This window comes from Arachis stenosperma, chromosome 5, assembly GCF_014773155.1.
Source record: "Arachis stenosperma cultivar V10309 chromosome 5, arast.V10309.gnm1.PFL2, whole genome shotgun sequence".
NCBI classification, from domain to species: Eukaryota; Viridiplantae; Streptophyta; class Magnoliopsida; order Fabales; family Fabaceae; genus Arachis; species Arachis stenosperma.
The window spans coordinates 38,083,200-38,155,288 of NC_080381.1; the positions used below are offsets into that span (position 1 = coordinate 38,083,200).

Below are 72,089 nucleotides of genomic sequence, written 5' to 3' on the forward strand. Positions count from 1 at the left end.
TAATTTGCAGCAATTTAAAAGAATGTTGAAGATCTCAGGATTGGAGGAGACTAGATAACAAGTCTAGATCTCAAATCCTTCCTTGATCCAACAAGAACAATTGCAGAAGAAGTAAAAGAAAGCAAATTGCAGAAATTGCAGAAGAAGAAATGAACAGAAAGTAAAATTCAATTATGCAGAAAATTAAAGAAGAGATCTCAAGGTGAGATTGAAACAGAAGTTCTTCAATTCTTCACCCAAGATCCAAAGCAAGAAAAGTAAAGAGTGCTCAAGAAGGAACCAGGAGGAAGAGAGATCAATTCTCCTTCCTAATTCTCTAAGAAATTCCAAAGTTCAAAATTAAAATGCAAGTAGAAAGGAAAATTCAAAAATAAAGTCTCGAGCCCTCCAATTACATAAAACTAGCTCCTATTTATACACTTTCTATTCTTGCGTTTTGGGGTTTGGATGGGCTTTTGATTTGGTGAAGAAATGAATTAAATTGGGTTTTTAATTCAATTTCAGCCCATGAAGGAAAGTTGCTTCCAGGAGGCTGCCCTGCCCTTGTGGAGGGCAGGGCAGGATTTGATGAGTGCGGCCTTGGTGCGAGCGTGGTGCACGAGTTGATGCTGCAGGATGCTGCCCTGCCCTCGCGGAGGGCAGGGCGGAAATTTTTGGTGCGCCAGAATGGTGCCCCGTGCGTGCTGCTGGTGCTGGCCGAAGCTCCTTGGTGCGCGTGTGCGTGCCACAAAAGATGCTGCCCTGCCCTTGCGGAGGGCAGGGCAATGTTTCCAATGTTGAAGTTCCAAGTTCGAAACTTGGTGGATGCACACGCTACTTCTTTTCCTTGGTTTCCTTGTGTCTCCCTCTTCGAGCCTTGGTGGAAGCATTTTGGTTTATTTTCGCTTGTTTTTGGCCCTTAAAGATGCTTTCCGTTCCTACCTCAATTGTATGCCAAATATGGATTGCTATATATCGTTGGAAAGCTCTGAATGTCAGCTTTCCAACGCAACTGGAAGCACATCAATTGGATGTCTGTAGCTCAAGTTATAGCCCTTTGAAGGAGGCATGGTCATGCTGTGAGCGCCCAGATTTTACCTTAGCGAAATTCTTGCTTCCAATCCTCAATGTGCATCACGATTCTGCCCTGCCCTTGGCAAGGGCAGGGCAGTGTGCGTGCTGGCTGCTTCCTTCCTTGATTTGGTCATGGGCCACGCTTTTAAAAGCGTGGCCTAAGGTTCCAAAGTGTACCCCAACTTCAAAGTGTGTCCCAAAGCTCTTTTTTTCTCCTTTTTTTGTGCTTCTTTGCTTCTTTTTCTTCTTATTTCCTACAAGATTTATAAAATTAAAATATCAAGAAAATATATCATTTAAGTATAAAAAGCATTCAATATTTAAGCACAAATCATCAATTTCTTGTTTGAAAAAGCATAGAAAATGGGTATATGGTGACTTGTCATCACTTGAAATGTTGAATCAAATCATTAATTGATAGCAAGTATTTTTGAAAATGGAAAGAAATTGATTTTGAAAAACATTTGATTGAAAAGATATGATTTGAAAAAGATTTGATTTTGAAAAATTTTGAAAACTTGAAAAAAAATTTGAATTGAAAACAGAATCTTCCCTCTTGTGCCATCCTGGCGTTAAACGCCCAGAATGGTGCACATTCTGGCGTTTAACGCCCAAAGCACTACCCTTTTGGGCGTTAAACGCCCAGCCAGGCACCCTGACTGGCGTTTAAACGCCAGTCTGCCTTCCTCACTGGGCGTTTTGAACGCCCAGCTTTTTCTGTATAATTCCTCTGCTGTATGTTCTGAATCTTCAATCCTCTGTATTATTGACTTGAAAAGACACAAATTAAAAATATTTTTGGATTTTTAATAATGAGGAATAATCAAAATGTAACTAAAATCAAATAACAATGCATGCAAGACACCAAACTTAGCAGTTTGTACACTACTGACACTAACAAAATGAGAATGCATATGAAAAACAACAAAACACTCAAGACAAGAGAATTTAAAGATCAGAGCAAGGAAATCATCAAGAACATCTTGAAGATCACTTAAGACACATGAATGAATGCAAGAAGAACAAAAACATGCAATTGACACCAAACTTAACATGAGACACTAGACTCAACAAGAAACTTACAATATTTTTGGTTTTTATGATTTTGTAAATTTTTTTTTTATTTTTCGAAAATTAAGTGGGAAAGAAAATAAAGATATCAAAATTCTTAATGAGAATTCCAGGAATCATGCAATGTTAGTCTAAAGCTTCAGTCTAAAGAAATTAGACATGGCTAGCCAAGCTTCAGCAGGACATTGCATTCAAGAGCTAAATTGATGGGAATCAATCAGCTTTGGTGATGATAAGAACATCACCTTGAAACACTAGAATTCATTCTTAAGAACTCTGAAGATAAATAACTAATCTAAGCAACAAGATGAACCGTCAGTTGTCCATACTCGAAACAATCCCCAGCAACGGCGCCAAAAATTTGGTGCACGAAATTGTGATCACTACTTTTCACAACTCAAATAATCCCCGGTAATGAATCCAAAAACTTGGTGCTCAATACCATGGTATAAACACAACTTCGCACAACTAACCAGCAAGTGCACTGGATCGTCCAAGTAATAAACCTTACGCGAGTAAGGGTCGATCCCACGGAGATTGCTGGTATGAAGCAAGCTATGGTCACCTTGTAAATCTTAGTCAGGCAGATTCAAATGGTCATGGATGATATATGAATAAAACATAAAGATAAAGATAGAGATACTTATGTAATTCATTGGTGAGAACTTCAGATAAGCGAATGGAGATGCTTTGTCCCTTCCGTCTCTCTGCTTTCCTACTGTCTTCATCCAATCCTTCTTACTCCTTTCCATGGCAAGCTGTATGTTGGGCATCACCATTGTCAGTGGCTACAGTCCCGTCCTCTCAGTGAAAATGTTCAATGCACCCTGTCACGGCACGGCTAATCATCTGTTAGTTCTCAATCAGGTTGGAATAGAATCCATTGATTCTTTTGCGTCTGTCACTAACGCCCAGCCTTCAGGAGTTTGAAGCTCGCCACAGTCATTCAATCATTGAATCCTACTCAGAATACCACAGACAAGGTTTAGACCTTCCGGATTCTCTTGAATGCCGCCATCAATTCTAGCTTATACCACGAAGATTCCGATTAAAGAATCCAAGAGATAAACATTCAAGCCTTGTTTGCTTGTAGAACGGGAGTGGTTGTCAGGCACGCGTTCATAAGTGAGAATGATGATGAGCGTCACATAATCATCACATTCATCAAGTTCTTGAGTGCGAATGAATATCTTGGAATAAGAACAAGCTGAATTGAATAGAAGAACAATAGTAATTGCATTAATACTCGAGGTACAGCAGAGCTCCACACCTTAATCTATGGTGTGTAGAAACTCCACCGTTGAAAATACATAAGAACAAGGTTCAGGCATGGCCGAATGGCCAGCCTCCCAATACATGATCAAAAGACTCAAAATGATCAAGGATCAAAAGATTCAAAGATCTAAAGATGATCTAAGATCCCAAGATGAAAATACAATAGCAAAAGGTCCTACTTATAGAGAACTAGTAGCTTAAGGTTTACAAAGATGAGTAAATGACATAAAAATCCACTTCCGGGCCCACTTGGTGTGTGCTTGGGCTGAGCATTGAAGCATTTTCGTGTAGAGACTCTTCTTGGAGTTAAACGCCAGCTTTTGTGCCAGTTTGGGCGTTTAACTCCCATTCTTGTGCCAGTTCCGGCGTTTAACGCAGGGCATTCTTAAGCTGATTTGGAACGCCGGTTTAGGCCATCAAATATCGGGCAAAGTATAGACTATTATACATTGCTGGAAAGCCCAGGATTTCTACTTTCCAACGCCGTTAAGAGCGCGCCAATTGGGCTTCTATAGCTCCAGAAAATCCACTTCGAGTGCAGGGAGGTCAGAATCCAACAGCATCTGCAGTCCTTTTCAGTCTCTGAATCAGATTTTTGCTCAGGTCCCTCAATTTCAGCCAGAAAATACCTGAAATCACAGAAAAACATACAAACTCATAGTAAAGTCCAGAAAAGTGAATTTTAACTAAAAACTAATAAAAATATACTAAAAACTAACTAAATCCTACTAGAAACATACTAAAAACAATGCCAAAAAGCGTATAAATTATCCGCTCATCAATGCTCCTCAGATCAAAAAATTCAATGGAGTTCTTCAATTTGAATTCAAAAACCCAAAACAGAAAGTAGAAGTTTCAGAAAAAAGAAAATGAAAGCAGAAAGCAAACTAGATCTAATCCCAATTCCCAAATTCAAAAGTAAATGGAAATTAAAAGTGAAAAACTAAAATGAGCTAAAAGTTCCTACAAATTAAATCTGATCCTATTTATACACTTTCTATTTTTGTCTTCAAAACTTGGAGTGGGCCTTGTGATTTGTGAAGAAATGGATCCAAGATGGCAATTGATTGAAATTGCGTTGGAGGCATGCTCTAGTGGAGCGCTTCGTTGGCTTTTGTGAACGCTAAGTTCACTTAGCATTGTGTGCCTTGTCACGTGCCAATCCTCCTTGCCCATTGCATTCACTCTTTGAATGCTACGTTCACTATTTGAACGTTGGCTTTGCTCCCTTGGTGCTCCCTCTTTGAGTGCTACGTTGCAATTTTTGAGCGCTCCTAGTTGCTTTGATGTTGTGCCTTGCTTCCCTTGATTGAGAGGCACGAAAATGGTAAGGCTAGTGAACGTAGCGTTCACTTCTTTGAACGCTACCTCCTTGGTTTGCTTTGAGCCCAGCTTCCCTTGGTTGAGAAGCACAAAAACGTTGCCAAGAGTGAGCGTGGCGTTGGAACTTTTGAACGCCACCTTGGTTCGCTTGCTGCGAGCCTTCCTTTCTTGGCTTGACAATCCACGAAAAAGGTAGATATAGTGAACGTAGCGTTCACTTATTTGAACATTGCTCTTCGCTAAGCCTTCCTCTTGGTGCGCTACGTTCAAAACATTGAACGCTACCTAGTTGAGCCTTCTCCCCAAGACTTGAGAGGCACGAGAACGTTGCCAAAAGGAAATGCTACGCTCTCATTCTCGAACGCTAGCCTTCTTGGTGTGTTGGTTCCTTCTTCGAATGCAACGCTTTTATTGTCATGGGCCATGCTTTTAAAAGCGTGGCCTAAGGTCCAAAGCGTGCTCAAACTTCAAAGTGTGCCTAAAATTTTTCTTTCCTTTGTTTGAGCTTAATTTGTGCTTTCTTTTTCTTTTCCTTTATCTTTTCACCTGTTATCAACCAAACAAATACATCAAAGCCTCACCAAAATCACAAGATCTTTGCATCATTTATAAAATCAATTAATTCTAGCATAAAACCTATGATTTTGTGTAAAATACATGATGTTTGATTGATTCAAGATAATCATGAAAATCCACTCCACTTACTTACTTATTGTGCAAGAAAGTGCATAAAACCTAATGAAACTAATGAAAAATGCTTGTAAAACTAGCATAAGATGACTTGTCATTAGTTATTAAAAGTGGCTTTAGTTTCTGGCATGAAATTGAAGGTTTGCTATATGAAAATGTTGCTTCTTTGGATAAATGCAGATATATGTTGGGTGAGTGTTTCTAAGGCATTTTCCAGAAAATTTATTCTTGGTGGGTTTTGTGGTGGTTGTGTGGGTGGTGTCTGGAATGGGTGTGGATTGTTGAAGGTATTGAAGTTGTTAGTTCTTTGATTTTGATTGTGGTTCCTTCAGCCAAAGTTAGGGTAGTTCCTCCATCCAGGGTTGTAGGTTTTGGAAAAAGGGTCATTGTGTGATGGCTTTTGAAAATTTCTCATGTAATGTACTTTCTCCTTTTTGGACAACCCATATTCTTCATCCTTGTGAGCTCCTCCACATAAGTTGCAACTCACTTGTGTAGCCACTATTGAGACTTGCATTTCTCTCAATTGCTTTGTGAGTGAGGCAATTTGTTGAGACATCACTTTATTCGGTGCTAAAAGAGTATTTAGTGTGTCTAAATCCATCACACATCTCTTATTTTTCTTTGATTGTCTAAATCAATCAGCAAACATATTTGGATGGCACTTTCTCAACATTTCTTTGTACCTCTCTCAAGCTTCGTAGAGAGATTTTTCATCTTTCTCAGTGAAAGTTTGGATATCATGTCTCATCTTTGCCATCTTTTGTGGTAGAAAGAATTTAGTTAAGAACTCCTGAACTAAATAATCCCATGTTGTAATGCTCTCCTTTGGTTGAGTTTCAAGCCACTGCTTAGCTTGGTCCCTTACAGAGAATAGGAACAACATCAAGTAATATGCTTCAGCAGAGACACCATTGAATTTGACTGTGTCACATATTTGTAGGAAGCTAGATATAAATTAACAGTTTTGTTGCACCAAGGATATGAGTTGAGGTTTCAACTCAAAGTTATTTGCATCTACAATGGGCATCACTATGCTACTCCCACAACTATTATTTATGGGGGTGATAATGTAACAACCTACCACACAGAATTTTACACTTAAGCCGTAAAATAGAGGTGGTGTGGTATTACGACTCTAAAGATGAAAAAATTTATATGTAATATTAAAAAGGATATAGTATACGAAGAGTCTTGAAAAACGGGTAAAGCAAAAATGCGCAATTAAAAGCGCAACGCTCCAAAACAAGATTATTTGCGTGCGAAGACAACTGAAGTTCATAACTATAATTAAATTGAAGGTAGGAATAGAGGGTCAAGAGTACAAAATAACAAGCTCCTAACTCACCCTGCGAAGCTATGGCTGGCCGGAGAATATTTACATACATATATACATAACCCAAAACCCAAAATACGTATATTAAACCCTAGGTCTCCATACACCTTTAAGAGGCACAAAAGTAAAACAAGTTATGCGGAGAATTCCATACATATGAACATATATAAGCTACACAAAATAAAGTCCCAAGATGCCCACTTTGCTGCAGAGCTCCAGACGCCTAGCGAGATGCCTCCCCACCTGCATCTGAAAACACAAAAATGTCTGTATGGAATGGAAACCGGGGGTTCTCGACATGGTAAAGGTGCCACGCACATAAGATATAAGGTCTTGGAAATGCCAGAGGCAATCTTAGAATGCCAACACTCTGATTTTAAAACTTAAAGAACTAAAACAGAAACCAAGAATCAGGGTGGTTCTCCAAGACTTTCTAAACTTAACCAATTTCTTAAATCTAACTAAAACTTACCTAGAACCCTAAATCTCTCTGCCTCCCCTCCGTTTCTCCATCTCCGGTAAAATTACATAGACAAACAAACAAACAATGGCACACACAGGTAGAATATAGGTAACACAGATAACAAATATAACAAATAGCATATTATAATCACTTAGGAAATCTCAATTAATGCACAAGCAAGCAAAGCAAACAATATGCACATGATGTATGCCTGTCCGCCTGTCCTATGACTGATGAGTCTCATCTGTTGGTTATAAAGCCAAACCCGACATGTCCGATAGCTAACCCTGGACAGGACACCAAACACGGAGCAAGTGGGAAAATGCCTCAACCCTTGCATCTTACCCGCGTACCCAGAGTAGGGGACAACCTCACCACTGCCTCTTACCCAGACGGTGTTATAGTTCTCAACTCGGAGCAAGCGGCGACAGAATTCCACCATTGTATCTTACCCGGAGCTTCGAACTCTTAACCAGAGCAAGTGGATACACCACTGCATCTTACCCGACAATCTCTCCTCTTACCCGGAACAAGTGGATAATGCCACTGTATCTTACCGGAAGCATAATGCAATCACATTCAATCTCATCATCATTAAAATTCATTCAAATATACCACCATCACACCTTAAGGTCATCATCATTTTCAACCCATCTTTCACTCAATTGAAATTCATTATTATCATCTTCATAATTATATAAGTTCAGTTAACACTTATCAAGCTTAAAATCACCCCATTACAATCATTAGTTCATTACTCCACAACTTGCTTCACTCTCAAGTTACCTTCGCTTCCTAGCTTCCTCTTATTACTAGGCTTACTACTATGAACAAGTTTTAAAGGAATGAAAATAGAGGTTTAGAAGTTTGAAATTTAGCTTTAAAATAAAAAACCTTGATTTGCTGAAACAGGGGCCACGCGTACGTGTGGGCGTGCGAATTTTCATGCTCACGTACGCGAGATGCCCAACTCAGAAAGGTTGGTCACGTCGCGTTCAGGTGGTCGCGTATGCAACCCCGTAAAAACCATTGTTCGCGTATGCAAACACACTGCTCGCATACGCAAGATGCCAAACCCAAAGAGTTTGGTTGCGTCGCGTGCAGTAGTCGCGTATGCAAGCTGTGCAGAACAGCAAAAATGCTGAATGCTGCAGAATTTTCAGTTTTGCACTCCGAACTTCCGACGCATATAACTTTTTTGTTTTAAAACATTGTTCATCTATTCTTCGAACAGCATGAACCATACAGACCCAATTTTCATATGAAATAGATTTGAAACAATTTCGGAGTCTAGAAGCCGAGTTATGGCTCACCAAAATTTGGCCAAAAATTCGTTTTACACAAAAACCTCAAACCTCAATTTTCACCAAAACAAGATTTTCAACCAACAATTCCAAGGTTCTACACAACATTAAAATAATCCAAATTACCTTCTCCATATCCTCATTCTTTCCATAGCATACAACACATCATTTCAACTACTCCAATTCAACCATCCATATCTAAAATAACATTATACATTAATGAAACAACAATAATAATTCATATTCATAAATTCTCACTACAACACCATCACCAACAAGTAATAACCATCAATCCATTCTCATACTCATTCAACATCCTTCAAAAATTTTACTACGCATTAAGCACAATCATGCATTCCAACCTATCATATGGTCATCTAGCCTAAGTTTTCACAAGACATTATATATTAAATACGAGAAACCTAAACCATACCTTGGCCGATTTCCACGTATAATCCAAGGCAACCCACTTAGGCGAAAAGCAAGCCTTCAACACCAAAAACTCAGCTCTAGCACCCACCCAAGCTTCCACTTAAGCTTCCAACACATCCAATAGCTTCATATCACATATACATACACACCTAACACATTTTATAACATTGATATACCCAAAATTTAAAATCCAACATACTCAATTAAGGAAAAAGCTAGGGTTCTCAAGTTCTTACCTTACCCAAGCGTCAAATAAGAAAGAGTGAATATTTTTCTCAAGCTAATCGGGTCCTAAGACATTAAAAAAGCAAAATCTCAACACCACTCTAAAGTTGGTTAGAAATTTTTCTCAAAATAGAATTGGCATTGCAAGTATAGTCCTAACCCAACAATCGACCAACATCAAAGTTTAATTTTTCAAATAAAAATATAACCGAGAGTAATTAAACCTCCGGTCGTTCTCCCTAGGAATGCAATTGAGATGTCACACTTTCAGTTGTGAGGAAAAGGGGTTTTGCAATTAAGAAATGAAAGATTAAAAGAACTAAGAAATAAAAGAACTAAGAGACGGTCAAAATTGAAAGTAATGCAAGAGAAAAGGAAGTAAGGTCAAGACTAGTGAAAATGCAAAGATATGTATAATAGAGCCTTGACTTGGGAATGAGAATTAAGGAATCCTATCATTGTGATAACCACAACTATGGCAACTATAATGAGTCAGTTTCACTTCGTCAACCCCTAACACCGAGGTGTAAGTCAAGCAAGCATAATTGACCTTAATCCATAAGTCCTAGCTAACTTACTAAATTTCTTAGTAAAAAGCTAGCATCAATGGAAACAAAAGCTAACTAACTACCCAAGAATTACCACTAAATGTCAAATATTATGACTCTAGTATCCTAGGAACTCATTTCCCAAGCCAAGGTATGAAAAGCTACTCAAAATTACCTAGTGGTATTTTCCCAAACACTTGGTGGGCATAAAACCAAAACATAGGAAATTGCAAAGAAAAATAAAACCTATAACCAAACTATTCATAATATCAACAATAAACATGCAATCAAGCAAATATAAAGCTTAAAATATTAAATTCATCAACCAAAATTTCAAGAAATCAAAATTGGAAATATTAACAAGTAAATTGAACAAGAGAAAAATGTAGTAAAAGTAGTGAAATTAAAGAGGGAATTAAGGAATACTTACAATGAGATAGCAAAATCCAAGATAAAAACTTAACTATAAAATGCTACAATGGAGATTTAAGTAAACTCTAAAAGAGAATTTTTATCTACGCAACTTCTACTCCTAAATTATCTATGGAAGCTTCCTAAAACTAATGAAAACCTAAGAAAAACTAATAAAACCTAATGCCTCCATATGTCTTCATTCCCCTTTGATATATCACTTCCAAAAGGCTTCAGCACTTCAAAAATTGAGCCAAGAGAGCCCCAAAATTGCAAGCCACGTGCTTCATTAATGAAGTCACGCGCGACGGCCTGTGCGTACGCATAGCTGTGTGCGTATGCACACTTGATGTTTCGCCACTTGTGCATACGCACAGATGTATGCGTACGCACATTTGTTGGTTTGGTTACTTGTGCATACGCACAGGTGGTTGTGTGCATGCACACGTTAGTGTATACTTCTCCTTTGTTTTCTTCATGTGTTCTCCCTTCTTGCATGCTTCTTTCTACTTTTGCCTAGCCAATCTTGCCTCTAGGACCTAAAATCACTCACAAACATATCACGGCATCGAATGGAATAAAAGTATAATTAAATTACTCAATTTAAGCACAAAAATATATGTTTTCACATTTAGGTTCAATTTAGGGATAAAACACAAAAGTATGCTATTTTGGTGATTAAGTGTGAGTTTATATGATGAAATCCATCCAATTCAAGCAAAAAATTATCATTAAATATGGACTCATCAACCCTCTTTCTTCTCTTTTGTTTTCTCTGTCTTCAGAAGGTTAGCTCAATCTCAGGGGTCATATAGAAAAGGCTCCTGTTCTTGGTTATCCTGCATGAATACAAAACACCAAAAGAAAGTAGAATTTCCTACGTCAAAGTGAAAAAAAATTTCAAGTAAGATGAAAACTAAAAGAAAAACAGAAAAAATAAAGGTCTAATGTAAGCAATCAATTAACCAATTTGATGTCAATCTTGGTTAATTCCTGGCAACAGCGCCAAAAACTTGATGCAGAATTTTTCAAACCCACAACTTGGCAAGTACATCAAATGGTATCAAGTAATACCACGGCGAATGGGTTATCATTCCCACGAGAATTAAAGGACTAAACAACAATGATTAATTGATTATTATAATTAGACAAATCACATAAACAGAGAAATGAGTGATTAAAAAAAAACAAACGTGTAAAAATAGAGGCAATAAAAGTAGCAAACAGTGAGTTGTGAAGACAATGATGGTGAGAATATTAAGGTTTCAGAGATATTCACTCCTTAGGAAAACAATCCTTGTATTCATTTAATTAAGGCATGAAATGATCAATCACGACAAATATTAAATAATCAAATTCCAATTCCTTGGAAATTCAATTTCTCTTTAACCTAATTAATCGCTAATAAAGATTCAAGAAGCACAAAACAGATTTAGTTTCAAATAAGATTCAAGAATAGTCCTTAAGTTGAATTATATGTCACTTATCCAAGCTAGTTCTAAACAATTGAAACTAACAAGAAAGAATGATTTTCAAATGTTTTCTAATCCACATTTTATGTCACTTATTCAGACTAGGACAATTGAAAATCCTACGTGTCACACACTCTTTGAAAATACTATTCCTTGTTAAATTAAAAAGTAGTGAGAAAGAGTTTTCAAGCTAATTCCAATATTACTTTTTCCAAAACAATATTTAGAATTCAAAATAGAGTTAGAATATTTTTCAACAATTCCAAATCTTTAGGGATGAAGAAACAAAAATTCAATTATGAAATAAATCAAATCATGAACCTCAAATAAAGTAAAACACCTAGATTAATAATCCATAAAAAGATGAACATAGTTCCTAACTTTAATAGAGGAGATTAGTTGCCCATGATCAAAAGAAAACCTAGAATTATGAATTGTAAAAACTGCCAAAGAATGAGCGGAGAAGAGGACTCACGTATGTGTCTTATTTCCTTATATATGTTACCTTAAAACCTAAAATTCAAAGTTCAAAAACAAAATCAAACTAAAATAGAATCAAATCTAACTAATTAATGTTTTTCTTCTCAAGTCAAGCTTTAGATCCTTTTCCAATTGATCTTCAATCAATGCTAAATGACATGAGCCTTGTGCCTAATATTCAATCTCTCATTTAAACTTAAAGGCTTAGAGATTAGTGAAAAAAATCAAAAAACCTTGGAGGGTGAAAGGTTCATGCATTGGACACAAGTGGACACATCCAACGTGGCTTGAAATTGATCACTAGAGGTGCCATGATTAAGGCATGATAGACGCAGCTCACACACATTAGACATGCTTTGAGGAGGCTTGATGGTGAGTTGGACGTGCCACTAGGCACGTTAAACACAAAGGTTAAAGGTGAGCCCTTGGGAGGGAGCTCTAAATGCATGTTGGACGTGCTCTCTCTCACGATGGACGTGAAGCTTGAGTGAGTCACTAGAGGGTGCCACCAAATGGCACATTGGACGTGCCCTCCTTTGGGTTCAATGTGAGCTTCTTTTGGCTTCTTAGAGGAGAGGTACAAATGACACGTTGGACGTTCTATAAGGTTTCATGTCAGGGTCTTTCTGTTCAGGTCCATAAACCTTGCTGTTTGATCCAGTACCCATTCTGTTTTCTCCAACACCTATTTTTTTGCTCATTTCTATTGACTTTCTTCCAATTTCTCCTGTAACAAAAGAATTCAAAGTAAATCAAAGTAATACTCATGAAATCATGAAATCATTGCTTAATTAACAAGAATACTTAGTGGTGGATGAAATTGTGATTCATTCTCTTTGTATTTGCATGAGATTTATTTAATGGCTCTTTGCTATGTGTGGACACAACTCCGTTCAACTTAACCAGCAAGTGTACTGGGTCATCCAAGTAATACCTTACGTAAGTAAGGGTCGATCCCACAGAGATTGTTGGTATGAAGCAAGCTATGGTCATCTTGTAAATCTCAATCAGGCGGATAGTAATTGATTATGGATTTCAAAAATTAATAATAAACAGAAAATAAAATAGGATAGAAATACTTATGTAAATCAATAGTGGGAATTTCAGATAGGTGCATGGAGGTGCTGTGCTCCTTCCATATCTCTATTTTCTTATTACATTCATCCAATCCTTCTTACTCCTTTCCATGGCAAGCTGTATGTAGGGCATCACCGTTGTCAATGGCTACATCCCATTCTCTCAGTGAAAATGGTCCAAATGCTCTGTCACAGCACGACTAATCATCTGTCGGTTCTCAATCAGGTTGGAATAGAATCCCTTGATTCTTTTGCGTCTGTCACTAACGCCCAGCCTTCAGGAGTTTGAAGTTCGTCACAGTCATTCAATTCCGAAATCGTACTCGGAATACCACAGACAAGGTTAGACTTTCCGGATTCCCATGAATGCCGCCATCAATTCTAGCTTATACCACGAAGATTCTGATTAAGGAATCCAAGAGATATGCGCCCGGCCTAAGGTAGAACGGAAGTGGTTGTCAGTCACGTGCGTTCATGGGTGAGAATGATGATGAGTGTCACGGATCATCACATTCATCAAGTTGAAGTGTAACGAATATCTTAGAATAGGAATAAAGAGAATTGAATAGAAAATAATAGTAATTGTATTGAAACTTGAGGTACAGCAGAGCTCCACACCCTTAATCTATGGTGTGTAGAAACTCCACCGTTGAAAATACATAAGTGAAAGGTTCAGGCATGGCCGAATGGCCAGCCCCCATGGTCTAAGGACTAGGCATCCAGAGATGTCTAATACACTAGTAAAAAGTTCTATTTATAATAAATTAGCTACTAGAGTTTACAGAAGTAAGTAATTGATGCATAAATCTACTTCCGGGGCCCACTTGGTGTATGTTTGGGCTGAGCTTGATCTATCCACGAGCTGAGGCTTCTATTGGAGTTGAATCCCAAGTTGTAACATGTTTTGGGCGTTCAACTCCGGGTCGTGACGTGTTTCTAGCGTTTTACTCCAGACAGCAACATGGAACTGGCGTTGAGCGCCAGTTTACGTCATCAATTCCCAAATAAGGTATGAACTATTATATATTGCTGGAAAGCTCTGGATGTCTACTTTCCAACGCCGTTGAGAGCGCGCCATTTGGAGTTTTTTAGCTCCAGAAAATCCATTTCGAGTGCAGGGAGGTCAGATTCCAACAGCATCAGCGGTCCTTTGTCAGCCTCCTTCTCAGAGTTTTGCTCAGGTCCCTCAATTTCAGCCAAAAATTACCTGAAATCACAGAAAAACACACAAACTCATAGTGAAGTCCATAAATGTGAATTTAACATAAAAACTAATGAAAACATCCCTAAAAGTAGCTTGAACTTACTAAAAACTACCTAAAAACAATGCCAAAAAGCGTATAAATTATCCGCTCATCACAACACCAAACTTAAATTGTTGCTTGTCCCCAAGAAACTGAAAATCAAATAGGATAAAAAGAAGAGAATATACTATAAATTCCAAAATATCAATGAATATTAATTCTAATTAGATGAGCGGGACTTGTAGCTTTTTGCTTCTGAACAGTTTTGGCATCTCACTTTTTTCTTTGAAGTTTAGAATGATTGGCTTCTCTAGGAACTTAGAATTTCGGATAGTGTTATTGACTTTCCTAGTTAAGTATGTTGATTCTTGAACACAACTACATATGAGTCTTGGCCGTGGCCCTAAGCATTTTGTTTTTCAGTATTACCACCGGATACATAAATGCCACAGACACATGACTGGGTGAACCTTTTCAGATTGTGACTTAGCTTTGCTAGAGTCCCCAGTTAGAGGTGTCCAGAGCTCTTAAGCACACTCTTTTTGCTTTGGATCACGACTTTAACCACTCGGTCTCAAGTTTTTCACTTGGACCTGCATAACACAAGCACATGGTTAGGGACAGCTTGAATTAGCCGCTTAGGCCTGGATTTTATTTCCTTGGGCCCTCCTATCCATTGATGCTCAAAGCCTTGGATCCTTTTTACCCTTGCCTTTTGGTTTTAAGGGCTATTGGCTTTCTCTGCTTGCTTTTTCTTTTTCTTTCTATTTTTTTTCACCATTTTTTTTCGCAAGCTTTTGCTATTCACTGCTTTTTCTTGCTTCAAGAATCAATTTCATGATTTTTCAGATTGTCAATAACATTTCTCTTTATTCATCATTCTTTCAAGAGCCAACAACTTTAACATTCATAAACAACAAGATCAAAAATATGTACTGTTCAAGCATTCATTCAGAAAACAAAAAGTATTGTCACCACATCAATATAATTGAACTAAATTCAAGGATAAATTCAAAATTCATGTACTTCTTGTTCTTTTGAATTAGGAACATTTTTCATTTAAGAGAGGTGAAGGATTCATGGAATTATTCATAACTTTAAGACATAGTTACTACATACTAATGATCATGAAGTAGAGACACAAAACATAGATAAACACAACATAAAAACCGAAAAGCAGAAAGAAATAAGAACAAGGAATGAATCCACCTTAGTGGCGTCTTCTTCTTGAAGGACCAACAATGTCCTTAAGCTCTTCTATGTCCCTTCCTTGCCTTTGTTGCTCCTCCCTCATTGCTCTTTGATCTTCTCTTATTTCATGGAGAATGATGGAGTGCTCATGATGTTCCACCCTTAATTGTTCCACATTGTAGCTCAAATCTTCTAAGGAAGTGTTGAGTTGTTCCCAATAGTTGTTGGGAGGAAAGTGCATCCCTTGAGGCATCTCAGGGATTTCTTGATGATGAGCTTCATGAACTTCTACTTCCTCTCTAATCATGATGCTATGAATCATGATGGCCCGATCCACAGTAACTTCAGATCGGTTGCTAGTGGGAATGATGGAGCGTTGAATGAACTCCAACCATCCTCTAGCCACAGGCTTGAGGTCCAGTCTTCTCAGTTGAACTGGCTTGCCTTTGGAGTCTCTTTTCCATTGAGCTCCTTCCACACATATGTCCATAAGGACTTGGTCCAACCTTTGATTAAAGTTGACCCTTCTAGTGTAGGGGCGTTCATCTCCTTGCATCATGGGCAAGTGGAATGCCAACCTCACATTTTCCGGACTAAAATCTAAGTATTTCCCCCGAACCATTGTGAGATAATTCTTTGGGCTCGGGATCATACTTTGATCATGGTTCTTAGTGATCCATGCATTGGCATAGAATTCTTGAACCATTAAGATTCTGACTTGTTGCATGGGGTTGGTTAGGACTTCCCAACCTCTTCTTCGGATTTCATGTCGGATCTCTGGATACTCATTTTTATTGAGCTTGAAAGGGACCTCAGGGATCACCTTCTTCTTTGCCACAACATCATAGAAATGGTCTTGATGGCTTTTGGAGATGAATCTTTCCATCTCCCATGACTCGGAGGTGGAAGCTTTTGTCTTCCCTTTTCCTTTTCTAGAGGATTATCCGGCCTTAGGTGCCATTGATGGTAATGGAAAAACAAAAAGCTTATGCTTTTACCACACCAAACTTAAAATATTGCTCGCCCTCGAGCAATAGAAGAAAGAAGAGAAGAAGAAGAAGAAGAAAATATGGAGGAGAGTGAGGGGAGAAGGATTCGGTCAAGGTGTAGAAGAGGGGGTTTGTGTTGTGTGGAAATGAAGTAGAATGGAAGGGTATATATAGGGAGGGGAAGGGGTGTAGTTTCAGTCATTTAGGGTGGGTTTGGGTGGAAAAGTGTTTTTGAATTTTGAAGGTAGGTGGGGTTTATGGGGAAGAGTGGATGGATTAAGAGGTAAGGTGGGAATATGTTAGGTGGGGATCCTGTGGGGTCCACAGATCCTGAGATGATCCTGTGAGGTCCACAGATCCTGAGGTGTCAAGAATTTACATCCCTGCACCAATTAGGCATATAGAATGCCTTTGCACACCATTCTGGCATTTAAACGCCGAGATGATGCACACTCTGGGCGTTCAACGCCCATGTGTAGCATGTTTCTGGCGTTGAACGCCAGTTCCATGCTTGTTACTGGCGTTCAGCGCCAGCTTTTCTCAAGGCACATTCCTGGCGTTCAAACGCCAGAATGTTGCTTGTTTCTGGCGTTCAGCGCTAGATTCATGCTCTGCTCTGGCGTTGAACGCCAGTCAGATGCTCCTTACTGGCGTTGAACTCCAGTATGTCCTCCCTCCAGGGCGTGATTTTTCTTCTGCTGTTTTTGATTCTGTTTTTAATTTTTATATTTTTTTCGTGACTCCACATGATCATGTACCTAATAAAACACAAAATAACAATAAAATAAAATAAAATAAAAATTAGATAATTAAAAATTGGGTTGCCTCCCAACAAGCGCTTCTTTAATGTCAATAGCTTGACAGTGGGCTCTCATGGAATCACAAGGTGATCAGGTCAATGTTATAAAACTCCCAACACCAAACTTAGAGTTTGGATATGGGGTCCTAACACCAAACTTAGAGTTTGGTTGTGGCCTCCCAACACCAAACTTAGAGTTTGACTGTGGGGGCTCTTCTTGACTCTGAACTGAGAGAAGCTCTTCATGCTTACTCTCTTTTGTCACAGAGGGATGGCCATGTGCCTTAAATACAAGGTAGTCCCCATTCAATTGAAGGACTAATTCACCTCTGTTGACATCTATCACAGCTCCTGCTGTGGCTAGGAAAGGTCTTCCAAGGATGATACACTCATCCTCTTCCTTCCTAGTGTCTAAGATTATGAAATCAGCAGGGATGTAAAGGCCTTCAACCTTTACTAACACGTCCTCTACTACTCCACAAGCTTGTCTTAATGACTTGTCTGCCAATTGTAATGAGAACAAGGCAGGTTGTACCTCAATGATCCCCAGCTTCTCCATTACAGAGAGTGGCATAAGATTTATCCCTGACCCCAGATCACACAGAGCTTTTTCAAAGGTCATGGTGCCTATGGTACAAGGTATTAAGAATTTGCCAGGATCTTGTCTCTTTTGAGGTAAAATTTTCTGAATCCAGGTGTCTAGTTCACCAATGAGCAAGGGAGGTTCACTTTCCCAAGTCTCATTACCAAACAACTTGGCATTCAGCTTCATGATAGCTCCTAAATATTGAGCAACTTGCTCTCCAGTCACATCTTCATCCTCTTCAGAGGAAGAATAGTCTTCAGAGCTCATGAATGGCAGAAGGAGATTTAATGGAATCTCTATGGTCTCTGTATGAGCCTCAGATTCCTTTGGATCCTTAATAGGAAACTCCCTCTTGCTTGAGAGACGTCCCAAGAGGTCCTCCTCACTAGGATTTTCGTCCTCCTCCTCCCTTGTGCATTCGGCCATATTGATCACATCAATGGCCTTGCACTCTCCTTTTGGATTCTCTTCTGTATTGCTTGGGAGAATACTGGGAGGAGTTTCAATGACTTTCTTACTCAGCTGGCCCACTTGTGCCTCCAGATTTCTGATGGAGGATCTTGTTTCACTCATGAAACTGAAAGTGGTCTTTGACAGATCAGAGACTAGATTGGCTAAATTAGAAGTGTTTTGTTCAGAATTCTCTGTCTGTTGCTGAGAAGATGATGGAAAAGGCTTGCTATTGCTCAGCTTATTGCGTCCACTGATGAGCGGATAATTTGTATGCTTTTTGGCATTGTTTTTAGTATGTTTTTAGTATCTTTTAGTTAGTTTTTAGTATATTTTTATTAGTTTTTAATTAAAATTCACTTTTCTGGACTTTACTATGAGTTTGTGTGTTTTTCTGTGATTTCAGGTATTTTCTGACTGAAATTGAGGGTCCTGAGCAAAAATCTGATCCAGAGACTGAAAAGGACTGCAGATGCTGTTGGATTCTGACCTCCCTGCACTCGAAGTGGATTTTCTGGAGCTACAGAAGCCCAATTGGCGCGCTCTCAACGGCATTGGAAAGTAGACATCCTGGGCTTTCCAGCAATATATAATAGTCCATACTTTGCCCAAGATTTGATGGCCCAAACCGGCGCTCAAAGTCACCTACAGAAATTCCAGCGTTAAACGCCGGAACTGGCATAAAAGCTGGAGTTAAACGCCCAAACTGGCATGAAAGCTGGCGTTTAACTCCAGAAAAGGTCTCTACACGAAATTCCTTCATTGCTCAGCCCAAGCACACACCAAGTGGGCCCGGAAGTGGATTTTTCTGTCATTTACTCATTTCTGTAAACCTTAGGACACTAGTTTACTACTTATAGGATCTTTTGACATTGTATCCGTACCTTATGCAACCTTATGACATTTTACACGTTTTCTTCCATAGCATGAGTCTCTAAACCCCATGGTTGGGGGTGAGGAGCTCTGCTGTGTCTTGATGGATTAATGCAATTACTACTGTTTCTTATTCAATCATGCTTGCTTCCATTCTAAGATAATACTCGTTCTTAATCCGGATGAATGTGATGATCCGTGACAATCATCATCATTCTCAACTATGAACACGTGCCTGACAACCACCTCTGTTCTATCTTAGATTGAGTAGTTATCTCTTGGGTTCTTTAATCGGAATCTTCGTGGTATAGGCAGGACCTGATGGCAGCATTCAAGAGAATCCGGAAGGTCTAAACCTTGTCTGTGGTATTCTGAGTAGGATTCAATGATTGAATGACTGTGACGTGCTTCAAACCTGTAACCTACTGGGCGTTAGTGACAGACGCAAAAGAGTGATTCTATTCCGGTAGGGGAGGGAACCAAACCGGTGATTGGCAGCACTGTGACAGAGTGTGTGCATTAGCTTTCACTGCGCGGATGGGAGGTAGCTGCTGACAACAGTGAAACCCTATACGAGCTTGCCATGGAAGGAGACTTGCGTGTTTGATGAAGAAGACAGTAGAAAAGGAGAGATTCAGAAGATGGAGCATCTCCAAACCTCAACCTGTTCTCCATTACTGCAATACAAGTAACCAATTCATGTTCTTTTGCTTTTCACAAACAATCCTGATAATTTCTGCTATCCTGACTAAGATTTACGAGATAACCATAGCTTGCTTCAAGCCGACAATCTCCGTGGGATCGACCCTTGCTCACGCAAGGTATTACTTGGACGACCCAGTGCACTTGCTGGTTAGTTGTGCGGGATTGCAAAAGTGTTATTGCAATTTCGTGCACCAAGTTTTTGGCGCCGTTGCCGGGGATTGTTCGAGTTTGGACAACTGACGGCTTGTCTTGTTGCTTAGATTAGGACTGTTTTATTTTTGTTGGTTTAGAGCCTTTTAGTTGAGTCTAGTTCATATTCTAAGTTTGGTGTCAATTGCATGCTTTTTGTTTTTCTTCTTTTAATTTTCGAATTTTTTTCTATTGTTCTTAGTCCCTTTTTGATTTATAAAAATTCTAAGTTTGGTGTCCTCTTTGTGTTTCTCCTTTAAAATTTTCGAAAAAATTAGTGTTTGATTTTCTAAAATTTTAAGTTTGGTGTCTTTTTGTGTTTTTCTCTTTCCTTTTTTTTAGAATCAAATCTTTTTCATAAAAATTTTTTCAATCACATCTTCTTAATTGCTGTTTTCAAAATCTTTTTTTTCACTAATTGATTTAGTTCTCAATTTGCTTTGATTTTATTTTATTTTTAATTTTCGAATTCTATTTTATTTTTCTTTTATCTTATTTTATTTTATTTTAAACTTCTTTTTTTTTGGTTATATATAAAAAAAAAAAACAAACAAAATTTATCTCTTTGCAATTATTATCATTTCCCTTTTGTCCATTATGGACTTAAGTGGAATTAACCAGTCCAGAATTTCTCTGGGGTCCTATGCCAACCCCAGTACAGCTGCATATGGGAGTAGCATCTGTGTACCTCCCATCAAAGCAAGCAGCTTTGAGCTAAACCCTCAACTCATTATCATAGTGCAGCAAAATTGCCAGTATTCCGGTCTTCCAGAGGAAGAACCTACTGAGTTTCTGGCACAGTTCTTACAAATTGCTGACACAATACATGATAAAGAGGTAGATCAGGATGTCTACAGACTGTTACTGTTTCCATTTGCTGTAAAAGATCAAGCAAAAAGGTGGTTGAATAACCAACCTACAGCAAGCATAAAGACATGGAAACAGTTATCAGAAAAATTCCTGAATCATTTTTACCCTCCAAAAAGGATGACACAGCTAAGGCTGGACATCCAAGGCTTTAAACAAGAGGATAATGAATCCCTTTATAATGCCTGGGAGAGGTATAGAGGTATGCTAAGAAAATGTCCCTCTGAAATGTTTTCAGAGTGGGTACAGTTAGACATTTTCTACTATGGGCTTACAGAAAAAGCTCAGATGTCTTTAGACCACTCAGCTGGTGGATCTATACACATGAGTAAGACAATTGAAGAAGCTCAAGAGCTTATAGACACTGTTGCTAGAAACCAATACTTGTATTCTAGCAATGAGTTCGTTCCAAAGGAGGAGGTCATGGCATTAGTCACTGATCCTAATCCTCAGGAACAGATGAATGAGCTTAATCAGCAGTTGCTTCTGATGACAGAACAGTTAGCAGAATTTAAAGAAATGCTCCATGATACTAAGGTTGCTAACAAGAGCATAGAACTGCAGTTGAATCAAGCAAAACAGCAAATATCTAAACAAATAACAGAAGAATGCCAAGCAGTTCAACTGAGGAGTGGGAAAACACTGAATGCCACTGCTCAAAAGAGCAAGAAGTCAATTAAGGAACAATTGACAGAGGATGACCAAGCCACTGTTCAAAATCCCTCTGAGGACAGTAAGAGCCCAGAGAGGAATATTATTGGCGTTCAAACGCCAGAAAGGGAAGAAAAGTTGGCGTTAAACGCCCATTCCTTGTCCAATACTGGCGTTCAAACGCCAGAACAGGGAGGAAAGCTGGCGTTAAACGCCCATTCCCTGCCCAGTTCTGGCGTTCAAACGCCAGAAAAGGGGGAGAAGTTGGCGTTTAACGCCCAAACTTCATCCACTCCTGGCGTTCAAACGCCCAAGGAGAATCAGGCACCTGAGAGCTCTGATGATTATCCCCCTAACAAGGCCTCTTCAACCATTTCTGTAAGGAATAAACCTGCAGCATCTAAGGTTGAAGAATATCAAGCCAAGATGCCTTATCCTCAGAAACTCCGCAAAGCGGAACAGGATAAGCAATTTGCCCGCTTTGCAGACTATCTAAGGACTCTTGAAATAAAGATTCCGTTTGCAGAGGCACTTGAGCAAATACCTTCTTATGCTAAGTTCATGAAAGAGATCTTAAGCCATAAGAAGAATTGGAGAGAAACTGAAAAAGTATTTCTCACTGAAGAATGCAGTGCAGTCATTTTGAAAAGCTTACCAGAAAAGCTTCAAGATCCTGGAAGCTTTATGATACCCTGCACATTAGAAGGCGCCTGCACCAAGATAGCCCTATGTGATCTTGGAGCAAGCATCAATCTAATACCTGCATCCACTATCAGAAAGCTTGGGTTGACTGGAGAAGTCAAACCAACCAGGATATGCCTCCAACTTGCTGATGGTTCCATTAAACACCCATCAGGCATAATAGAGGACATGATTGTCAAGGTGGGGCCATTTGCCTTTCCAACTGACTTTGTGGTGTTGGAAATGGAGGAGCACAAAAGTGCAACTCTCATTCTAGGAAGACCTTTCCTGGCAATTGGACGAACTCTCATTGATGTACATAAAGAGGAAGTAACCCTGAGAGTCAATGAGGATGAGTTCAAGTTGAATGCTGTGAAAGCTATGCAGTATCCAGACACACCAGAAGACTGCATGGACGTTGACATTATTGATTCTCTGGTAGAAGAGATCAATATGGCTGAAAGCCTAGAATCAGAGCTTGAGGACATCTTCAAAGATGCTCAACCTGATCAAGAAGAACTAGAGGAAGTAAAGGAATTTTCGAAAATTCCTCAGGAGGAGGGTAAGCCTCCCAAGCCTGAACTCAAACCATTACCATCATCCTTGAAATATGCATTTCTGGGAGAGGGTGACACTTTTCCAGTGATTATAAGCTCAGCTTTAAATCCACAGGAAGAGGAAGCACTGATTAAAGTGCTAAGGACACACAAGACAGCTCTTGGGTGGTCCATAAGTGATCTCAAGGGTATTAGCCCAGCTAGATGCATGCACAATATCCTATTGGAGGATAATGCCAAACCAGTGGTTCAACCACAGAGGAGGCTAAATCCTGCCATGAAGGAGGTGGTGCAGAAAGAGGTCACTAAATTACTGGAGGCTGGGATTATTTATCCTATTTCTGATAGCCCCTGGGTGAGCCCTGTCCAAGTTGTTCCCAAAAAGGGAGGCATGACAGTGGTTCATAATGAAAAAAATGAACTGGTTCCTACAAGAACAGTCACAGGGTGGCGCATGTGTATTGACTACAGAAGACTCAATACAGCCACCAGAAAGGATCATTTTCCTTTACCATTCATAGACCAAATGCTAGAAAGACTAGCTGGCCATGATTATTACTGCTTTTTGGATGGCTATTCAGGCTACAACCAAATTGCAGTAGACCCTCAGGACCAAGAGAAAACAGCATTCACCTGCCCTTCAGGCGTGTTTGCCTATAGGAGAATGCCTTTTGGTCTATGCAATGCACCTGCAACCTTTCAGAGGTGCATGCTCTCTATCTTCTCAGATATGGTAGAGAAATTTCTGGAAGTCTTCATGGATGACTTTTCAGTATATGGAGACTCATTTAGCTCCTGTCTTAACCACCTATCACTTGTCTTGAAAAGATGCCAAGAGACTAACCTGGTTTTAAACTGGGAGAAATGTCACTTTATGGTGACTGAAGGAATTGTCCTTGGGCACAAAATTTCAAGCAGGGGAATAGAGGTGGATAAGGCAAAGGTAGAGGTAATTGAAAAATTACCACCACCTGCCAATGTTAAGGCAATCAGAAGCTTTCTTGGGCATGCAGGATTTTACAGAAGGTTTATCAAGGATTTTTCGAAAATTGCCAAACCTCTGAGTAATCTGCTAGCTGCTGACACTCCATTTATCTTTGATAATGAGTGTCTGCAGGCATTTGAGACCCTGAAAGCTAAGCTGGTCACAGCACCAGTTATCTCTGCACCAGACTGGACATTGCCATTTGAATTAATGTGTGATGCCAGTGATCATGCCATTGGTGCAGTGTTGGGACAGAGGCATAACAAGCTTTTGCACGTCATTTATTATGCCAGCCGTGTTCTAAATGACGCACAAAAGAACTACACAACCACAGAAAAAGAATTACTTGCAGTGGTTTATGCCATTGACAAGTTTAGATCCTACCTAGTAGGATCCAAAGTGATTATGTACACTGACCATGCTGCTCTTAAATACTTACTCACTAAGCAGGATTCAAAACCCAGGCTTATCAGATGGGTGTTGCTTCTGCAAGAGTTTGATATAGAAATAAGAGACAGAAAAGGGACAGAGAATCAAGTAGCTGATCATCTGTCCAGAATAGAGCCAGTAGTTGGGACGTCCCTCCCTTCTACTGAGATTTCTGAGACTTTCCCAGATGAGCAATTATTTGCCATTCAGGAAGCTCCATGGTTTGCAGACATTGCAAACTATAAAGCTGTGAGGTTCATACCCAAAGAGTACAGCTACATGCAGAGAAAGAAATTAATTTCAGATGCCAAGTACTACCTTTGGGATGAACCATATCTCTTTAAGAGATGTGCTGACGGAGTGATCCGCAGGTGTGTACCCAGAGAAGAAGCACAGAGGATCCTATGGCACTGCCATGGATCACAGTATGGAGGACATTTTGGAAGTGAGCGAACAGCCACTAAAGTCCTCCAATGTGGCTTCTACTGGCCTACTCTCTATAAAGATTCCCGAGAGTTTGTGCGTAACTGTGACAGTTGCCAAAGAGCTGGTAACCTGCCTCATGGATATGCCATGCCTCAACAAGGGATATTAGAGATAGAGCTGTTTGATGTATGGGGAATTGACTTCATGGGGCCATTCCCACCATCATACTCAAATACTTACATTCTGGTGGCAGTGGACTATGTATCTAAGTGGGTAGAAGCAATTGCTACACCCACTAATGATACTAAGACCGTACTGAAATTCCTCCAGAAGAATATTTTCAGCAGATTTGGCGTCCCCAGAGTGCTAATCAGTGATGGGGGCACTCATTTCTGCAATAAACAGCTATACTCTGCTATGGTTAGATATGGAATCAGCCATAAAGTGGCAACTCCGTATCATCCACAGACAAATGGACAAGCAGAGGTCTCTAACAGAGAACTAAAAAGAATCCTAGAACAGACTGTAATGGCCCGAAGAAAGGATTGGGCAAAGAGTTTGGATGATGCTCTGTGGGCATACAGAACAGCATTCAAGACTCCTATAGGCACCTCTCCATACCAATTGGTGTATGGGAAGGCCTGCCATTTGCCTGTGGAACTGGAACATAAAGCCTACTGGGCAACCAGATTCCTAAACATGGATGCACAGTTAGCTGGTGAGAAAAGACTGCTCCAGCTAAATGAGCTAGAGGAGTTCAGACTCAATGCCTTTGAGAATGCAAAAATTTATAAGGAAAAGGCAAAGAAGTGGCATGACAAGAGATTGTCAACCAGAGTCTTTGAGCCAGGACAAAAAGTTCTGCTCTTCAACTCCAGGCTCAAACTGTTTCCAGGAAAACTCAAGTCCCGGTGGAGGGGTCCGTATGTGATTACAGGAGTATCACCATATGGATATGTTGAGCTTCAGGATATTGATTCTGACAAGAAGTTCATTGTTAATGGACAGAGAATCAAGCACTATCTTGAAGGAAATTTTGAGCAGGAATGCTCAAAACTGAGACCAGAGTGATTCTCAGTGAAAGTCCAGCTAAAGACAGTAAAGAAGCGCTTACTGGGAGGCAACCCAGTCATTAGGAAGTTGTATGAATTGTTCTTACAGAGGCAAGTATCTAAAATGAAGGTATTCACAGAGTTACAGAAGGATTCAGCTCAAAAAGCAGAGAAAATGAGCTTACTGGCGAAAAAACGCCAGTAAGGTGCATTTTGGGCGTTAAACGCCAGAATGGGTACCATTCTGGGCGTTTAACGCCAGTAATGGTACCATTTTGGGTGTTAAACGCCAGAATGGGTACCATTCTGGGCGTTTAACGCCAGGTGTGCAGCATCACTGGGCGTTCAGAAAAACGCCCAGTGAGGAAGGTTTTCTGGCGTTTAACGCCAGCCAGGGTACCTGGCTGGGCGTTAAACGCCTAAAAAGGGTGCCAAGTGGGCGTTAAACGCCAGAATGGGTGCCATTCTGGGCGTTTAACGCCAGAAAGGTGGGGGGACCACATTTTTGTTTTCAACTCAAATTTTTCAAACTTTCCTCTTTTTACCCATAATCTTCTACATAAATGCACTTCAACCTTTCATCATTCACTTTCAAATCTTCACAAATCAAAACCATTCTTCAAATCTATTTCAAAATAATCTCAAATCTTCTTCAAAAGCTCACCCTTTTCTCAAATTTTTTTCAAAATCTTTTCAAATTTCCTTTCAAATCTCTCTTTTGTTTTCGAAATTCTCCTCCCCCCACTCTATAAATGAATGTTCCTCACCCCTCCTTCCTCACACCATTCGAAATTCCTCTCTCTCTCTCTCTCTCTTCTCTTCTTTCTTTTCTTTTTGCTTGAGGACAAGCAAACCTCTAAGTTTGGTGTGCTTTTCCGTGATCACTAAGCCAAGGTTCATCAATATCATGGCTCCTAAGGGAAAACAAACCAATTTAAGAGGCAAGAAAGAGAATAATCCAAAGAATCTTTGGAATGAAGAGAAGTTCTTAACCAAAGAACATGAAGACCATTATCATAAAATAATGGGTCTGAGGTCAGTGATCCCGGAAGTTAAATTTGATCTGAAAGAAGATGAATATCCGGGGATCCAAGAGCAAATTCGAAACAGAGGATGGGAAGTTCTAACCAATCCTGAGACAAAGGTTGGAAGGAACATGGTTCAGGAATTCTACTCAAATCTGTGGCTAACAGATAAGCAGAGGATGACTGGAACTGCTTACCATACTCATAGAACCATGGTCAGAGGGAAAGTTATATACTTCCATCTGGACAAAATAAGGGAAATATTCAAGTTGCCTCAACTGCAAGATGATCCTGATTCCTTTAATAGGAGGATGGTGAGAGTAGATAAGGGGTTGGATCAGGTTCTAGAGGACATATGCCTCCCTGGAACTAAGTGGATAACCAATTCTAAGGGTGTCCCAAACCAACTCAAGAGGGGAGACCTCAAACCAATTGCAAGAGGTTGGCTAGACTTTATTGGGCGTTCCATACTGCCCACTAGCAACCGTTCTGAGGTCACCATCAAGAGAGCAGTGATGATTCATTACATTATGCTTGGAAAAGAAGTGGAGGTTCATCATCTGATTGCCTGTGAGATCTACACAATTGCAGATAGGAATTCCACTGTAACCAAATTGGCTTACCCAAGCTTGATCTCCTTGCTCTGTAAAGAGGCTGGGGTGAAGATAGAAGAAGATGAATTCATACCCATTGAACACCCAATCACCAAGAAGACAATGGAAGGAGCAAGAGAAGCAGGGGCGTGAACTCCAAGAGATGAAACGCCAAAAGCTCTCCTCTCAAGCTGAGGGAGCATCCACTTCTCAAAATCAAGGTTGTTGAGTCCTAACTCTGTGAAAACCTCTATCATTAGGAGCCTCTGTTTTTCGTTTTTTTTTATTTTCCTTTGTTCTTATTTTTCGTTTTTCTAGTCTCATTCTATATCTATTTTTGAGTCTTGTTTTTAATTCATAATTAATAAAATTAAAGTTATGCCTTAAAGTTATGAATGTCCTATGAATCCATCACCTCTCTTAAAAGAAAAATGCTTTAATCACAAAAGAACAAGAAGTACAGGGTTTCAAAATTTATCTCTGAAACTAGTTGAATTAGTTTGATGTGGTGACAATACTTTTTGTTTTCTGAATGAATGCTTGAACAGTGCATATGTCTCTTGAATTTGTTGTTTTAAGAATGTTAAATTTGTTGGCTCTTGAAAGAATGAGGAGAAAGAGAACTGTTATTGAGGATCTGAAAAATCATCAAATTGATTCTTGAAGCAAGAAAAAGCAAAAAAAAAAATTTCAAAAAAAAAAAAGAAAGAAAAAGAAAAAGAGAAGGAAATAAAGTTGTGATCCAAGGCAACAAGAGTGTGCTTAAGAACCCTGGACACCTCTAATTGGGGACTTTAGCAAAGCTGAGTCACAATCCAAAAAGGTTCACCCAATTATGTGTCTGTGGCATGTATGTATCCGGTGGTAATACTGGAAGACAGAGTGCTTTGGGCCACAGCCAAGACTCATACACTGGCTATGTTCAAGAATCAATATACTTAACTAGGAGAATCAATAACACTATCTGAGTTCTGAGTTCTCATAGATGCTAATCATTCTGAGCTTCAAAGGATAGAGTGAGATGCCAAAACTGTTCGGAGGCAAAAAGCTACTAGTCCCGCTCATCTAATTGGAGCTATGTTTCTTTGATATTTTGGAGTCTATAGTATATTCTCTTCTTTTTATCCTATTTTGATTTTCAGTTGCTTGGAAACAAGCAACAATTTAAGTTTGGTGTTGTGATGAGTGGATAATTTGTATGCTTTTTGGCATTGTTTTTAGTATGTTTTTAGTATCTTTTAGTTAGTTTTTAGTATATTTTTATTAGTTTTTAATTAAAATTCACTTTTCTGGACTTTACTATGAGTTTGTGTGTTTTTCTGTGATTTCAGGTATTTTCTGACTGAAATTGAGGGTCCTGAGCAAAAATCTGATCCAGAGACTGAAAAGGACTGCAGATGCTGTTGGATTCTGACCTCCCTGCACTCGAAGTGGATTTTCTGGAGCTACAGAAGCCCAATTGGCGCGCTCTCAACGGCATTGAAAGTAGACATCCTGGGCTTTCCAGCAATAGATAATAGTCCATACTTTGCCCAAGATTTGATGGCCCAAACCGGCGCTCAAAGTCACCTACAGAAATTCCAGCGTTAAACGCCGGAACTGGCATAAAAGCTGGAGTTAAATGCCCAAACTGGCATGAAAGCTGGCGTTTAACTCCAGAAAAGGTCTCTACACGAAATTCCTTCATTGCTCAGCCCAAGCACACACCAAGTGGGCCCGGAAGTGGATTTTTCTGTCATTTACTCATTTCTGTAAACCTTAGGACACTAGTTTACTACTTATAGGATCTTTTGACATTGTATCCGTACCTTATGCAACCTTATGACATTTTACACGTTTTCTTCCACAGCATGAGTCTCTAAACCCCATGGTTGGGGGTGAGGAGCTCTGCTGTGTCTTGATGGATTAATGCAATTACTACTGTTTCTTATTCAATCATGCTTGCTTCCATTCTAAGATAATACTCGTTCTTAATCCGGATGAATGTGATGATCCGTGACAATCATCATCATTCTCAACTATGAACACGTGCCTGACAACCACCTCTGTTCTATCTTAGATTGAGTAGTTATCTCTTGGGTTCTTTAATCGGAATCTTCGTGGTATAGGCAGGACCTGATGGCAGCATTCAAGAGAATCCGGAAGGTCTAAACCTTGTCTGTGGTATTCTGAGTAGGATTCAATGATTGAATGACTGTGACGTGCTTCAAACCTGTAACCTACTGGGCGTTAGTGACAGACGCAAAAGAGTGATTCTATTCCGGTAGGGGAGGGAACCAAACCGGTGATTGGCAGCACTGTGACAGAGTGTGTGCATTAGCTTTCACTGCGCGGATGGGAGGTAGCTGCTGACAACAGTGAAACCCTATACGAGCTTGCCATGGAAGGAGACTTGCGTGTTTGATGAAGAAGACAGTAGAAAAGCAGAGATTCAGAAGATGGAGCATCTCCAAACCTCAACCCGTTCTCCATTACTGCAATACAAGTAACCAATTCATGTTCTTTTGCTTTTCACAAACAATCCTGATAATTTCTGCTATCCTGACTAAGATTTACGAGATAACCATAGCTTGCTTCAAGCCGACAATCTCCGTGGGATCGACCCTTGCTCACGCAAGGTATTACTTGGACGACCCAGTGCACTTGCTGGTTAGTTGTGCGGGATTGCAAAAGTGTTATTGCAATTTCGTGCACCATCCACCATTGTTAAAGCCTTGTTGAGGCTTTTGTTGATCCTTCCATGAGAAGTTTGGATGATTTTTCCATGATGAGTTATAGGTGTTTCCATAAGGCTCACCCATGTAATTAACCTCTGCCATTGTAGGGTTCTCAGGATCATAAGCTTCTTCAGAAGCTGCCTCTTTAGTACTGTTGGATGCATTTTGCCATCCATTCAGACTTTGAGAGATCATGTTGACTTGCTGAGTCAAAACTTTGTTCTGAGCCAATATGGCATTCAGAGCATCAATTTCAAGAACTCCCTTCCTCTGAGGCGTCACATTATTCATAGAATTCCTCTTAGAAGTGTACATGAACTGGTTATTTGCAACCATGTCAATAAGTTCTTGAGCTTCTGCAGGTGTTTTCTTTAGGTGAATGGATCCACCTGCAAAATGGTCCAGTGACATTTTCGAAAATTCAGATAGACCATAATAGAATATATCTAATATGGTCCATTCTGAAAACATGTCAGATGGACACCTTTTGGTCAACTGCTTGTATCTTTCCCAAGCTTCATAGAGGGATTCACCATCTTTTTGCTTGAAGGTTTGAACATCCACTCTAAGCTTGCTCAGCTTTTGAGGAGGAAAGAATTTATCCAAGAAAGCCGTGACCAGCTTATCCCAGGAGTCCAGGCTATCCTTAGGTTGTGAATCCAACCATATTCTAGCTCTGTCTCTTACAGCAAAAGGAAAAAGCATGAGCCTGTAGACTTCAGGATCTACTCCATTAGTCTTAACAGTCTCAAAAATATGCAAGAACTCAGTTAAAAATTGGTAAGGATCTTTAGATGGAAGTCCATAAAACTTGCAGTTCTGTTGCATTAAAGCAACTAGTTGAGGTTTAAGCTCAAAATTGTTGGCTCCAATGGCAGGAATGGAGATGCTTCTTCCATCAAATTTGGATGTTGGTTTTGTGAAGTCACCAAGCATTCTCCTTGCATTATTGTTGTTGGGTTCGGCTGCCATCTCATTCTCTTGTTCGAAAATTTCTGAAAGGTTTTTTCTGGATTGTTTAGCTTCTCTTAGTTTCCTCTTCAGAGTCCTTTCAGGTTCAGGATCAATTTCAATAAGAGTGCCTTTTTCCTTGTTCCTGCTCATATGAAAGAGAAGAAAACAAGAAAAGAAGAGGAATCCTCTATGTCACAGTATAGAGATTCCTTTATGTTAGTAGAAGAAGAAAGGGGAGAAGAGTGAAGAAGAATGGGTTCGGATTTTTAGATGAAGAGAGGTGAAGAGAAGTGTTAGTAAATAAATAATTAAATAGAATAAGAAAAGAGAGGGAGAATTCGAAAATTAATTTTTGAAAAGGAGTTAATAATTTTAAAAATTAAAGATAAGATATGATTAAAATTAAAATTTAAAACAATTAAAAAGAATTTTTGAAAAAGAGAGAGGTATTTTCGAAAATTGAAGAGGGAAAAGTAGTTAGGTGGTTTTGAAAAAGATAAGAAACAAACAAAAAGTCAAATAGTTAGTTGAAAAAAAATATTAAAATCAAATTTGAAAAGATAAGAAGATAAGAAGTTAGATAAGATATTTTGAAATCAAAATTTTGAAAAAGATAAAATTTTTGAAAAAGATATGATAAAAGATAAAAAGATTTAATTTTTAAAATTAAAATTAATTACTTAACTAACAAGAAACTAAAAGATAGGAATCTAGAATTTAAAGATTGAACCTTTCTTAACAAGAAAGTAACAAACTTCAAATTTTTGAATCAATCATATTACTTGTTAGTGTAATTTCGAAAATTAGATATAAAGATAAGAAAAAGATTTTGAAAATATTTTGAAAAAGATTTTTGAAATTTTCGAAAAAGAGGAAAAATTGGAAAAGATATGATTTTTGAAAAAGATTTTGAAAAGATAAGATTTTTAAATTTTTGAAAATTTGACTTGACTTGTAAGAAACAACTAATTTTGAAAATTTTTGACTAAGTCAACTCAAATTTTCAAAAATTTGAGAAAAAAAAGGAAAAGATATTACTTTTTTTTTATTTTTGAATTTTTAAAGATGAGAGAGAAAAACATAAAAATGACCCAAAACATGAAAATTTTGGATCAAAACGCATGATGCATGTAAGAACATTATGAATGTCAAGATGAACACCAAGAACACTTTGAAGATCATGATGAACATCAAGAACAGAATTTTGAAAAATTTTTGATGCAAAGAAAACATGCAAGACACCAAACTTAGAAATCTTTAATGCATGGACTCTAACAAACAAAAAATGCATATGAAAAACAACAAACAACACAAAATAAGAAAACATCAAGATCAAACAAGAAGACTTGTCAAGAACAACTTGAAGATCATGAAGAACACCATGAATGTATGAATTTTCGAAAAAATGCAAGAAAAATTTTTAAAGCATGCAATTGACACCAAACTTAAAAGTTGACTCAAGACTCAAATAAGAAACACAAAATATTTTTTATTTTTATGATTTTATGATTTTTTTGGATTTTTATTAATTTTTTTTCGAAAAATATTTTTGGAAAAACAAAAAAGAAAAGAAAATTTTGAAAAAGATTTTTGAAAAGTTTTGAAAAGAAAATTACCTAATCTGAGCAACAAGATGAACCGTCAGTTGTTCATACTCGAACAATCCCCGACAACGGCGCCAAAAACTTGGTGGATGAAATTGTGATTCATTCTCTTTGTATTTGCATGAGATTTATTTAATTGCTCTTTGCTATGTGTGGACACAACTCCGTTCAACTTAACCAGCAAGTGTACTGGGTCATCCAAGTACTACCTTACGTGAGTAACGGTCGATCCCACAGAGATTGTTAGTATGAAGCAAGCTATGGTCATCTTGTAAATCTCAGTCAGGCGGATAGTAATTGATTATGGATTTCGAAAATTAATAATAAACAGAAAATAAAATAGGATAGAAATACTTATGTAAATCAATAGTGGGAATTTCAGATAGGTGCATGGAGGTGCTGTGCTCCTTCCATATCTCTATTTTCTTATTACATTCATCCAATCCTTCTTACTCCTTTCCATGGCAAGCTGTATGTAGGGCATCACCGTTGTCAATGGCTACATCCCATCCTCTCAGTGAAAATGGTCCAAATGCTCTGTCACAGCATGGCTAATCATCTGTCGGTTCTCAATCAGGTTGTAATAGAATCCCTTGATTCTTTTGCGTCTATCACTAACGCCCAGCCTTCAGGAGTCTGAAGCTCATCACAGTCATTCAATCCCGGAATCCTACTCGGAATACCACAGACAAGGTTAGACTTTCCGGATTTCCATGAATGCCGCCATCAATTCTAGCTTATACCACGAAGATTCTGATTAAGGAATCAAAGAGTTATGCGCCCGGCCTAAGGTAGAACGGAAGTGGTTGTCAGTCACGCGCGTTCATAGGTGAGAATGATGATGAGTGTCACGGATCATCACATTCATCAAGTTGAAGTGCAACGAATATCTTAGAATATGAATAAAGAGAATTGAATAGAAAATAATAGTAATTGTATTGAAACTTGAGGTACAGCAGAGCTCCACACCCTTAATATATGGTGTGTAGAAACTCCACCGTTGAAAATACATAAGTGAAAGGTTCAGGCATGGCCGAATGGCCAACCTCCATGGTCTAAGGACTAGGCATCCAGAGATGTCTAATACACTAGTAAAAAGTTCTATTTATAATAAATTAGCTACTAGGGTTTACAGAAGTAAGTAATTGATGCATAAATCCACTTCCGGGACCCACTTGGTGTATGTTTGGACTGAGCTTGATCTATCCACGAGCTGAGGCTTCTATTGGAGTTGAACCCCAAGTTGTAATGTGTTTTGAGCGTTCAACTCCGGGTCGTGACGTGTTTCTGGCGTTTTACTCCAGACAGCAACATGGAACTGGCCTTGAGCGCCAGTTTACGTCATCAATTCCCAAATAAAGTATGAACTATTATATATTGCTGGAAAGCTCTGGATGTCTACTTTCCAACGCCGTTGAGAGCGCGCTATTTGGAGTTTTTTAGCTCCAGAAAATCCATTTCGAGTGCAGGGAGGTCAGATTTCAACAGCATCAGCAGTCCTTTGTCAGCCTCCTTCTCAGAGTTTTGCTCAGGTCCCTCAATTTCAGCCAAAAATTACCTGAAATCACAGAAAAACACACAAACTCATAGTGAAGTCCAGAAATGTGAATTTAACATAAAAACTAATGAAAACATCCCTAAAAGTAGCTTGAACTTACTAAAAACTACCTAAAAACAATGCCAAAAAGCGTATAAATTATCCGCTCATCACTTAGTTTATTGAATGAAGTTCTAAAGGAAAAACAACTAAAGATGTGGCTGCATCAAGTATACATCATTTATCACAATAATTATTGCAAGATCCAATCTAGTTTCAGTAGGGAAGCTTTGATGGAGAGATTATTGTTAGTCTATAATTTTTCAATAGAATTTCATTGCAAGCATAGTCCAAACCGATGAGTAACCCTCAATCAAAGTTTAAAAGGTTGTCACAATACAAACCAAAATAACCGGGAGTAGAATTTTGGGTCGTTCTCCCTAGGAATTGCAATTGAGTACTCAATTATTGGCTTTGAGAAAAATCGGGGAATCGATAGCAAGAGACAAGAAATGTAAATAACAAGAAATTAAAGAAGCAAATATTAACTAAATGTCAAAAGCAATTAAAATAAGGCAATTAAAGAAATCAACCAAGAAAGATTTTGGCAAAGGTTGATGGTCAAGGATCACTATCCTTGTTACTAACCACAACATGATGATTACGAGGATCAATCCCACTTTGTCATCCCTAACATTGGCAGAAAGTCAAATGGGCTTAATTAATCCTAATCCGTAAGTCCTAGCCAACTGACTAATTAACTTAGTGAAAGACTAGCGTCAATAGAAACAAGACCAATTAGGATCTTCAAATTATCAATCATTTGGACATTAGTAACTCAAGGTTACCTAAGTTACCAACCCAAGTCAAGAATACAAAAATCTACTCTAAAACTAATTCAAGCATTTTATCAAACACTTGGCATGCATAATGTAAGAACTGAAAATAATTAACGCTTGATTAACATAAAATAATAATAAATTAATTGCTGAAAATAGGTTCCAAATATTTAGAATGTTAATTAGAAAATTTAAATATGATATTTGGATTCAGTAGATTTTTCTGAGTTGGAAAATACAATTTTCTCCAGAAATTTGCGTAAAAATGCGTACTGGTAATTAACCAGAAGTATCGGCTTAAATCTGTCTGATACTGTGTGAGAATGATAAAAACAGTAGAAAAAGTTAGGAAATAAATTAAAGTTGAAAACCGGCCACTAATTCAAAAAGGTTTGGCCCAAAACGGGCAAAAAACGCTAACAGGTTGGATTGAGCCCAAGTTGGGCCAAGCCCAACATATATAAGATCATTAATGAAGCTCATTCAGCCCATAACATCACAAAACACAATTTTGCATGCTAAAATGAGTTGAGACGAGAAAGGGGCAAGGTTACTATTCACATACAACTTCCGGTGGCTATATCTCGAGCTATGGTGTTCCGATTTGCGTGACATTTGCGGCTACGCTAAGCTCTCGACGAGCCTGTCATTTCTAGCTAGGTGTTATGATAAGTTTCTCGCAAATCTTTGCCCTATTTTCTGACCTAAGAAATTAAAAAACGTAGGTTTTGGTTTTGAGTGAGATTTTGTGTTTTGATTGATTAGGTGGTATTTAAGGTTGAGCTATTGGTGGTTTGTACTCCAAACACCATCGAAAAAGGTAAGAAAAATTTTTGCCTTGTGAAATTGTGATTTTGGTAAATCTAGGTTGATTTGTGGTAATTGATATGGTTTTAGTTGAGTTCTTGCAATTGTTGGAGTTGATTTGGAGCTTTGAAGGTGAGATTGCTAATTTGTTGGTGATTGAAAGTTTGTTTGGACTCAAAGTGGTGTTTGTGCATATTGAGAATTGGCCAAGGTATGGTCTCAATTTTCTCTATGTAATATATAATATTTCTGTACACTTAGGCTAGTAAACCATAGGATAGGTTTGGATTGAATTGGTTGTTGAACTTGTTGAATGATAATGTATGATGTTTTAATGATTTCGATTATTTTGATGAATTATGTTGTTAATGTGGATAAATGGTGTTAAAGATTGAGATTGAGGTGGAATGAAGTTAATTATGATGATTGGTAGTGATAGAATGATGATTGATGAGTATGTTGGTTGAGAAATGGTTTAGTATGATAAATTTGATCATTGGGGTAAGGATTATGTGATGTGAGAGAAAATTTGTAAGAGTGGTGAATTGAGACACAAAAAGGGTAAGTTCTGATGTGAATTGAGGTTTGAGGTAGTTTAAATTTGCTTTGATTGTGAATTTTAGAAATTTGAGAACCTTGTTAACTTTTGGTAAAAAGCCAATTTTTGGTGATCTTTGATGAATTATAACTTGAGCCTCAATTTTCGAAATTCGTTGGAATTTATCTTAAACAAAATTTCATTTAAAAATATTTATATTGATATAAAGTTTAACCAAAATAGATTTTTGTAGAGGAAGTTATGACTGTTTAAAGTTTGGTGCCAAAAAATGAATTCTGCAACTTTGAAATTTTCTGAGTTTGGTGAGGGTTGCGTATGTGACATGGTGCACGCGACGCGATCAACCTATTCAGGTTGGGCATCTCGCGTACGCGAGGCACTGCATGCGTACGTGAGCCAGTAGATTTTCGACCCTTACGTACGCGACATAGTGCACGCGACGTGACCAAACCATTTGGGTTGGGCATCTCGCCTATGCGAGCAGGTGGTTGCGTGCGCGACCACCCCTTTTTAACAACATGCAGACGCGAGGCAGAGGCTTGCGTACGCAATACCCCTGTTTTGCTGAAACATGATTTTTCTCTGTTTTCAAAGGTTCTCCTATTTTCTAAAATTCCTTCAAAGGCTAATTAAGAGTATTGTCTAATATTTAGGCTCTAATATTACTAAAGATAAGTTAGTGAATTATTTTAGTGAATTTCTATGTGAATTTAGAAAATGAAGACTTAGGATTCTGGAGTACTGAGGGTGGATTAGTTAAGAGAAGTGATAGAGTATTGTAAAGACGACTGGTATGATGAAATTGTGGAGTAAGGGTTGTGGTTAGTCCCGCTTACATTGAGATGTGAGGCCTGTGGCAAGAGTATCCCGTTTGCATCCTTTTGGAATCACTAGAGTGTGCAGGCACTATATCCTGGCCCGTGGCAGTTGAACCGACAATGTGATATCACAGTCAAATAGGATAGGCATTCATCATGTACATATTCTATCTATTTGTTTGCTTTGCCGACTTGAATTGCTTGCCTAATTGTATAGCATGATTAATTGCTTCTTGAATTTCTTGATATATATGCTATACTTGTGCTTTACTTGCATTGTTATTACTTGTGTTTTCTACTAGGATTGAGGAGGATCGAAAGGCGGTGGCGATGGGATCGCATGGCGGTTAGGCTGGTGAAAGCTGTGGGACAGTACTGAATTGATAGTTAGAAATCCCTTAGGATAGTTACCCCGTTTCATAAAGTATTTAAAGTTATGGTTTTAATTTTAGTTATGCTTTAAGTTGAATCTTATTATTGATATGAAGTTCTAGGATTGTCTCTGGCGTCCCGGGGTCTTATATCTTACATTTCTGGGCACTGTTACTATACTGAGAACCTCTGGTTCTCATTCTATACTTTGTTGTTATTTTTCAGATGCAGGTCGCAAATTCACCTTGGTGAGTTGCTTGATGGTGACAGAGCGGAGGACCTTTATCATGATTTTTGGAGTCTTTGGTTATTTTGATTTGTTCTCTCACTTTTGTATTTATTTTTCCTTAGAGGCTTACCTTGAGAGAGATATTCTGTATATGATGTTTTAACTTGCAAAACTCTGTATGTCTGTATATATACTAGTTGGCTTAAACTCCGCGGGTTGCGGCTAGTACTATATGAGTATTCTACTTATATATCCATATACATTTTGTTATCTTGTATCTATATCTTTTGCCTCGATTAGTGTAGTTTTATGTGAACATTTCATGCTTTTGAAACTCTGTTTTTGAGCATATTTTTTATCGGGCTTCTAGAACAATTACTTCTTTCTATATATATTTATGTATAAACTTTAGGATTGTCATAACCTTTTATTAACCTTTGCTTTATGGCATGAGGTAAGGCTTAGGGTAATTAGGGTGTTATATTTAGTGATATCAGAGCGGTTTGTCCTCGTGAGCCTGAGGGATGGATTGATTGTGCTTCATTGCATACTCTATGTCTTTTTCTTTGATGCTATTTAGGTTATCTACTTGATATTGCATAGCATGCTTGTTTGTGAGTGCCTTTTTGGGATAATTGAAGTACTAGACTTTTGATATTGAGACTGATCACTTTGATATCTATTGTTTGGTGTGGACAGGACCCTGAATGGTGACTCAGAGACAAGGTCAGACACGTACTCAAAGAGATTGTGAGGATGATCAACCCCCTAACGACCATGTCGGGTTTATGGCCACGATGACTAACTTGGCTAACTCTATGCAAGTGAACGCTACTGCCACGAATTAAGTTGTGAAAAGGATAGGACGACCAGCTAGAACTGGGTACGGAGAAGGGATCGGGACCAACATGGATGGTGTCCCGATGGCACTAACCGCTTTCTTGAAAGTTGATCCCCCAATTTTCAAGGGAACAATAAATCATGCTGAAGCAGATGACTGGTTCAAAGATGTGGAGTGTGTACTACAAACTCAACACGTCCCACATCTTAAAATAAGGCAGCTAAAGAAATTAACTAAGAAAGATCTTGGCAAGAGTTGATGGTCAAGGATCACTATCCTTGTTACTAACCACAACATGATGATTACAAGGATCAATCCCACTTTGTCATCCCCAACATTGGAAGAAAGTCAAATGGGCTTAATTAATCCTAATCCATAAGTGCTAGCCAACTCACTAATTAACTTAGTGAAAGACTAGCGTCAATAGAAACAAGACCAATTAAGATCTCCAAATTATCAATCACTTGGACATTAGTAACTCAAGGTTACCCAAGTTACCAACCCAAGTCAAGAATACAAAAAATTACTCTAAAACTAATTCAAACATTTTATCAAACACTTGGTAAGCATAAAAGAAAAAACATGGTAAATTGTAATAATAATAAAATCTACACTACCAATTACAAGAGAATAATAACAATAATCCAAACAAGCATCAAGGAAATGTAAAACATCAAATTGTATTAAAAGAAATTGAAAGTAACAAGAGTGTTCGTAAAACTAAAGAGGAAAAATAAGAAATTAACAAGAGAAACTAAGAGAATTAAGATGCTAGAACAATAAAAAGTAAGAAAAACTAACTTAAAATAAGATTAAAATCTAAATCTAAGGAGAAATTAAATTAAGAAATCCTAAATTCTAGAGAGAAATTAGAGCTTCTCTCTCTAGAATTGGCCTACAACATAATGTAAAACTAAAACTATGACTACTTGATTCATTCTCCCCTCAATCCCTGGTTCAATAGCATCAGAAATGGGTTGAATTGCGCCAAAAATACTCCAGAAATTGCCCCTCACGTGTTTCTTTAAGGAAGCACTTTTTGCTGTCTCGTGTATGCAAGCATTTGGCTGCATATGCGGATGTCTTAACACACATCCACTATAAACAATTGTATATTATTTTGAAGTCTCGGATGTTACTTTTTAATGTCACTAGAACTACCTCATTCAAAACTCTATAGCTCAAGTTATGATCACTTTAGTACGAAGAGATCAGGGCTGATAGCTCTACACATCCTTCATTTCTTCATGAATTCTCCACTTTTGCATGCTTTTTCCTTACTTCTTCAATCCATACTTGTCTGGTAAACCTGAAATCACTTCAACAAATATATCAAAGCATCGAATGAGATTAAAGTGAATTAAATCTCGCAATTTAAAGGCCCAAAAAATATGTTTTTACTCTTAAACATAATTTAGGAAGAACTCACAAAACTATGCTATTTTAAATAAATGTAAGAAAAGTTGATAAAACCCACTCAATTCAATCCAAAACCATAAAATTGTGGTTTATCAAGCTTAAAGCCTTACTCATGGCACATGAAGAGTTATTATAGAAGTATAAGAAACCTGAAAGCCTTGTTCAAGCTCACTTGGCTCATACGCAGGCTTCTCAACAATTCACTTGAGGTGGTTTTCAATGAGGCAAAGGTTTTAACAGGTTCGCTCAAGGTGGCAGAGTAATGCAGTCTCAATTTTAAGGTAATGGAAGAAAATCTTTATGATCACATCCTCAATGTCAAGTTTGTAATAAAATTAGACACACAGTGATTTCTTGTTGGTACATGTACGATTTAGGATTTAGAAGAGTGAATTTAGAAACCGCTTCAATATCGTGAAGTCCAGGAGAAAATCTTTCATATTATAGTAACTTGAACGAAGTATAATATGCAACACCTTCAACATTCCAAGATCTTAATTGGTATCCAAACTCAGGCGCAACTCATCATATAACGGCTGATGTTGAAAATTTCAAAGAGAAATATGAATATGCTGGCTCAAAGAAAGTTATAATTAGTAATGTGGTTCAGGTTTCCAATTAGCCATATTGGAAAATTTTATTCTTACATCAAATCTTAGTACAAAAATGTTCTTTCTTACTATTCTTGTGCCTCAAATTTTTAAGAATTTATTGAATGCTTATCAATTTGCTAGAGATAATAGAGTCGTATTCAAATTTCATGATGATTGTTGTCTTATCAAATACAAGGTTTTCAAGAAGGTCATACTCTAAGAAATATTTGATAAAAGCATGTACAAGTTTTTTAAGTGCTCGTTCAGATTCTCATAATGTTGTTGCCTATGCTTTTCTTGCTTTAGTACCAAGAAATAAAGATTCCATGGTGTGACATGCTCGAATTAGGCATCCTGCTAATAATACTGTTAAGACAGTTCTTAGTTCTTGTAATATTTTCTCAGAATAATTAAGTTTTGTTTGTCCATCTTGTTGCATGGAAAAAGCTCATCAGCTTCTCTTTGATAATTCCACCATTATATACTTAAAGCTTTAGAGTTGATGTACACAGATATTTAAGACCCTACCCCTATGCAGTCAATAAATAGTTCTAGATATTATGTACATTTTATTTATGCTTTTTCACGTTTTACTTGGATTTATCTCATTTTTTTCTAAATCTCAAGTCAATATTGTTTTCCAAAATATGGTTGAATTGCAACTTAAAAACAAAATTAAATATGTTTAGAATGACAATACTAAAGAGTGTTTGAGCTTGGCCAAATATTTGCAGAAAATAGGTGTGATTTAGTGGTTCTCATATCCTTATATGCATCAATAGAACTGTTCTGCTAAATGGAAGTAAATATATATAGTAGAAATAGGTTTAGCATTGCTTGCTACATCCTTAATACCAAAGAGATTTTTGAGAGATGCCTTTCTCACTCAAGCTAAGCTCATTAACATGCTGCCAAGTCCAACTATTGACAACATTAGCCCCTATGAGAACTACTTTAACATCAAGCTAGATTACGTCTCTCAAGACCTTTGGGTGCTTGTTCTTCATATACAAGACCTTACCATGTTTATAAAATTGATGACAGGTCCGAGCCACACATGTTTTTTAGGTATGTTTCACAACACAAAGGCTAAAAGTACTTCAATGATAAAGGGAAAAGAATTATTATCAAGCATATATTTTTTTATGAAACAAAGTTTCCTTTTAAAACTAGGAATCATCTTTCCAAGGCCTTATCTCATTCAAACCAACAATCAAGACTATCTCACAATTTTAGCTAGTCAATCTGAATTTGACTTTACACCAACACACCTAAACTAAACCAATCCTCACTTTCAGAACCAACACAATACACCCAACCAAAAGAAAATAGATTAAACACTACAAATGAGCCTGAACCAAACCCACCAAATGAACCAAGTGCACAAATAAACACGAAATATTACAATCTCACCATGATTAACCTAGACACTTTATGATAACTCACTCCATGAATGAAATCTTTAAGCACAAAATATTTTAAGCCTGCCTCACTTACAGTACATGAATCACTAAGAATATCTCATTGGAAGCAGGCAACGGATGATGAGTATGACACATTAATGAGAACTCAGACTTGGCAATTAGTACTACTTCCTAAAGTGAGAACTTCAATTAGTTGTAAATGTGTGTTTTTTGAGTCAAATACAACTCAGATAGCTCCCTTCAAAAGTATAAAGCCCATTTAGTAGCACAAGAATTTGGTCAATGACTTGGTATGTACTTCAAGAAAACATTCAGCCTTGTGGTGAGTCCAACTTCCATTAGACTTATTCTTTCTCTGACAAGGTCATTTGATTGGCAAATAAGGCAGTTGGATGTTAATAACGTGTTTTTGAATGGAGACTTAACTGAAGAGGTTTATATAAAGCAACCATCTGGCTATGAGGTTGACTCAACTAACTTGATTTGTAAACTAACCAAGTCACTTTATGGGTTGAAGCAAACATATCGAGCTTGGTATGTTAAGACTTTGCAGTAGTTCAGGGTCAGCAATACAAAATTAGATACTTTATTATTCACTCAGATGAACAATGGTACTATCACATATCTCTTTGTGTATGTCAATATCATTGTGACAGAAAATTTAGAATCATAGATTGAAGGTATAATCAACTAACTTAGCTCCTTTTTTGCTTTAAAGGACATGGGCAATCTTAACTATTTCCTTAGGTTGGAAGTCACTCATATAGAAGATGGGGGCTTATTTTTGTGTCAATCAAAGTATGTTGGAGAGTTATCATATTGCATCAATTGATTTTGTTAATTTATGCAATCACCTTTTGAAGCTCACTACTGAAAAGTAGCTAAAAGAGTTCTTTGTTACATAAGTAGCACTGCAGACTTTGTAGATATAACTCTCTAAAGATTTTAGCCTCAAATTCTCAGTGACTCTGATTGAGGTTCTGATCAAGATGATCGCAAATTCACAAATGGATTGTGTGTCATTCTAGGTCTGAATCTAATTTCTTGGTCTTCAAGAAATCAACATTTTATCACAATGTCCAGCATCAAGATAGAGTACAGGAAAGTTGCTGATGCTGTCACTGAGGCCATGTCCATTAAGAACTTATTAAGTGCAGTTCAAATGCCACTTCAATCCCTACCATTATACATCGTGATAACCTTAGTGCATTTATGTTAATTGCCAATCCTGTTCTGCATTTCAAATCGAAGCATGTGGAGCTTGATGTTTATTTTGCAAGGGATCTAGTGATAAAAGGAAAAGTCAGGGTCATCCATATCCAACACTGCAACAAGTTGTATATATTTAGAGGTGTTTGCGGTGCGGTTTGGATCGGTTTTGAGTCAAAAACTCATCCGATCTGAACACTGATTTTACTTATGGTGCAGTTTGGATTTGATGTTTTTTTAAAAAAAAAATTGATCCGATCCAATCCAATTTCAAGCGGTTTGGATTGGATTGGATTTGCGGTTTTATAAATTAAAAAAATTAAATACATATAACAAGTCCTAACATCAAATTTTAAATAATCAACAATGACATAACAAGTCTCAACAATATATTAAAAAGCCAATGATAACATAACAATAGAAATAAAATTATAGGTTAGTTAAAATAAATAAATAAATAATATTTTGAACATAAAATATTTATTAAATAACAATAATACATGAATAATATAAAAATGTATAAAAAATCGAATATGCTATAAGTATAATTGTAAATATAATAATAATATTATAACACATTGTGCGGTTTAGATTGGATTGGATTGATTATGAAAAGTAGATCTGAAATCCGATCCGATCTAGCGGTTTGCAAAAAATAGAATCCAATCAAATTCGAATTAATACGATTTTAATCGATTTTAAATTTAAATTAGATTGGATGAGCGGTTTAATTTGGATCGGTTTGGATTTAAACACCCCAAATATATTTACCAAAACAAATCTCTTTTATATTGTTTGAGGATTTTCGTAGCAAACTCAAGCTTGGACGAAAGCCAATCCTTCATTTGAGAGAAGATGAAAGAAATAAGAGAGAGAAAGTCATTGAGTATGTTGGTAGTCAGGGACGGTTCTACATACATTGTTGTGGAGGCATGCGCCCCACTACAATTTAGAATTTTTTTGAGTAATATATGATAATAATATTTATTTGTCCCCATTAAATTATTAAATTTGATCCCACAATAAATTTTTACTCAACTTTTGGTATTTAATCGTCAATTTAAAAATTTTATATTAGAAATTCGTTAAAACTTAGAATGATCAATTCTCAAATTTAAACGAAATTAGTGTTTTTTTTTTTAAATCAACTCAAAAGAATATAATTTATCTTCTTTTCAAATTAGCTTTAATTTTTGCATAGCAACTTTATTAATTAAAAGAACTTTTTTAACTATAAATATAAATAAGAGTCGACTTCTAATTGTGTTAGGAAGTGAATTTTTAAATAATTATTTAATAATATATATAAAAAGAGAGAAATTTTGATGGTAGTTAACAGAAAAATTATTTAATTTTTTAAAATATAAAACCTAAAATAATAGAAATTTAAATTATATATTATTATTTAAATTACTATTTTAGTATTGTAATTTATATATTAGATATTTTGAAGGCTAATCATATTTTACAATAATAAAATATAATCATAACAATAATTATGTTATATGTATATAAAAAATAATTATTTGTATAAAAAATATATTAAAATATAAAATACACATTAAAAATAAGTTAAACAATACATATATTTATACACAGATATATAATAATTAATAAATAATTTAATATTTAATTTTTTATATATATATATTATTTTTATTATAAAAATAATTATGATATATAAATTTTACCCCACTACCAAAATTTTCTGGATCCGTCACTGTTTGTAATTTGTTAAGCATCATAATTAATTAGTGGTCAGTGAGTTAGTTACAAAGCTTACTCAATAGTAGCTCATACATCTCATGTAGTGTACGTCTGTGTATATATATATAACTCTCTAAGCTCAGTCTCATTTAGTTAATGATGAGTACATTCTTTTCTCTCTTACTCAAACTCTATGTTCTCTAAATCTCTCTTTAAACTTTCATATTTTGTTTGATATTTTTACACCTAGATTTTCTAACTTCTTTTTATAATTTTTTTTAAACAAAAGAGAATGCGTTTTGCCCACTGGCACATGTTCACAAACAATGAATATTAATGAACATCAGAGTAAAAAGATTGTACACTCTAATTAAAAAGAAGGGTAAAGTTACGATGCCTATTCCCTACTATTGCAGAGAGAATAAATCTGTAAAGCATGCTGGACCTTCTAAGGTTAGTACGTGGTGATAAGGTAGGAAAGAAAGAGGCCAAGAGTGCAAGGGGTTTTTTATAAGTTGAAAAAGTATAGCTAGACAATAAAAATATTAAATAATATAAATAATAAATATATTAGATGTTTAATTTATTAAGTATGTGAATAGTTATCTTAATATTAAGATTTAGGTGGATAATTTAGAGTATAATATATTTTTATTTTATTAAATTAATTTTAGAGCTCATTATTTACATTATTTACAAAAATTATTGTCTACCTAACAAAGTTCTTATAAATTATAGTGGACACTGGACAGACGCTAAAAGGCTTGGAACCTCATTCCATATCCTTTCTTTAAACTTTATTTTTTGGGCGTATCTAATATGCCTTAGTTAATATGCTAGCATTCTAGAGGTTTACACTTTACACTTGAAAAAAAATGTCTGTCATGATGCTTATGGAGGCCCACGATGCTTTCACCATTGAAAGAAGGTATGATGTATAAAAAAATAGAAGAATTAAGAGTGTTAAAATAGCGAAAATTAAGAGTGGGTAAAATAGGTTTTAGGAAAAAGTAGAAAAGTTGTGTTAAAAAATTATTTCTCTTACTAATAAATAATAGTAATAATAATAATAATGTAGCCAAAATGGATATAATTTCCCTTCGGTGCGCATCATTTTTTTGTTTTTTTGGTAATTTTAGTTTTAGCATTCATTGAATGTAAAACAGAGATGAGCTCACAGGAGAATCAAATTACAATTTGCATGTGCACATTTCTGCCACCCCGTGAAAACCGGAAACAATTACCCTAATTCATTTTAACCATGGAAGTCACACACAACAATATTCCACCTCCAACAAATTAAAACAAATCTATATATATATATAATAGCCCACCAAGAAGAGTTTTTGATTGCTTTAATGGTTTTTGATCTTGCTTTTTGATCCATAAGCTACAAGAAGAACCAAACCACTGACCATGCCATAGGATAAATCAACCAAGCAATCCCTGAAAATCATAAGACAATTTTTTGTTCTTAGCTTTAATTGTTCACTTTTACTCTACCCATTAATAGTGTTAAATTGATAAAGTTAGTACATATAAGAGTATCTAGACAAAATTTGGTGTATTTGTACTGAGACTAAATTTAGTAAATTTTTTAGAGAGATATTTGTGCTTTTAGAAGCATAAGTATATTTGGTAAATAAAAAAAATTATATGTTTATGTTTTTAATTGTTAAAATAAAAAACTTTAATATAACTTCAGACATCAATAAATATCTAAATTTACTCTTATATTTATATATAATATTTTTTAAAATAAAATTATTTATCAAATATAATTATGAGTAAAGTATCGTTTTTATCTTCAACGTTTGGGGTAAATCCTATTTATGTCCCTAACGTTTAAATCGTCCTATTTGTATTCCTAACGTTTATAAAAGTGATTCAATGTTATCCTGTCGTAAATTACACATCATGAACTTTAGTTTGAGTTTTACAAATCTCTTCTTAAAGTTAGAATACAAATATCTAGGACAGAATCGATGATTCATTCCAAAAAATAGCTCATCAAAAGTTGAAAACAATTCCTATAACATTTATATAATTCACTTTTTTAAGGACATAATTTAACCTAAATACAAATAATGGGTACAATATTGAAATCAAACACATCAAAGTGAGACTTAATTGAGAATGAATATATCCAAGTGAGAATAATTGAAAAATACAATCTGATTTGTTAATGTAATTGATGGCGGGATAGCATTGAATCATTTTTATAAACGTTAGCGATATAAATACGACGATTTAAATGTTAGAGACACAAGTAAGACTCACCCCAAACGTTGAGAACAAAAACGATATTTTATTCTATAATTATTATTATTTGTGTATATTAAAAGTTATTTTTAATTTAATTTATGAACATAGATAGTACAACTTTAAAAAGTTATTTTTTAAAAACTAATTTCAAAAATTTATTTTTGAAAAGGAAGAATTTTATAAAACTAAGTCTAAATTTGTGAAAGTGACGTGTATAAAGAAAAAGAGGAGTGAATTTTTGGCTTACCGTTTCTAAAAGCGTTATTGTAAGATGATGTGAAGTAACAATCTGTTGTAGTGTTGATGCCATTAGGGCAATTGCATATAAATGAATTATAAGGTCCATTGTATCCACACACCCCATAACTCTTTTCACAAGCAGCACAAGAGTTAGGATAATCATCCGTCACACTAAACTTGTACTTTAATGCTATCCCATAGTTCCACTTCTCAGGATCAGATTCTCCCTCGTCGAAGTTGTAGAATCCGGTATATGACGGACACTGAAGCTTCTGAAGATCCATCTCGAATGACGGACCAAGATTCACCGGTTCATAAACACAACATGTGGAAATTGGAAGGTTAATAGTGCTAATAGGTTTGCATGAATACAAGAGACTACAAATTGGTGTACTTTGATCACACAAAAGCTTGGAATTTGAATTTGAATTTTTGTTGTTACCATCATCAATATCATCATAACTTTGTGTTGTGCATATTGATGATGAATTGATTGAACAATCAACTAGGGCAAAGATGGTGCTATCATGGAAAGTGAATGGTGCATTCCAATCTAGGCCAAAACCTTTGCTAGGGAGAGTGCAAGAACATGTTGACATAGTAGGGTCAGAAATGTAAATTACTTGGTTTGAATAGTCAATTGAAGTAACAAGGTACGAGCCTGTGTGAGTTGTGAAGGTAAGTTTTTGTTGGGAGCAAGAAATGTGTGGTTGGAAGAGTGGGTTACCGCAACCAGGGCCACTACCAAATGGGTACTTTAGGTATTCTTTGCCACAGTTTCTTTGGCACACTTGAGCACAGGTCAAAGGTGGAATAAGGAGAAGGAAAATTGAGAGAAGAGGAACAAAATGAGGGAGGTCCATTGTTTTGTTAAGAGGAAGAATAATGAGATATAGAAAGAAGAGTGGCTCTGCTTTGTAACATTGGTGATGGTATTTATTGAATGAATTGTTGAAATGAAAAACCTCTAGCTTGAAAGAAAGTAGACTAATGTGTTTTTTTTTTCTTTTTGGAGGAGTGAATATAAAACGGAAGCAGCAAGGAACTTGCGTTTTTGTTCTATAAGGATTTCTTTCTTTAATATCTAAAGGTGTTATATATGCTCTGTATATGTATTTAATTGTTATATATCAATAATGTAATTGTATTAATTAACTTTTAAGATAGTAAGTGACTAAATCGTATATTTTTGTTATTGAATATTTATGTGTAAATTTTAAGCATTGATAATGGATTCATTAAATGCGTACCACAAATGTTTATATATCCATGTTCTTTATAAGTCATACATTATATATATTAGAAAAAAAAGCTAGCTATATATTAAAATTAACTATCAAAATTAATTATTATATATTTGTGTTTAAAATATATATAATTTAATTTATTTTTAATGTATATTCTATACTAATAAATAATTTTAGTGACTAATTTTAATGTATATTTACCATGGTGCGTTGATAACAAAATTATAATTTTCTATACTAGCTAGGCCAACCTTCATTTATTGAATGTCAAGATTTATGGTTTGAAATGAACAAACCGAATAAGGTGGTGGAGTTCATTAATAGTTTAAGATATCATACAAAGAGAAATCACATGGTTAAATGATTGATCAGCTTCTTAGTTGGTGGAATCATACGCTTAGAGTCCAAAATCATTGACCTCCGTTATATTATGCTGAACATTTACTTATTAGAATCTAAAACCTTTGAGAAATTCCCTTCTGATTCCTCATATTTCGTGAAAAATTGAGCTTTTGATATATATAATTATTATTATTTTTTATTTATTTTTGTTTTTTTAAGAAAACAAGAAAGAAAGATCTAAAAAGAAAAAGCAACAAATTAGAAAACCAACCGTGGTTCCTGAAACAAGGGTTGCCGAACATTTCTATGCTTTTGAAAATAAAATTTTAATTAGTGCCCGTGCCCCTGATTATAACAAACACAGAGAAAATAAAAAGCACTAAAGATATGAGTAGAATAATGTAGTAATCATTACATTTATACTTCTAATCTACTTTTTTATTTCTTCATATTATTAGTGTTCAATTATTGTCATCATATCCTAATTAAATCAATTTCATAGTGACCTTAACCATTTGGATAAAGTTGGTGGAATCCGAATAAGAATGTTTTTAAAACAGAATATATTCATATACAATTATCATACTTTCTACCTTTAATTGTTAATGCTCGTCAAGAAAAGAAGCATTTTTTTGTTTATTTCACGTTTATAATAATATAAAACTCATCACTTCTACGAAGTACATGCTAACTTCATAACACTACTGATCGAATTTCATGGTATAATTTCTCTACTATTGTTGGTCATGTGTATGTTGTTCAGTTCTAACACTAATTCTTGCTTAAGAGTTAAGACGGCCTCTCTATGTAGTGTTATATACATAGTTTAAAAGGAACTTGGAGTTTAGCAGAATCAAAAAGCACCAGTGGTCTAGTGGTAGAATAGTACCCTGCCACGGTACAGACCCGGGTTCGATTCCCGGCTGGTGCAAGTTTTTTTTTTTTTAAAATTCCATAAGTAATCTTTAATGCGTACTTAAAATAAGTAATCTAACCTCATGAAATTTCCATTTCAATCTTATATTACTATATTACCCACACCAGAAGAATGCTTCTTATTATTATGACATGCAAATATGTAAACTTCATATCAACGTGCACTTTTTTTTTTCTTCAATTGGTGAAACTTAATTGAAATATCAACCAAAATAAAAAAGCCTAAATATATGTCATTCTCTCATTAATTAGCCAAATTACATGCATCACTTTCATACTTTATATATCATGAAACGATATTGTTGCATTTCATTTCATTTTCAGTTGAGAATCCATAATATAAGAAATTTTATATCATTGTCGATTCTTTCAAATCTACTATGATGATCTCAGTTTGTTTAGTTTGAAGATTTATTTGGGTGACTTTTTAATAAATTTTTTTTGGTTATCTTTTTTTAAAAAATTAAAAATAATTTTATATTAGATATAAAAATATCTTTTATTTTAAATTGTGCTCATACTTTAAATTAATCACTAAAATTTTAATTTATTCAATTTAATTCCTAAAATTGATAATCGTAACTTATTTTTAAAATTTGTTTGAATCACTTTTATGTAAACTATGGCATTAATTTTGTATTTTTTTCGGGTAGAAAAAACATAGTCAGTTTTTATATATTTGTATATAGTGTTTTCAAAAAAGAATTAAAAGTAATATATTTTTTTAACCAATTTGCAATTATTGAAAATAAAAATTATTAATTTTTTCTTAAATATATAGTGCAATTTAACAAAATAAAAGTTATTGCTAAAATATATTTTTAAAATATCTGAAACAAACATAATCTAAAATAATGTTTCAAACAATTTTTTATCAGGTGTACAAACTCACTCTTTTAATTTTACCTTCTAGTATATATAAGATCTTTTAGTTTTGCATCTAAACATAAATTCAAAATAAAAATAATAAGTCACCGTCTAAAATAAATTTATATGAATAAAAAAAAGTCTAATTCAGCATAAATTGAAACTTCATTCAAGTTGCACTTTATTTAACCACACCAAAATATTTTTAGAAAAATGCTACTTGTACAATAAAATTTAATTTTTTGTCAGTCTTTAATATTATTTAATTATTTTTTAATTAAAATATATTTCTATTTTTTAGATATACATTAGTAATTAAAATTAATTTAAATTTTAAATCCTAAAATTTCTTTAACTTCCTATCTACTTTAGAGTTAATTATTGTTTCCTTTTTTTACGTTCCTATTATCACCAATAACTAGAGATCCAAAATTAACATTCATCATGCCACCTTTAGCCAATCTAATTAGCCTAAAACTCGTAGTCCACTTTTTGGACCTGTTCTCCTCCTCAAGCTTCTCCAGCGTAAGAGGAAGCAGCCTTGTGAGGTAGACGCGGTGAAAGTCTCTTCAAGTCAATTTAAAGATAAATGTGCTCCATTTTAAAACATATCCAAAATCATAAATCTAAAATTTAAATTTAAATATTAAAAAATAACTGTAACACATCTAAAATTATGAAGTTATACAGAAAATATTTTTGAAACACATCTAAAATTTAAATTTAAACATTAAAAAACAATTGTAATACATCTAAAATTATGAAGTGATACATAAAATATTTTTAAAACACATTCAAAATCATAAATAAAAATTTAAACCCTTGCAATGGCCGTAATTACAGATATAACATTGTTGATAATTTGAGAATTGTGATTCTTTAAGTTGTTCTACTACCTAAACCATTCTCCAATGCAAATTAGGATGTTATACATGGCATGAAAAATCAATATGATTGAATAACTAAACAGATACATGCGGTTAAGTATGAATCGCTTTCTCTTAAATACATCCAAAATACCTGAGGTCCACTTTCAGCGCAAAAGGATTAGCGACGCTGATGAAGATGAACACGATGAGGAGTAGGACGAAGCGAGGCTGCGGATTAAGCGGCGAGGAGGAAGGCGATGCCAAACACGAGCGAGGCGGATGAGGCGTTGTTGAGGAACGGCGAAGCGGACGAACGGTGTTGGGGATGACGCGGCAGCGCCGAGGAAAAAGGCGGCAACGCGGAGGATAGCGACGTGGATGAATAATCACACGGACGGTGTACATAGCTCTATGAGAATGACGGGTGGATTGGAAGCTTTATAATCTCTTTTTTAAGAGTTTTTTACAGGGTGGGTTAATTAAAATCTTTAATTTTACTGAATTTTTATTTTTCGAAGTGTATTTAAATGATAATCTATTAATAATTAAAAATAATAAAATTAAAATAGAAATTTTAAATTTTAAATTTTAGTTTTATTTAGTTTATATTTTAGATGTGTATTCAATTTTAAAAAAATACTAAATCTATTTAGATGTGTTTGTTTTAATTTTCTTAAATTATTGTAATAAAAAACTAAATATTTTACAATTTTTAAAAGATACTTAATTGAATTGATATTTTTATTGTAGATAAATATCCAATACTACAACTCTAATAATCAAAATATCACAAATGAGTCCAAGTCTTAAAATTGAAGAACAGCATGTATGTCTATTATATCATCATCTTCTAATGCTTTGTCTAGATCGAATTTCTCTTGAATTATCATATTGACTTTAATTTACTAAAAAACTTATATCATGAATCTACATGCTTCAGGAATTAGAAGATTCGATAAATTATCTCTAAATCATGGCTCTTTGTTTATATCAAAGCCCCTATCTATAATATTTACATCATCTTTTATTTATTTTACATCTAAAATTCTATTGCCTTTTTTTGAAGTTTTGTTGAAATCAAACTGCATGACAAAATTAGTTTTTAAGGAGGTGACTTCCACTAAATTGTTATGCATCTTAGTCTCTACTCCATCTAGAGTATTTTTAATTATTTCGATATTTTCCCAACTCTTGAGCTAACTTTGAAAATTATAACATGCGTAAAATAATGTTTAAAATTGTTGCTATTTTGGATAAGAATAAAGTTCATGATTATAAATAAATGAGAATTTGATGTTACTAGATAACAGATACACCATAAAAATTTATAAAACCGCAAATTCATGAAACTACGATATCATGCCATTAAAAGCATGAAACAAAGACAGTAAATGCTGAGAAAACGGTTACCTTGGAAAAAGGGAATAAAGGAAAAAAAGAAACTCAGTAGGTAACACACTGTTCATTCTATCACCTAAAATAATACTGACTTAAACATCGGAGTGTTTTATAGGTTGCCTTTTCAACTTAGTTTTGACATTACTCAATTTAGAATTTTCGATCTCCTGATCTCATAAGCTCGTAACCTCAACAAAAAATACGGACATTTGGCATCATCTGTATGGATCTTACATTGTTTGGACCATGGTTGATAAGAAAATTCATTCAGTAATTAACCCAATCTCCCTTTTCAAGGAGCAATTTCATGATGATATATGCATGAAAGGATGTCATCCCTCCTACCAATGAGCAATGAAGCTCAAAACGTTGAGGCTCATCACTTCGCTGGATTAGGGCACGACTACGTTCATGCCATGCAAGAAATGTGCCATAGAGTGCAAGAATTTGAGCATCATTGGAAAGAGTTAGAATATCGTCTGGTAGAATGTTTGGAATTGAGGCTATCGTGGTCTTGAAGTCGTATAATTAGGGGTCGTGATCATAGTCGTGAAAGGAAAAACCTAGAAAGGGCCTTTGAACACCGACAAGGTAACGATCGGCGACGATATCACTCGCCTCAAAGATATGAAGGGTCACCTCGACGTAATAATGGACGTCACGAGTCTGAGAGACGAGAAAGGGATGAGTCCCGATTAGACCTGTCTAAAAGGAGGTGGACTCCACAAAGAAGTCCAACCCCTAAAAGACATAGGGCTTCTAGGGAGCACATGATTATGGGTCAAATCCCGTTTGCATCCTATGTTCTCCAGGTTTGCTTACCCAAGTATTTTGATAAACCAACATATCTAAAATATGAGGGAAAGTCGGATCCTTAGGAGCACATTGATGTTTTTGAGGCTAGAATGAACCTTGAAGAGTTAGGGATGCGATACGGTGCAAGGCATTCCCAGTAACATTGTCTAGGCCAGCAATGGCCTGGTTTAATACGTTGTCCTCTGGGTCTATTTCGTTATTCGTTGATATCAAGACCAAATTCTTAGCTCACTTCACCACGAGAAGAAATCAAGCCAAGCATCTGATCTCACTACTTGGCGTGGAGAAAAGAGTGGGAGAGAGCATCCGATATTATTTGGATTGTTTTAACAAAGCCTTGCTGGAGGTGAACATACAAATTCCTGAGATCGTGTGTTTATGCCTCACTCCTGGTTTGCTGAAAGGAGACTTCATAGGGCATTTAACTTCCAAATATGTAAAGTCCATGGAAGAGGTTCATCAGATTGCCCTGAAGTATATGCAAGATGAGGACGTCTTGAAGGTGGTCTCGACAAAAAGGAAAAACCCGGCTCTGCCACTTAATAAAGCCGAAAGCACGGGCCAATCCTCGACTCCAAAGTCATCTGCACCTCGAGTTGAGAAGTTCTCAACACACACATCCTTGGTGGCATTATTAACAGATGTGTATCAACAAGTGTCTCACAGGGGCATCCTGTCGAAGGCAAGACTGATACGACCAAGGAATTTTTCGAATAAGTCACAATATTGTGACTATCACAAGTCCTATAATCATAAAATATAGGATTGTATTGACTTGAATGACGTATTGGAGCTTGCAATTTAGGATGGAAAGCTACCTGAGTTTGTTCAACATGTTAGGCCACCTAGACGGCATAATGATGATGAAGATCGGGAAGTCAGAAACTCTCGAAACACTAGGACTGTAGAAGTCTAGGATGATACCACTCAGATCGTTGTGAACGTGGTTATGGGCAAGAATGGCTTGCCAAAGTCCAAAAATGCCAACAAGAAAGATCTTAAAGCTACAAGTTCAAAAGTTCTGAAGGTGTCTAGTATCCCAGTTGTGCAATTCACAGCAGATGATTTCCGGTATGCTACATCAGATGATGATGAGCCACTGGTCATCATGGAAAAATTGGAAAATAAAATTGTGAAAAGAATCTTGGTTGACACTAGAGCAGACTGAAATTTTCTTTTCAGGAATGCCTTTGACATACCAGATTTAAAGGATCAACACCTAAAACTACATCTTCCTAGAGTAGTGGGTTTATGCGATCATTACATTAAGCCTGATGGGGTTGTTGATCTCCTATTTATAATGGGAGAAGGTGTTGACATTCGAGTGGTGCAAGCAAAATTTGTCATCCTAAAGGATTCAACAACTTATAATGTGATCATTGGGAGGAAGTCAATAAAAAATTTGTGTGCATTTATATCAACCAAGTTCTCAGTCATGAAATTCTTGACCTTTGAAGGTCGGGTTGCTACTATCCGAGGAGATCGGATAGCAACTGTGAAGTGCAACAACGCAAGTTTAACTTTCAGAGATTAAGCGAAAGAGTCCACTGGAGTATTCTTGGTTGATTTGGACTCTTGAGTTCAAGAGAAGCCGAGACCAGAGCGGAATTTAGAAAATTCTAAATTGGGGATGTTGCAGACAAATATACCATAACTAACAAGGGTCTATCTTACTTCTTGAAGTCAGAACTTTAAAACTTTGTGAGAGGTAATGTGGATCTGTTTGCTTGGGAACCTTTTAATATGCCTGGAATTGATCCTACATTCATATCCCACCAACTTTCTATTAACCCCATTTTTAAGCCGGTTGCGCAACGACGTCAGAAGATGTCGCCAGAACGAGCTACCGAAGTTAAAAAACAGGTTCAAGAGTTATTGGATGCTGGGTTCGTTAGAGAGGTAACGTATTCTATATGGTTATCTAATGTTGTAATGGTAAAGAAATCTAATGGGAAGTGGCGTATGTGTGTAAATAACACTGATTTGAACAAAGCCTGCACAAAAGATTGCTTTTCCTTGCCTAACATTGATAACATGATTGATTTGGCCTCGAGATATCAGATATTAAGTTTCTTAAATGCTTACCATGGGTATAATCAAATACATATCCATAAGCCTAATGAAGATAAAACTGCTTTTATTAACCCTGAAGAGATTTATTATTATACTGTAATTTCTTTTGGTTTGAAAATGCATTGGGCCACTTATCAGAGGTTGATGGCCAAGGTATTCAAGTAGAAAATAAAAAAAAACATGGAAGTCTATATTGACAACATGTTAATAAAGACTAAGGAAGATTCTGACTTTATTACTGACCTACAAGAGATTTTCAATTGCCTTTGACTTCACCAGATGAGGTTGAACCCAATGAAGTGTGCCTTTGGAGTCTGGGGAGGTAAATATTTAGGCTTTATGGTAACTAAAGGGAAATAGAGGCTAATCCTAAAAAATGTCGAGCTATACTAGACATGTTGTGTCATCAAAATCTCAAAGAGGTCTAAAGGCTAACAGGTCGATTAACAACTTCATCCAGTTTTTTAGGAGCTTGTGCTGAAAAAGCGAGGATATTTTTTAACTTGATGAGGAAAGGTGTGAAATTTGAATGGTTAGAAGAGTGTGAAATGGCTTTCCAACATTTTAAAAATTTTGTTGTCATCTCTTGCTTGTCCTAGCAAAACCAGAACCTGAGAAGCCTCTATATTTGTACTTGTCTGTAACTGAGGGAATTGTAGCCTCAACCTTAGTTCTAGAGGATAAAAGTAAACATGACCTGTATATTTTATTAGTAAGGTCCTTCAAGATTTTAAACTAAGATAGTCGAAATTAGAAAAGTTAGTGATTGTTATCAGTGGCTAAGAGAAGGGAGGTTGAATCTTAGCCCCTTTTTACTGAGTAACGCTTTCTTCTTATTTAGAATACTTTAGGAGATATTTCTGCTATTTGTCTCATCACTAGTCAAGAGACATTTTCTTTTTGTCTTGTAACTAATGTGGAGATATTTTTCAATTTTGTCTCCTGTGCAACAGAATCAGAAATGGAGTAGAAAAGAAAGAGAGAATCACATCCAGAAGTATCTTGGTTCAACCGCTAAGTGCAATGTAGCCTACATCCAGTCTCCATCACAACAATGATGGAATTTCACTATAATCATCTTTGATTACAGACACCAATTCTCCCTAGGAACTACCCTTTCTATCCAGGACAAGTCCAGAATCTAACCCCAATCCTGAACTTGACTTGGTCACCTACCAAGCTTTTAACTGCTAAGTGCTAACCCAACTTGCAAAGAAATTCCCACAGAATCATGATACACAACACAGATATACAAAGGACTCTAGGATATTTATGGATTTTTCTTTTAGTTTTGTACTCTCTGCCTTTTTGCGCTTACTGACTTTTTCTTACAAACCTTACACTTGTTTGTCTTTTTACCATGAGACTCAAGACAGACAAAACTAAACAGAAAAATACAATATAAAACACATTGAAGGAGAAGAACTTCTATTAACTTGGGTAGCTATGAGAACTCTGTGCTTTCACTCTTTTCTCCTTACTTCAAGTCTTGGCTGTTCACCCTTATTATAGAAAGGGAAGCCTCCAAGGTTAAAATCGGTCTAGCCGAGCCAACTTCTTCTTCTTCTTCAATAACAAACCGGTTCAGACAGAGAGAGTAGAGAGGGAACCGAATGCAAAAATCAACATGCAATTATCTCTCTCTCCTCCCTTCTCACCAAGCTTCATCAATCCGATCCTTCCATCTTGACTTGCTCTCCAAGAAGGATTCCTGACCCTTGATGAGTCCTTGATCCTTGACAGCTCCATCTGCTCTATCTTCTGTTTCTTTCCCACGTAGCTACAGTAGCCACCTCCTGTGATGGATGATCAGATAGTAGAGATGAGCCTTCTTCTCTGACCGAGTTTGATTTCTTCTATTTTTGGGTATGGAGAGCTTGAGACTTCTTCACCACATCTTACCATATGTGGTAAAGATCTCAGCCACACTGGTGCATGAAATTGTAAATCACACTTTTCACAACTCGTACCACTAACCAGCAAGTGCACTGGGTCGTCCAAGTAATACCTTACGTGAGTAAGGGTCGAATCCTATGGAGATTGTTGGCTTGAAGCAAGCTATGGTTATCTTGTAACTCTTAGTCAGGATAATAATAATTCTCAATTTTGATTGGTAGTAAATAAAAAGCATGGATTAAATAATACTTGTTAAGCAGTAATGGAGAATATGTTGGAGTTTTGGAGATGCTTTGTCTTCTGAATCTCTGCTTTCCCCCTGTCTTCTTCTTCACGCACGCAAGGTTCCTTCTATGGCAAGTTGTGTGTTGGTGGATCATCGTTGTCAATGGCTACCATCCGTCCTCTCAGTGAAAATGGTCCAGGTGCACTTTCACCGCATGGCTAATAATCTGTCGGTTCTCACTCATGCTGGAATAGGATCCATTGATCCTTTTGCGTCTGTCACTACGCCTAACCCTTGTGAGTTTAAAGCTCGTCACAGTCATTCAATCCCTGAATCCTACTCGGAATACCACAGACAAGGTTTAGACTTTCTGGATTCTCAAGAATGCTACCAATGGATTCTAGCTTATACCATAAAGATTCTGATTAAGGAATCCAAGAGATACTCATTCAATCTAATGTAGAATGGAGGTGGTTGTCAGACACGCGTTCATAGGTTGAGAATGGTGATGAGTGTCACGGATCATCACATTCATCATATTGAAGTGCGAATGAATATCTTAGATAGAAACAAGCGTGTTTGAATGAAAAACAGAAATAATTGCATTAATCCATCGAGACACAACAGAGCTCCTCACCCCCAACAATGGAGTTTAGAGACTCATCCCGTCAAAAATACAAAGTTCATATCTAAAATGTTATGAGGTACAAAATAAATCTCTAAAAGTTGTTTAAATACTAAACTAGTAACCTAGGTTTACAGAAAATGAGTAAACTGAGATAGATAGTGCAGAAATCCACTTCTGGGACTCACTTGGTGTGTGCTGGGGCTAAGACTTGAGCTTTTCACATGCCTGGGCTGTTTTTGGAGTTAAACGCCAGGTTGTAACCTGTTTTGGGCGTTTAACTCCAACTTGTGACCTGTTTCTGGCATTTAACGCCAGAATGGAACATAGAACTGGCGTTAAGTGCCAGTTTACGTCGTTTATCTTCAAGCAAAGTATGAACTATTATATATTTCTGGAAAGTCCTGGATGTCCACTTTCCAACGCAATTAAGAGTGCACCAATTGAATTTCTGTAGCTCCATAAAACCCATTTCAAGTGTAGGGAGGTCAGAATCCAACAGCATCAGCAGTCCTTTATCAGCCTGAATCATATTTTTGCTCAGATTTCTCAATTTCAGCCAGAAAATACCTGAAATCACAGAAAAACACACAAACTCATAGTAAAGTCTAGAAATATGAATTTTGCATGAAAAATAATAAAAACATACTAGAAAGTAGCTAGAACCTACTAAAAACTACCTAAAAACAATGCCAAAAAGCGTATAAATTATCTGCTCATCACAACACCAAACTTAAATTGTTGCTTGTCCCCAAGCAACTGAAAATCAAATAGGATAAAAAGAAGAGAATATACTATAAATTCCAAAATATCAATGAAGCTTAGTTCTAATTAGATGAGCGGGACTAGTAGCTTTTTGTTTCTGAACAGTTTTGGCATCTCACTTTATCCTTTGAAGTTTAGAATGATTGGAATCTCTAGGAACTCAGAATTCAGATAGTGTTATTGATTCTCCTAGTTTAGTATGTTGATTCTTGAACATAGCTACTTTATGAGTCTTGGCCGTGGCCCTAAGCACTTTGTTTTCCAGTATTACCACCGGATACATAAATGCCACAGACACATAACTGGGTGAACCTTTTCAGATTGTGACTTAGCTTTGCTAAAGTTCCCAATTAGAGGTGTCCAGAGTTCTTAAGCACACTCTTTTGCTTTGGATCACGATTTTAACCACTCAGTCTCAAGCTTTTCACTTGGACCTGCATGCCACAAGCACATGGTTAGGGACAGCTTGATTTATCCGCTTAGGTCTGGATTTATTTCCTTGGGCCCTCCTATCCATTGATGCTCAAAGCCTTGGATCCTTTTATTTTACCCTTGCCTTTTGGTTTTAAGGGCTATTGGCTTTTTCTGCTTGCTTTTTCTTTTTCTTTTATATTTTTTTGTCATTTTTTTTCGTAAGCTTTTGTTATTCACTGCTTTTTCTTGCTTCAAGAATCAATTTTATGATTTTTCAGATTATCAATAACATTTCTCTTGTTCATCATTCTTTCAAGAGCCAACAATTTTAACATTCATAAAATTCAATATAAAAAATATGCACTGTTCAAGCATTCATTCAGAAAATAAAAAGTATTGTCACCACATCAATATAATTAAACTAATTTCAAGGATGAATTCGAAACTCATGTACTTCTTATTCTTTTGTTTTTAGAACATTTTTCATTTAAGAGAGGTGAAGGATTCATGGAGTTATTCATAGCTTTAAGACATAGACACTAGACAATAATGATCATGTAGTAAAGACACAAAACATAGACAAACATAAAGTATGAAAATAAAAAAAAATAGAAAAATAAGAACAAAAAAGTTAAGGAATGAGTCCACCTTAGTGATGGCAGCTTGTTCTTCCTCTTGAAGATCTAATGGTGCTCCTCTATGTCTCTTTCTTGCCTTCGTTGCTCTTCCCTCAAGGCTCTTTGATCTGCAATCAAATGCTCTACCACTGAGCCATGGACCGTTGAGATGAACCTCTCCATCTCTCATGACTCAGATGTGGAAGCAACTGCCTTCCCTTTCCTCTTTCTAGAGGTTTCTTCGGCCTTAGGTGCCATAAATGGTTATGGAAAAATAAAAATAAATGCTTTTTCCACACCAAACTTAAAAGGTTTGCTCATCCTCGAGCAAAAGAAGAAAGAAGGGAGTAGAAGGAGAAATGGAGGAGATGAAGGTGTGTGAATGGGTGGGTTGGGAGGGGAATGGTTTGAATTTGAATGGTAAGGTAGGTGGGAATCCTGTGGGGTCCACAGATCCTGAGGTGTCAAGGATTTCTCATTTCTGCACCATTTAGGCGTTTAGAATGCCCTCTTAGTGCAATCCTGGCATTTAACGCCAGACTGCTACTTGTTTCTGGTGTTAAACGCCAGCTTGCAGCCTATTTCTGGCGTTTAACGCCAGCTTGATGCTCCTTTCTGGCATTAAACGCCAGTCTGATGCTTCTTACTGGCGTTTAAACGCCAGTAAGCTTATCCTCCAGGGTGTGCTGTTTTTAATGCTGTTTTTGATTTTGCTTTAATTTTTGCAGCTGTTTTTGTGACTTCACATGATCATCAACCTAAAGAAAACACAAAATAACAATGGAATTTTAACATAGATAGATAAAATTGGGTTGCCTCCCAGCAAATGCTTCTTTACAATTTTTAGCTGGACTATTACTGAGCTTTTAATCTAGTCTACAATGTCTGCAAACCACGGAGCTTCCTGAATAGCAAATAATTGCTCATCCGAAAAGGTTTCAGAGATCTCAGTAGGAGAGAGGGACGCTCCTGCTACTGGTTCTATCCAAGACAGGTGATCAGCTACTTAATTTTCTGTCCCTTTTCTGTCTTCTATTTCTATATCAAACTCTTGCAGAGGCAACACCCATCTTATGAGCCTGGGTTTTGAATCCTGCTTTATGAGTAGATATTTAAGAGCAGTATGGTCAGTGTACACAATCACTTTTGATCCTACTAAATAAAATCTGAATTTGTCAATGGCATAAACCACTGTAAGCAATTCCTTTTCTGTGGTTGTGTAGTTCTTCTGTGCATCATTTAGAATATGGATGCCATAATAAATGACGTGCAGAAGCTTATCATGCCTTTGTCCTATTACTGCACCAATGGCATGGTCACTGGCATCACACATTAGTTCGAATGGTAATGCCCAGTTTGGTGCAGAAATAATTGGTGATGTGACCAACTTAGCTTTTAGAGTCTCAAAGGCCTGCAAAAACTCTTTGTCAAAGACAAATGGTGTATCAGCAGCCAGCAGATTGCTCAAAGGTTTTGCGATTTTTGAAAAATCCTTAATAAACCTCCTATAGAATCCTGCATACCCCAGAAAGCTTCTGATTGCCTTAACATTGGCAGGTGGTGGTAATTTTTCAATTACCTCTACCTTAGCTTGATCCACTTCTATTCCCTTGTTTGAAATTTTGTGCCCAAGGACAATTCCTTCAATCACCATAAAGTGACATTTCTCCCAGTTTAAAACCAGGTTAGTCTCTTGGCACCTCTTTAGAACAAGTGCTAAATGGTCAAGACATGAGCTGAATGAGTCTCCAAATACTAAAAAGTCATCCATGAAGACTTCCAAAAATTTTTCCACCATATCAGAGAAAATAGAGAGCATGCACCTTTGAAAGGTTACATGTGCATTGCACAGACCAAATGGCATCCTTCTGTTTGCAAATACTCCAGATGGACATGTGAATGCTGTTTTCTCTTGATCTTGGGGATCTACTGCAATTTGGTTATAACCTGAATATCCATCCAGAAAGCAGTAGTAATCATGACCTGCTAGTCTTTCTAGCATCTGGTCTATGAATGGTAAAGAAAAATGATCCTTTCTGGTAGCTGTATTGAGCCTTCTGTAATCAATACACATACACCACCCTATAACTATTCTTGTAGGAACCAGTTCATTCTTTTCATTATGAACCACTGTCATGCCACCCTTCTTAGGGATGACTTGGACAGGGCTTACCCAGGGGCTATCAGAAATAGGATAAATAATCCCAGCCTCTAATAATTTAGTGACCTCCTTCTGCACCACCTCCTTCATGGCAGGATTCAGTCGCCTCTGTGGTTGAACCACTGGCTTAGCGTCATCCTCCAATAGGATCTTGTGCATGCATATGGCTGGGCTAATGCCCTTAAGATCACTGATGGACCACCCAAGAGCTGTCTTGTGTGTCCTCAGCACATGAATTAGTGCTTCCTCTTCCTGTGGCTCTAAGGTAGATCTTATGATTACAGGAAAAGTGTCACCTTCTCCCAGAAATGCATATTTCAGGGATGGTGGTAATGGTTTGAGCTCGGGTTTAGGAGGTTTCTCCTCTTCCTGAGGAATTTTCAGAGGTTCTATTATTCTCTCTGGTTCTTCTAGATCAGGCTGAACATCTTTAAAGATATCCTCTAGCTCTGATTTGAGACTCTCAGTCATATTGACCTCTTCCACCAGAGAGTTAATAATATCAATGCTCATGCAGTCGTTTGGGGTGTCTGGATGCTGCATAGCTTTGACAACATTCAACTTAAACTCGTCCTCATTGACTCTCAGGGTTAATTCCCCTTTTTGGACGTCAATGAGGGTTTGTCTAGTTGCTAGGAAAGGTCTTCCTAGAATGAGAGTTGCACTCTTGTGCTCCTCCATTTCCAGCACCACAAAGTCAGTGGGAAAGGCAAATGGCCCAACCTTGACAATCATGTCCTCAATTACGCCTGATGGGTATTTAATGGAGCCATCAGCAAGTTGGAGACATATCCGGGTTGGTTTGACTTCTTCAGTCAAACCAAGCTTTTTGATAGTGGATGCAGGTATTAGGTTGATACTTGCTCCAAGATCACATAGAGCTTTCTTGGTACAAGTACCCTCTAATGTGCATGGTATCATGAAGCTTCTGGAATCTTTAAGCTTTTCTGGTAAGCTTTTTAGAATGAATGTACTGCATTCTTCAGTGAGGAAAACTTTTTCAGTTTCTCTCCAGTCCTTCTTATGACTCAAGATCTCTTTCATGAACTTAGCATAAGAGGGTATTTGCTCAAGTGCCTCTGCAAATGGAATCTTTATTTCAAGAGTCCTGAGATAGTCTGCAAAGTGGGCAAATTGCTTATCCTGTTTCGCTTGGTGGAGTTTCTGAGGATAAGGCATTTTGGCTTTGTATTCCTCAACCTTAGTTGCTGCAGATTTATTTCCTACAGAGGTGGTTGGAGAAGCCTTTTTAGAGGGGTTGCTATCAGCACTTGTATGTGTCTGATTCCTCACTGGCGTTTGAATGCCAGGGTTGTAAGCTGGATTGGCGTTGGACGCCAACTCCTTACCTGTTTCTGGTGTTTGAACGCCAGAACTGAGCTTCCACTCCTTGCCTGTTTTTGGCGTTTGAACGTTAGAACTGAGCATGGGTTGGGCGTTTAACGCCAATTTTTCACCCTTTTATGGCGTTTGAGCGCCAGAATTATTCCTCTCTGGGCTCTTACTGTCCTCCGAGGGATTTTGGGTAGCAGTTTGTTCATTTCTTGGCTTCCTGCTGCTTTGAAGTGAGGTATTTAATGTTTTCCCACTTCTTAATTGAACTACTTGGCACTCTTCTGTTATTTGTTTTGATAACTGCTGTTTTGTTTGCTTCAACTGTACTTCCATATTCATATTAGCCATTCTTGTGTCTTGTAGTATCTCCTTGAATTCGGCTAGCTATTTTGTTAGAAAATATAATTGCTGATTGAATTCAGTAACTTGTTCTGCAGGACTGAGTTCAGCAGTTACTGTTTTAGCCTCTTCTTTCATGGAAGACTCACTACTTAGGTACAGATGCTGATTTCTAGCAACTGTATCAATGAGCTCTTGAGCTTCTTCAATTACCTTTCTCATGTGTATAGATCCACCAACTGAGTGGTCTAAAGACATCTGAGCTTTCTCTGTAAGCCCATAATAGAAGATGTCTAACTGCACCCATTCTGAAAATATTTCAAAGGGGAATTTTCTTAGCATCTCTCTGTATCTCTCCCAGGCATCATAAAGAGATTCATTATCTCCTTGTTTATATCCTTGGATGTTCAGCCTTAGCTGTGTCATCCATTTTGGAGGGAAATATTGATTCAGAAATTTTTCTGACAGTTGTTTCCATGACCTTATGCTAGCCTTAGGTTGGTTATTTAGCCACCTCTTAGCTTAGTCTTTTACAGCAAATGGAAACAGTAATAATCTATAGACATTCTGATCTACTTCCTTATCATGTACTGTGTCAGCAATTTGTAAAAACTGTGCCAAAAACTCTGTAGGTTCTTCTTGTGGAAGACCGAAATACTGGCAACTTTACTGCACCATGATAATGAGCTGAGGATTCAACTCAAAACTACTGACCCCGATGGTGGGTATACAGATACTACTCCCATATGAAACAGTAGTGGGGTTAGCATATGACCCCAAAGTCCTTCTGGACTGTTCATTTCCACTTAGGTCCATGATGGAGAAAGGGAGATGATGTGAATTAGAGATTCAAATAGTACTATTAAAAATATTTTTTTAAATTTTTTTGAAATAATAATAATAAAAATAAAAATTGGAAACTAGAATAATTAATAAAATAAAAAAAGAGTTTTTTGAAAATTTTTTATGAGGCTTTTCGAAAAATTGAAGAGAGAGAAAGTAGTTAGGAAGTTTTGAAAAAGATATGATTTTAAAATTTTAAAGATTGAAACTTTCTTAACAAGAAAATACCAAACTTAAAATTTTTTAATCAAAATAATAAATTAGGACAAAAAATTCGAAAATTATATAAAAAGAAAGAAAAAGATTTTGAAAATCAATTTTAAAAAAAAATCGAAAATATTGAGAAAAATTGAAAGAGATTTGATTTTTGAAAAAGATATGTCTTAAAATTGAACATACTTGTAAGAAAATAATTAAGAGAAAATATTTGAAAAAGATATGATTTTTTTGAAAACTTGATAACTAAGATATGATAAGATAAAATTTTGAAATTGAAATCTAAATTTTTTTAAAAAATTTTGAAATATTTAAAAATAGTTAGAAAATATATTTTCTTTTTGAATTTTTTGATGAAAGAGAAAAACATACAAAAGACACAAGACTTAAAATTTTTAGATCTAATGCTCCTTGTTTTCGAAAATTTTGGAGGGAAAACACCAAGGAACACCAAACTTAAAAATTTTAAGATCAAAATACAAAGAAGACTCAAGAACACTTTGAAGACTCACAAGAACAACAAGAACATGAAGATAGAACAACAAACTTAAAAATTGACACAAGATTTAATCAAAGAAAAATTATTTTTGAAAAAAAGTTTTAAAAGGAAGATAGCCAATTACCAAGAACATAAGCGCAACACTCTAACCAATTAAGCTATAAATTTAACGTTTTTTAATAAGGTATTTAATAAATAATTTTTTTTTGAAAACTGATATTTTGAAAAAGAACAAGAAAAACAAGAAAAGACACAGAACAAGAAAAACTAAAGATCAAACAAGAAAAATTGACAAGAACAACCTAAAGATTAAGGAAGAACAAAAAATATGCAATTCGAAAATTAAAAGACAAAGAAAAGCATATAATTGACACCAAACTTAAAACATGACACTAAACTCACAAAAAAACTAAAAATTAATAAAGAAAAATAATATTTTTGAAAAATTTTTGAAAAGAAAATAAAAGACTCTGACCCAAAAGACAAAATTTGCCTAATCTAAGCAACAAGATTCACCGTCAGTTGTTCAAACTCGAACAATCTCCGGCAACGGCGCCAAAAACTTGGTGCACGAAATTGTAAATCACACTTTTCACAACTCGTACCACTAACCAGCAAGTGCACTAGGTCGTCCAAGTAATACCTTACGTGAGTAAGGGTCGAATCCCATGGAGATTGTTGGCTTGAAGCAAGCTATGGTTATCTTGTAACTCTTAGTCAGGATAATAATAATTCTCAGTTTTTATTGGTAGTAAATAAAAAGCATAGATTAAATAATACTTGTTAAGCAGTAATGGAGAATATGTTGGAGTTTTGGAGATGATTTGTCTTATGAATCTCTGCTTTTCCCCTGTCTTCTTCTTTACGCACGCAAGGTTCCTCCTATGGCAAGCTGTATGTTGGTGGATCACCGTTGTCAATGGCTACCATCCGTCCTCTCAGTGAAAATGGTCCAGGTGTGCTGTCACCGCACGACTAATCATCTATCGGTTCTCACTCATGCTGGAATAGGATCCATTGATCCTTTTGCGTCTGTCACTACGCCTAACCCTTGTGAGTTTGAAGCTCATCACAGTCATTCAATCCCTGAATCCTACTCGGAATACCACAGACAAGATTTAGACTTTCTGGATTCTCAAGAATGCTGCCAATGGATTCTAGCTTATACCATGAAGATTCTAATTAAGGAATCAAAGAGATACTCATTCAATCTAATGTAGAACGGAGGTGGTTGTCAGGCACACGTTCATAGGTTGATAATGGTGATGAGTGTCACGGATCATCACATTCATCATATTGAAGTGTGAATGAATATCTTAGATAGAAACAAGCGTGTTTGAATGAAAAACATAAATAATTGAATTAATCCATCGAGACACAGCAGAGCTCCTCACCCCCAACAATGGAGTTTAGAGACTCATACCATCAAAACTACAAAGTTCAGATCTAAAATGTCATGAGGTACAAAATAAATCTCTAAAAGTTGTTTAAATACTAAACTAGTAACCTAGGTTTACAGGAAATGAGTAAACTGAGATAGATAGTGCAGAAATCCACTTCTGGGGCCCACTTGGTATGTGCTGGGACTGAGACTTGAGCTTTTCACGTGTCTGGGCTGTTTCTGGAGTTAAACGCCAGGTTGTAACCTATTTTGGGCGTTTAACTCCAACTTGTGACCTGTTTCTGGCGTTTAACGCCAGAATGGAACATGGAACTGTTGTTAAATGCCAATTTACGTCATTTATCTTCGAGCAAAGTATGGACTATTATATATTACTGGAAAGCCCTAGATGTCTACTTTCAAACGCAATTAAGAGCGCGCCAATTGGACTCATGTAACTCCAGAAAATCCATTTCGAGTGTAGGGAGGTCAGAATCCAATAGCATCAGCAGTCATTTTTCAGCATGAATCAGATTTTTGCTCAGATCCCTCAATTTCAGCCAAAAAATACCTGAAATCATAGAAAAATACACAACCTCATAGTAAAGTCCAAAAATATGAATTTTGCATGAAAACTAATAAAAACATACTAAAAAGTAGCTAGAACCTACTAAAAACTACCTAAAAACAATGCCAAAAAGCGTATAAATTATCCGCTCATCACACACCATATTGTAGATCTTCTTTTTGCTAAGGACATCATCACCTTAGCCCTTTTCTTGCTTCTAGCTTCTTCTTCCTTTGTCTGATAGCTTATTTTTCCTTCTATCTTCCTTTGATGGATGTGACCGAATACAAAGAGAGAGAAGAGAGAGAAGAGTGAGAAGCTTTCAAAGAAAATAAAGAAAAAAATTAAAATCAATTACACTCAATTAAAAACTCACTTCCCTCTTTCATGCTTTGTAACGTGTAGAAATTAAAGCCATCAAATTAATTGCATTTTCTCTCTCATGCTACCAATGTCTGCATTAACTTCATTTACTCAAAATTTTGAATTCTATCAAATGAAAGGTGTGGTATCCATGGAAGCATGTAACTCTTTCTTTCTTCCTTTTTTAATTTCGGACCAAGTTTTGGTCTTACAACAAAGATTTTATTTTGGGCTTGTTTACCAAAATTCTGGCCCAGTAGTCATTGCAATAATTCAGCCATATATTTTTTAACATTTTTGTACAAGGCTCATTATCATTTTGGGCTCCATGTTTTCTTTGTGTCCAATGGCAAAATCTGCAAGCAAGAAAATTATTAATTAACAAGTGTGAACTGAAATTTAAATTAATAATTTTATAATTAATTAATAATGTTTGATCATCATTATATTAATTTAGAGTTTTTCAAACTCATCAATCTCCCCTTTGATGATAAACATTATTAAAAATTGAAATAGAAAAAAGAGTAAAGATTAAGAGTACTCCCTTTGAAGGTTTGGAATCCTCCCCTTTTCCATCTGTTACATAGCTCTCCCTTAATATATGCCATTTTATTTGAGGAAGCCTTACCTGTAATATTCTTAAAACCAAGCTTAAAGCCACAATGTATTCAACATATGAAATATTAAATTATGTTGAACAGTTTGATTTATGGGTAGAAGTAACAAGATAATCACAACCTGATTTGTTATCATCTATTGATTTTCTGCTCAATAACACAACCAAATTAAAGCATCCTTGAGTACTTTCAGAGTACATGTCAACATATAACCAAGACTCAACATACTTCATTTAACATGTACAAACAAATCCTGTTAGTAGGGTTTCCTGCCAAACTATTCCATCAAGCAAATATCCAACAATTCACAATAAAAATGGCAAAATAATCAATCAGAAAAATACCAGAGTACAAGCAAATTTATACTATGATAAAACATAACTCAGAGTATAAAACACATAAGCCAGAAAATCAGAGCATAATCAAAGTATCACAGCCGAAATCAGAACATGATAATGCAGAAACCTGAAAATCATAAAATATGAAAAAAAAAATGGAACACACGCACAAGGGTAATCATTAATCAAATTGATTTCAGCCCCTGTTTTTTAATTTCTCCAACTTTCCTCCCCTTTTTGTCATCAATGGGGGAACCTGCAAAACAAATGAGAATAACATACCCAAAGCAGAATATTTGTTTTTATCAAAACACAAAGGTCCAGAGTATCCAAGAACAGTTAACTAACATTGACAAAATACCAAAACAAGAATGCATGAAAAGGGAACAGAGTTCATAGGTACTAGTAGCTAAGAGTAAATCAAACATCAGAAAGGTTAACATCTGAGCCAAAGGATTCGTTGTCTTCATCCGCATCAGCCATGTCCTTTTCAAAGCTATTGATCAACAAATTGATTCTCTCATGACACTTTGTCCAGGCCTTCTCATTCTCATAGGCTTGTTTTTTGGCCTCTTTGGAAGATTTGATTATCAGATGAGTCATTTGAGAGAACTCTTGCAGCACATCTTTGACTGAGTCAGAAAGTTTTGGCGGATTTTGAGGAATGAAATTCGGTTTCACTATCTGAGGCAATAACGCTTTTTCCTTTCTTGCCTTTCATGATTTCAGAGGGACATTTCCTTAGCATACCTCTATACCTCTCCCAGGCATTATAAAGGGATTCATTATCCCCTTGTTTAAAGCCTTGGATGTCCAGCCTTAGCTGTGTCATCCTCTTTGGAGGGTAAAAATGATTCAGGAATTTCTCTGACAACTGTTTCCATGTCTTGATGCTTGCTGTAGGTTGGTTATTTAACCACCTTTTAGCTTGATCTTTTACAGCAAATGGAAACAGTAATAGTCTGTAGACATCCTGATCCACCTCTTTATCATGTACTGTGTCAGCAATTTGTAAAAATTGTGCCAGAAACTCAGTAGGTTCTTCCTGTGGAAGACCGGAATACTGGCAATTTTGCTGCACTATGATAATGAGTTGAGGGTTTAGCTCAAAGCTGCTTGCTTTGATGGGAGGTGTACAGATGCTACTCCCATATGCAGCTGTAATGGGGTTAGCATATGACCCCAGAGTCCTCTTGGACTGATTAATTTCACTTAAGTCCATGATGGACAAAAGGGAAATGATAATAATTGCAAAGAGATAAATTTTGTTTATTTTTATTTATTTTTTTTTTTTTGAATAACCGAAAAAAAATAAAACAAAAGGAAATAAAGAAATTCGAAAATCACAAGGGAAAATGAGATCAAAGCAAATTGAGAACTGAATCAATTAGTAAAAAAAAGATTTTGAAAACAGCAATTAAAAAGATATGATTGAAAAATTTTTATGAAAAAGATTTGATTTTTTTTTAGAAAAAGGAAAGAGAAAAACACAAAAAGACACCAAACTTAAAATTTTAGAAAATCAAACACTAATTTTCGAAAATTTTAAAGGAAAAACACAAAGAGGACACCAAACTTAGGATTTTTATGAATCAAAAAGGGACTAAGAACATGCAAAAATCGAAAATTAAAAGAAAAGCAAAAGGCATGCAGTGGACACCAAACTTAAAATACGAAACTAGACTCAAATAAAAGACTCTAAACCAAAAAAAAATAAAACAGTCCTAATCTAAGCAACAAGATAAGCCGTCAGTTGTCCAAACTCGAACAATCCCCGGCAACGGCGCCAAAAACTTGGTGCACGAAATTGCAATCACACTTTTGCAACTCCGCACAACTAACCAGCAAGTGCACTGGGTCGTCCAAGTAATACCTTGCGTGAGCAAGGGTCGATCCCACGGAGATTGTCGGCTTGAAGCAAGCTATGGTTATCTTGTAAATCTTAGTCAGGATATCAGAAATTATCAGGATTAATTGTAAAAAGCAAAAGAACATGAAATGGTTACTTGTATTGCAGTAATGGAGAATAGGCTGGGGTTATGGAGATGCTCCATCTTCTGAATCTCTGCTTTCCTACTGTCTTCTTCATCAAACACGCAAGTCTCCTTCCATGGCAAGCTGTGTGTAGGGTTTCACCGTTGTCAGTGGCTACCTCCCATCCTCTCAGTGAAAGCGATTGCATATGCTCTGTCACAGCATAGCAGAATTCATCTGTCGGTTCTCAATCAGGCCGGAATAGAATCCAGTGATCCTTTTGCGTCTGTCACTAACGCCCCGCCTTCAGGAGATTGAAGCACGTCACAGTCATTCAATCATTGAATCCTACTCAGAATACCACAGACAAGGTTTAGACCTTCCGAATTCTCTTGAATGCCGCCATCAGTTCTAGCTTATACCACGAAGATTCCGATTAAAGAATCCAAGAGATAACTACTCAATCTAAGATAGAACAGAGGTGGTTGTCAGGCACATGTTCATATTTGAGAATGATGATGATTGTCACGGATCATCACATTCATCCGGATTAAGAACAAGTATTATCTTAGAATGGAAGCAAGCATGATTGAATAAGAAACAGTAGTAATTGCATTAATCCATCAAGACACAGCAGAGCTCCTCACCCCCAACCATGGGGTTTAGAGACTCATACTGTGGAAAGAAACGTGTAAGAAATGTTATGAGGTCATAAGGTACGGATACAATGTCAAAAGATCCTATTAATAGTAAACTAGTGTCCTAAGGTTTACAGAAAT

At 36.4% G+C, this 72,089-nt stretch overlaps 1 protein-coding gene and 2 non-coding genes across 3 annotated transcripts; 2 read left to right on the plus strand and 1 right to left on the minus strand.

The window, feature by feature from the left end:
* The first annotated feature begins 30,637 nt into the window (after nucleotides 1-30,637).
* LOC130984195 (small nucleolar RNA R71) lies at nucleotides 30,638-30,741 on the plus strand. The gene has a single exon (XR_009088144.1). It is a non-coding gene; the product is annotated as a small nucleolar RNA R71 (small nucleolar RNA).
* A 15,363-nt stretch (nucleotides 30,742-46,104) lies between these two features.
* On the minus strand, nucleotides 46,105-48,487 carry LOC130982601 (wall-associated receptor kinase-like 20). Its single transcript, XM_057906640.1, has 2 exons — nucleotides 47,593-48,487; nucleotides 46,105-46,526 (listed from the first exon to the last, which is right to left on the minus strand). The coding sequence occupies exons 1-2, from the start codon at nucleotides 48,446-48,448 to the stop codon at nucleotides 46,471-46,473; spliced, it is 912 nt and encodes a 303-aa protein (XP_057762623.1). The 5' UTR covers nucleotides 48,449-48,487; the 3' UTR covers nucleotides 46,105-46,470.
* Nucleotides 48,488-50,034: 1,547 nt separating this feature from the next.
* TRNAG-GCC (transfer RNA glycine (anticodon GCC)) lies at nucleotides 50,035-50,105 on the plus strand. The gene has a single exon. It is a non-coding gene; the product is annotated as a tRNA-Gly (tRNA).
* The last annotated feature ends 21,984 nt before the right edge of the window (nucleotides 50,106-72,089 follow it).

What these genes read in the sequence shown, in the direction of transcription:
- LOC130982601 (XM_057906640.1), bottom strand. Translation starts at nt 48,448, where the DNA reads ATGGACCTCCCTCATTTTGTTCCTCTTCTCTCAATTTTCCTTCTCCTT. An exon ending in CAATAACGCTTTTAGAAACG is followed by an intron (nt 46,527 to 47,592) that starts GTAAGCCAAAAA and finishes TATGATTTTCAG; the next exon opens with GGATTGCTTGGTTGATTTAT.